The following is a 72089-nucleotide window of genomic DNA, read 5'->3' on the forward strand; positions in this document are numbered from 1 at the left end:
GACAGAATACAGATCTAAAAGGAAAAAGAAAAAAAAAACTAGTGTAAAAGCAACAATAAACACAAGAAATAGCAAAAGGATAAACATGAAGATGTTAAAGAAAGGACATCAGGAGTTCCCATCATGGCACAGCAGAAACGAATCTGACTAGAATCCATGATGTTTTGAGTTCAATCCCTGGCCTCACTAAGTGGGTTGGGGATCCAGCATTACCTTGAGGTTGGTATGGGTTGCAGATGTGGCTTGGATCCTGTATTGCTGCAGCTGTGGTGTAGTCCAGCAGCTGTAGCTCCTATAAGACCCCTGGCCTGGGAACCTCCATATGCTGTGGGTGTGGCCCTAAAAAGCAAAAAACAAACAAACAAACAAAAAAGATAAAAGTCATAAAATGTGGGGGAGGGAATTCCCATTGTGACAAATCTGACTAGTATCCATGAGGATGCAGTTTCAATCCCTGGCCTTGCTCAGTGGATTGGAGATCTGGCATTGCTGTGAGCCATGCTGAATGTCACAGACTTTGATTGGATCCTTCATTGCTCTGGCTGTGGCATAAGCCAGCAGTTGTAGCTCTAATTCAACCCCTGGCCTGGGAACTACCATGTACAGCAAGTGTGGCCCTAAAAGCCAAAAAAAAGGGGGGGGGTTGGGAGGAAAGTCAGAAAATGTAGACTTTTTTCTTTATGTGTTTGAACCTATAAGACTATTAGGATAAAGCAAGCAGATATAGGAAGGGGTAAACTTACTTGAAAAACAGGGCAGCCACATGTCAACGCCAAGCAATGTAGTCACAAAAACTAAAAAGAAGAGGACACAAGCATAATACAAAAAGAAATTATCCAACAACAAAAAAATAAAGGAACAAAGGAAAAACAGAATCAACTGGAAAAAACACTTTAGTAATAAATACATATTTATCAGTAATTATCTTAAATGTCAATGGATTGAATGCTCTAATCAAAAGACATAGAGTGTTAGGTGAATGTGCCTAGTAACTTATGATGGAGCATGATAATGGGAGAAAAAAGAATGTATACATGTATGTGTAACTGGGTCACCACACAGTACAGTAGAAAAAAATGTGTTGGGGAAATAAATTTGTTGTTGTTGTTGTTGTTGCTGCTATTTCTTGGGCTGCACCCACGGCATATGGAGGTCCCCAGGCTAGGGGTCAAATCGGAGCTGTAGCCACTGGCCTATGCCAGAGCCACAGCAACACAGGATCCGAGCTGCGTCTGAAACCTACACCACAGCTCACGGCAACACCGGATCGTTAACCCACTGAGCAAGGGCAGGGACCGAACCCGCAACCTCATGGTTCCTAGTCGGATTTGTTAACCACTGCGCCATGACGGGAACTCCCCGGAAATAAAATTTTTTTAAAAAGAGACGTAAAGTGGCAGACTGGATAAAAACACAAGAGCCTACAATATGCTGTCTACCAGAGACTCACGTGAGAGTGAAGGACACATATAATTTGAAAGTAAGGGGATAGAAAATGCTATTTCATATGAATGGAAAAGACAGGAAAGCAGGAATTGCAATACTCATATCAGACAAAATAGACTTTAAAACAAAGCCTATGAATGAAGACAAAGAAGGACACTATCTAATAATAAAAGGATCAATTCAAGAAGAGGATGTTACACTCCTCAGTATATATGCCCCTAATATAGGAGTTCCCAGTTATGCACAAAAATGCTATAAGACATAAAATGAGAAAATGATGGGAATACAATAACAGCAGATTTTAATACCCAACTCACATCAATGGATAGCTATTCTATTGAGAAAATCAATAAGGCAACAGAAAGCCTAAATGACACAGTAGAAAAGTTAGATTAAATTGATACTTAGAGGACATTACATAAAAAAAATCAGAATATACATTCTATTCAAGTGCACATGGAACATTCTCAAGGATGGACCAAATCCTGGGGCGTAAAAGTAACCTCAACAAATTTAAGAGTATAGAAATTATTTCAAGTATCTTCTCTGCCCACAATGGCACGAAACTAGGAATCAATCACAGGAAAAGAAATGAGAACAAATTGACTACATGGAGACTAAACAACATACTACTATAAGACTAATGGATCAAGGACAAAATCAAAAGGGAAAATTAAAAATACAAAAAGAGACATACAGACAAATGGAAAAGAATAGAAAACCCAGAAATAAACCCAGATACCTATGGTCAATTAATCTTTGACAAAGGAGGCCAGAATATTAAGTGGAAAAAATACAGTCTCTTTAGCAAGTGGTATTTGGAAAACTGTACAAGTGCATGTAAATCAATAAAACCAGAACACACCCTCACACCATGCACAAAAATAAACTCAAAATGGCTTTAAGACTTAAACATAAGAAGCCATAAAACTCCTAGAAGAGAACATAGGCAAAATACTCTCTGGTATCAACTGAACAAATGCTTTCTTAGATCATTTCCCTAAGAAATGGAAATAAAACAAAAATAAACTAGTAGTACCTAATCAGACTTAAAAGCTTCTGCACAGCAAAGGAAACCATAAAAAATGAGACAAAAAGACGACCTATGGAATGGGAGAAAATAATTCCAAATGATGCAACCAACGAGGGCTTTGTCTCCAAAATATACAAAAAACTCATACAACTCAACATTAAAACAAAACAAAACACAAAAAGTCCAATTGAAAAATGGGAAGAACACCTAAATAAACATTTCTCCAAAGAAGATACATGGAAGGCCGACAGTCACGTTAAAAAATGCTCAACATCACTAATAATCAGATAAATGTAAATCAAACTAAAATGAGGTACCACAACGCACCAGTCAGAATGGCCATCATTACTAAGTCTAAATTAATTAATGCTGGAGGGGGTATGGAGAAAAGTGTACCCTCCTACACTTTTGGTGGTAATGTAAATTGGTACAACCACTATGGAGAAAAAGTATGCAGGTACCTCAGAAAACTAAATATAGAACTACTGTATGACCCAGCAATCCCATTCATGGGTCTATAGCGAGATAAACTCTCATTGAAAAAGATACATGCAGCCCTATGGTCATTGCATCACTGTTCATAGTAGCCAAGACATGGAAAAAAACTAAATGTCCAATGATGATGAATGTGTTAAGAAGATGTGGTACATATACACAATGGAATAATACTGAGCCATAAAAAGAACAAAATAGTGCCATTTACAGCAACATGGATGGAACTGGTGATTGCCATAGTGAGTGAAGTAAGTCAGAAAGAGAAGGACAAGTGCCATATGATATCACTTATATGTGGAATCTAAATATGGCACAAATGAACCTAGCTACAGAAAAGAAACAAACTCATGGACGTAGAGAACAGACTTGTGGTTGCCAAGGTGGAGGGAGTGAGATGGAGTGGTGTTTTGGGGTTAATAGATGCAAACTATTACATTTGGAGTGGTCAGCAATGAGATCCTGCTGTACAGCACAGGAAACTATCTATAGTCACATGTGATGGAACATGATGGAAGATAATATGAGAAAAAGAATGTATATATGTATACCTGTGTCACTTTGCTATGCAACAGAAGTTGATGAAACATGTAAATCAACTCTAATAACAAACTTAAAAAAACTAAAAAAAGCCATTAAAGCTAGTAATAAAATCAAAAGAGAAGAGAATAACACAAGAAAGGGAAAAAAGTGAACTTTGAAATCTCAAGCAATTAACAAAATAACAATAAGAACATACATGTAAATAATTACTTAAGTGTAAATGGACTAAATTCTCTAACCAAAAGATATGGACTGACTGATTGAATGGAAAAATAAGAACCACATATTTGCTGCTTACAACAGATTCATTTCAGATCTAGGGACACATACTGACTAGAAGTAAGGGGATAGAAAAAAATATTACATACAAAAGGAAATAAAAAATAAAAATCCTGAGTTGCAATACTTATATCAGAAATATAGATGTTAAATTTAAGACTATAACAAAATACAAAGAATAATACTACATAATATTAAAGGAATCAATCCAAGAAGAACATATAATAATTGTAATATATGTACTTGACATAGGTGTACCTCATGGAAAAAAAGTACATAAGGAAAAAAAATGAGGTAATACAATAACATATGGTGCATTCTGAGGTCCCAGTTACATCAGTGGGCAGATCATCCAGACAGAAAATCAATAAGGAAACACAGTTCTTAAAGGATACATTAGACCAAATATATTGATATTTGTAGAACATTCCATCTTAAGGAAGCTACATACCTATTCTTCTCAAGTACACAGGGAACATTCTCCAGAATATGCTAGGCTACAATGCAAACCTGGGTAAAAATTTTAAAAAATATTGAAATCATATCAAGCATATTTTTTTGACCACAGCTCTATGAGATTAAACATTAACTACAAGCAAGCTGGGATTAAGATGGAAGAATAGAAGGACTGGAGCTCAACTTCTCTCATAAAAACAACAAAATTGCAACCAAATGCTGAACAACCTTCAACCACATGGACTGTAAACTTTCACAAAGATCATACTCCAGAAGACAAGGAGGAGGCTACATCAAGATGGTAGGTGGGGCGATTACACAATATAAGCAATCCCATACCCCCTGGGTGGACAGTCCACAGACCGGAAAGTTACTGTATCACAGAAACTCACTTACAGGAGTGAGAGTTCTGAGCCCCATGTTAGGTCCCCACGCATGGGGATCTAGCATTGGGAGAAAGAGCCCCTGTAGCATCTGGCATTGAAGACCAGTGGGGCTTGTGTGCAGGAGCTCCATGTGACTGGGGCAAACAGAGATCCCATTCTTGAAAGGGGCACACAGACTTTCATGTGCACTGGGTCCCAGGGCAAAGCAGAGACTCCATAGGAATCTGGGTTGAACCTGACTGCAGTTCTTAGAGGATCTTCTGGGGAAAAAAGGGAGTGAGTGTGACTCATTGGGGGGGAAGGATATTGAAAGCAAGTGCCTCAGGAATATTCACCAGACTGTGTTCCTCTAGAGGTGGCTATTTTGGGAAAATATGGCCCCAACCATTAGCACTGAGAAGCCCAAGGCCAAAAAATAATCCAGGTGGGATCATAATCCCACTTATCAGTAAACAGGCTGCCTAAAGACCCCAGGCACATAGCCACCTTAATCTCACCCAGAGACAAAGCCCCACCCACCTGAGGGATAAGAACATGCCTCACATAAGAGTAGTCAGGCACCAGTCCCTCTAATAAGGAAGCCGACAGCAAGCCCCCTTACCAACTTCAACCACAAGGGGGAAAGACATCAGAATAAAGAGAGGCTACAACTCTATTGTCTGAAAAAAGGCGACAACACCAAAAACATATAAAAATGAAAGGGCAGAGAACTATAACTCAGATAAGGGAGTAAGAAAAAACCCCCAGAAAAACAGCTAAGTGATATGGAGTTAATCAGCCTCCAGGAAAAAGACTTTAGACTTACGATGGTGAAGAGGATGCAAAATATTTGAAATAAACTGGAGGCAAAGATTGATAATTTACAGCAAACACTGATCAAAGAAAAACAAGATATAAAACTTAAGCAAGCAGAGATGCAAAATACAATAACTGAAATAAAAAATTCATTGGAAGCAACCAATAGAAGAATACAAGAGGCAGAAGAAGAAATAAGCAAGGTGGAGGACAGATTAGTGGAAATACTGATGTGGAACAGAAAAGAGAAGAAAAGACTGAAAGAAATGAAGACAGTCTAAGAGGACTCTGGGACAACATTAAATGCACCAATTATAGGCAGGCCAGAAGGAGAAAAGAGAGAGAAAGGGACAGAAAAAAATATTTGAAGAGATAATAACTGAAAACTTCCCTAACATGGGAAAGGAACCACTCACTCAAATCCAGGAAGTACAAGTACTATATAAAATAAACCCAAGGAGGAACACCCCGAGACACATATTAATCAAACTGAACAAAATTAATGACAAAGAGAAAATATTGAAAGCAGCTAGGGAGAAGAAACAAATAACATACAAGGGAACCACTACAAAGTTATCAGCAGATTTTTCAGAAACTCTGCAGGCCAGAGTGGAGTGGCATGATATACTTAAAGTGATGAAAGGAAAAAACCTCCAACCAAGATTATTTTACCCAGCAAGGCTCTCATGCAGATTTGAAGGAGAAATCAAAAGATTTACAGATGAGCAAAAGCTAAAAGAATTCAGAACTCTAAAGCAGCTTTACAGTAAATAGTAAAGGAACTACTCTAGGCAGAAAAGAAAAGACAGCAACAGGAAACAAAAATACCACAAATGACAAGGCTCACAAGTAAAGGCATATATACAGTAAAGGTAGGAAATCTTCCACACACAAATATGCTACCAAAATCAGAAATCATGAAAAGTGCAAGGTACAAATGCAGAACAGTGGAGGTGCACTGGCAATTAAGAGACCAACAACTGAAAACAACCTCATATATATATAGAGAGAGACCCAAAACTTCATGGTAACTGCAAAGCAAAAATCTACAATTGATACACACGCATCTAATAATAATCAACTCAAATACCACACTAAAGATAGTTATCACATCACAAAATGAAAGAACAAGAGAAGGGAGGAAAAATGAGCAACAACAAGAAATCCAAAACATTAATAAAATGGCAATAAGAACATACATATCAATAATTACCTTGAATGTAAATAGACTAAATACCCCAACCAAAAGACATAGACTGGCTGAAAGGATACAAAAAAACCCCATATATATGCTGCCTTCAAGAGACTCACTTCACTTCTAGGGACACATACAAACTGAAAGTGAGAGGATGGAAGAAAATATTCCATGCAAACAGGAATCAAAAGAAAGCTGGAGTAGCAATACTCATATCAGAAAAAATAGACCTTAAAATAAAGAATATTACATGAGACAAGAATGACATTACATAGTGATCAAAGGATCACTCCAATAAGAAAATATAACAATTGTAAATATATAAGCACTCAACATAGGATCACCTCAATAAAAAAGGCAACTGCTAACAACCTTATAAGGAAAAAATGACAATAACAATAAGAGTGGTAGACTTTAACACCCCACTTACAGTAATAGACAAATCATCCAGACAGAAAATAAAAAGGAAACACAAGAACTAAATGAAGTACTAGAAAAGATGGACTAAATAGATATTTACAGGACATTCCATCCAAAAGCAGCAAAATACATATTCTCAAGTACCCACGGAATATTCCTCTCTGATTGATCATATTCTGGGCCACAAATAAAGCCTCAGTAACTTAAGAAAATTGAAATTGTAACAAGCATCTTTTTTGACCACAATGCTATGATTGGAAATCAACAATAAGGAAAAAACCACATGATAATGTGAGAAAAAAAAGCGGGTCACTTTGCTGTACAGTAGAAAATTGACAGAACACAGTAAACCAGATATAATGGAAAAAATAAAAAACACTATAAAAATGCAAAAAACACAAACACGTGGAGACAAAACAACAGGCTACTAAACAACCTATGGATCACTGAAGAATCAATAAGGAAATTCAAAAATACCTAGAGGCAAATGAAAACAAAGATACAACATTCGAAAATGGATGGGATGCAGTAAAAGCAGTTTTAAGAGGGAAATTTATAGCAATACAAGCCTACCTCAAGAAACAAGAAAATGCTCGAATAAACAACCTAACTTTATTTCTAAAGCAGCTAGAGAGAAAAGAATAGACAACACATAAAATTAGCAGAAAGAGAGAAATCATAAAGATCAGAGAATAAATCAATAAAATAGAAATGAAGAAAACCATACAAAAGATCAATGAAACTAAAAGCTGTTTCTTTGAAAAGATCAATAAAATTGATAAACCCTTAGACTTATCAAGAAAAAAGAGAGAGGACTCAAATCAATAAAATTATAAATGAAAAAGACGTTACAATAAAACAGAAAATCTAGAAGAAACGGACAAATTCTTAGAAAAGAACAATCTTGCAAGACTAAACCAAGATGAAATAGATGAATGGGCCAATAACAAGTACTGAAATTGAAACTATGACTAAAAACTTCCAACAAACAGAAATCCAGGACCAGATGGCTTCACAGGTGAATTCTATCAAACATGTAGAGAAGAGCTAACACCTATCCTTCTGAAACTATTCCAAAAAATTTCAGAGTAAGAAACAATCCCAAACTCTTCCTATGAGGCCCCCATCACCCTGATATCAAAACTAGACAAAGATGCCAAAGGAAAAGAATATTACAGGCCAATATCACTGATGAGCATGTTGGATTGGTAACTTCAGGTCAATAAATGCAGACTATTTCCTTTGGAATGGATAAGAAATGAGATCCTGTTGTGTAGCACTGGAAACTATATTTAGTCACTTATGATGGAGCATGATAATGTTAGAAAAAAGAATCTATACATGTATGTGTAAGTGGGTCACCATGCTGTAGAGTAGAAAAATGACAGAATACTGTAAACCAGCTATAATGATAAAAATAAAAATCATTGTAAAAATATATAAACAAAAAGTTTTAGCTATAAACTGCAAAGATATATATTCAATATCTTTTTTTTCAAACACATTCAAAGTTTTATCAAAAAACCAAAATGGAACGAAACAATAACACACATATACAAAACCAGAAAGAAACTACTTCATTGCTACAAAAAAAGGAAAAGGTGTGGACACTATAGTGTCCTTTTTCTTATTTCATTTGTCAATAAAATAAATTCTGGCTTATTTCTCAATAAAATACCAGCTAATTTGTTAATACAAGTTATTTCGTAATAAAAACACATGCATAAAAGAGTTCAGACACAGCTCTAAAAATGCTTCAATAAGGCAATGCAGGAGTTTTAATTTTCTTTTTGTTTTTTGAATCATTTTAGGGTCGCACCTGCAGCATATGGAGGTTCCCAGGCTAGGGGTCAAACAGGAGCTGTAGCCACTGGCCTACACCATAGCCCCAGTAACACAGGATCCAAGGAGTTTCAATTTTCTATTCAAAGATTCTTACTATTATCAAAATCAGACACCAAATCCCAATTTGTTTGTTTGTTTAAAATGCTCCACAGCAAAGTAATTACATTCATCTTTGAACACCATCTGGTTTATATGCCTTAAAAAAAAAAACCTTTAAGTGAAATCCTTTCTACTTCTTTTCTTGCTATACTCATATCCACTAGAGTCTTGTAATACTTCTATTATCTTGTTTTATAGTTCCCTTGGAAGGTTTTCTATGACACAGTGTCAGTAATTACTAGCTGGAGGATAAAAGACTAACAGAAGTTCAGTTTCCCAGCAGACTGGGTATGTATTTCTCTATCTAGTTAACCTGAATCCTAATTGCTTCTTGTTTCTGGTTTGGAATTCTTCATAATTTCTGCAATCCATCATGTGCTATAAATATAATTTTTTTGTGATTTTTCTTTTTTTTAATAATATTTTTAATTTTCCCACTGTACAGCAAGGGGGTCAGGTTATCCTTACATGTATACATTACAATTACATTTTCCCCCCACCCTTTCTTCTGTTGCAACATGAGTATCTAGACAAAGTTCTCAATGCTATTCAGCAGGATCTCCTTGTAAATCTATTCTAAGTTGTGTCTGATAAGCCCAAAATCCCAATCCCTCCCACTCCCTCCCCCTCCCATCAGGCAGCCACAAGTCTCTTCTCCAAGTCGGTGATTTTCTTTTCTGAGGAGATGTTCATTTGTGCTGGATATTAGATTCCAGGTATAAGTGATATCATACGGTATTTGTCTTTCTCTTTCTGACTTACTTCATTCAGGATGAGATTCTCTAGTTCCATCCATGTTGCTGCAAATGGCATTATGTCATTCTTTCTTATGGCTGAGTAGTATTCCATTGTGTATATAGACCACCTCTTCCTAATCCAATCATCTGTCAATGGACATTTGGGTTGTTTCCATGTCCTGGCTATTGTGAATAGGGCTGCAATGAACATGCGGGTGCACGTGTCTCTTTTAAGTAGAATTTTGTCCGGATAGATGCCCCAGAGTGGGATTGTGGGGTCATATGGAAGTTCTATGGATAGATTTCTATGGTATCTCCAAACAGTTCTCCATAGTGGCTGTACCAGCTTACATTCCCACCAACAGTGCAGGAGGGTTCCCTTTTCTCCACACCCATTCCAGCACTTGTTATTTGTGGATTTATTAATGATGGCCATTCTGACTGGTGTGAGGTGGTATCTCATGGTAGTTTTGATTTGCATTTCTCTTATAATCAGCGATGTTGAGCATTTTTTCATGTGTTTGCTGGCCATCTGTATATCTTCTTTGGAGAAATGTCTATTCAGGTCTTTTGCCCATTTTTCCATTGATTGATTGGCTTTTTTGCTGTTGGGTTGTATAAGTTGTTTATACATTCTAGAGATTAAGCCCTTGTCGGTTGCATCATTTGAAACTGTTTTCTCCCATTCAGAAAGTTGTCCTTTTGTTTTCTTTTGGGTTTCCTTGGCTGTGGAAAAGCTTTTCAGTTTGATGAGGTCCCATGGGTGTATTTTTGCTCTAATTTCTCTTGCTTTGGGAGACTGACCTGAGAAAATATTCATGATGTGGATGTCAGAGAGTGTTTTGACTATGTTCTCTTCTAGGAGTTTTTTTGATGGTGTCCTGTCTTATATTTAAGTCTTTCAGCCATTTGGAGTGTATTTTTGTGCATGGTGTGAGGGTGTGTTCTAGTTTCATTGCTTTGCATGCAGCTGTCCAGGTTTCCCAGCAATGCTTGCTGAATAGACTTTCTTTTTCCCATTTGATGTTCTTGCCTCCCTTGTCAAAGATTAATGGACCATAGGTGTCAGGGTTTATTTCCGGATTCTCTATTCTGTTCCATTGGTCTGTCTGTCTGTTTTGGTACCAGTACCATGCTGTCTTGATGACTGTGGCTTTGTGGTATTTCTTGAAGTCTGGGGGAGTTATGCCTCCTGCTTGGTTTTTGTTCCTCAGGATTGCTTTGGCGATTCTGGGTCTTTTGTGGTTCCACATAAATGTTTGGATTGTTTGTTCTAGTTCTGTGAAAAATGTCCTGGGTCATTTGATAGGGATTGCATTGAATCTGTAGATTGCTTTGGGTAGTATGGCCATTTTTACAATATTGATTTTCCCAATCCAGGAACATGGAATATCTTTCCATTTCTTTACATCTTCTTTGATTTCTTTGATGAAAGTTTTATAGTTCTCGGCATATAGGTCCTTTACCTCCTTGGTCAGGTGTATTCCGAGGTATTTGATTTTGTGAGGTGCAATTTTAAAAGGTATTGTATTTTTGTATTCCTTTTCTAATACTTCATTGCTGGTATACAGAAATGCAACTGACTTCTGAATGTTAATCTTATATCCTGCTACTTTGCTGAATTTATGAATCAGTTCAAGTAGTTTTGGGGTTGAGTCCTTAGGGTTTTCTAGGTATAGTATCATGTCATCTGCATACAGTGACAGTTTTATCTCTTCTCTTCCTGTTTGGATGCCTTTTATGTCTTTTGTGTGTCTAATTGCTGTGGCTAGGACTTCCAAAACTATGTTGAAGAGCAGTGGTGAGAGTGGGCATCCCTGTCTTATTCCAGATTGGAGTGAGAAGGCTTTCAGTTTTTCCCCATTGAGGATTATCTTTGCTGTGGGTTTATCATAAATGGCTTTGATTATATTCAGGAATGTTCCCTCTATACCCACGTTGGCGAGGGTCTTGGTCATGAATGGATGTTGGACTTTGTCAAATGCTTTTTCTGCGTCTATTGAGATGATCATATGATTTTTGACTTTTCTTTTGTTAATGTGGTGTATGATGCTGATTGATTTGCGTATGTTGAACCATCCTTGTGAACCTGGGATGAACCCCACCTGGTCATGGTGTATGATTTTTTTGGTATGTTGTTGGATTCGGTTGGCTAAGATTTTGTTGAGAATTTTTGCATCTATATTCATCAATGATATTGGGCGATAGTTTTCTTTTTTGGTGGTATCTCTGTCTGGTTTTGGAATGAGGGTGATGGTGGCATCATAGAATGTCTTTGGGAGTATTCCTTCTTCTTCAACCTTTTGAAAGAGTTTCAGGAGGATGGGCACCAATTCCTCTTTATATGTTTGATAAAATTCACCTGTGAAGCCATCTGGTCCTGGACTTTGAGTTGTCAGGAGTGATTTTATCACGTCTTCAATTTCATTTCTGGTGATCGGTCTGTTCAGTTGGTCTGTTTCTACTTGATTCAGTTTTGGCAGGCTGTAAGATTCTAGAAAATTGTCCATTTCTTCCAGATTGTCAAACTTGTTGGCACACAGTTGTTCACAGTATTCTCTTATGGTTTTTTGTATTTCTGCTGTATCCATTGTGCTTTCTCCTTTTTCATTTCTAATTTTGTTTATTTGGGTTCTTTCTCTCCTCTTCTTAGTGAGTCTGGCCAGGGGTGTGTCAATTTTGTTCACCTTTTCAAAGAACCAGCTCTTGGTTTTATTAATTTTCTCTATTGTTTTTTGAGTCTCTATTTTATTGATTTCTTCTTTGACCTTTATAATTTTCTTCCTCTGCCGACTTTAGGTCTTTTTTGTTCTTTTTGTAATTCGTTTAGGTGGAGGGTTAAGTTTTCAATTTGAGATCTTTCTTTTTTGAGAAAGGCCTGTATCACTATATATTTCCCTCTGAGCCCTGCTTTTGCAGCATCCCATAGATTTTGTGAGGTTTTGTCTTCATTATCATTTATCTCATGTATTTTTTAATTTCCTTTTTGGTTTCCCCATTCACCCACTAGTTTTTTAGTAGCATGTTGTGTAGTCTCCATGTAGTAGGTTTTTTCTCATTTTTTTTCCCATGGTTAGTTTCTAATTTGATGGCATTGTGGTCAGAGAAGATACTTGAAATAATTTCTATGCTCCTAAATTTGTTGAGGTTAGCTTTGTGTCCCAATATGTGGTCGATTCTTGAGAATATTCCATGAGCATTTGAGAAGAATATGTATTCTGATTTTTTGGATGTAGTGTCCTGAAGATATCAATTAAGTCTAACTTTTCTATTGTTTCCTTTAGGATCTCTGTTGCTTTATTGGTGTTCTGTCTAGAGGATCTGTCCATTGATGTGAGTGGGGTATTAAAGTTTCCTACTATGATAGTATTCTCATCAATATCTCCCTTTATGTCTGATAATATTTTTTGTATGTATCTGGGTGCTCCTGTATTTGGGGCATATATGTTAATGATAGTAACATCCTCTCCTTGATGGATCCCTTAATCATTAAGTAGTGTCCTTCTTTGTCTTTCTTTATGTCTTTTGTTTTAAAGTCTATTTTGTCTGATATGAGTATTTCAACTCCTACTTTTCTGTCATGTCTATTGGCGTGAAATTTTTTTTCCCACCCCTCACTTTCAATCTATATGTGTCCTTTGTCATAAGGTGGGTTTCTTGTAGGCAGCATATTGAAGGTTTTTGCCTTTTTATCCACTCAGCCACTCTGTGTCTTTTGATTGGAGCATTCAGTCTATTGACATTTAAGGTGATAATTGATAGATGATTATTTATTGCCATTTTAAGCCTCATGTTCCAGTTTATTCCATGGTTCTCCATTCTTTCTTTCTTTTTTTGGTTGGATGGTCTCTGGTTATGATCTGCTTGAGTGTCTTTTTTTTTTCATTTTTTGCGAATGCAATGTTTGGTTTTGGCTTGTGGTTGCCCTGTTTTTTAAGTATGCTAACACCTTCCTATAATTGTGTGTTTTAGCCTGATGGTCCTGTAGGTTCAAACACTTCATTACTATACTAAAATTAAGAAGAGAAACAAATGAAAAAGGGTCTATTTCCTCACATCCCTTGCCCACATTTTATGATTTTGATGACTCTTTTTTTTTCTTTTTAATTTTATTTTGTTTGAAACATGTTCCTGATTAAATCTGTATGCTGGCTTATTTGAGTGACTGCTCTATGATTGTGGTTTCCTCAATCTTGGTTCTTCCTCTTTTCTTTTTTCTTTTTCCTACCTTTCTTTCCTTGCTTTCTTTTTGGTTTAGAGAAGCCCTTTCAGTATTTCTTTTAGCCTGGGTTTTGTATTGCTGTACTCTTTCAGCCTTTGTTTGTTGGAAAAAATTTTTATTTCCCCTTCTATTTTAAATGATATTCTTGCTGGATAGAGTATTCTAGGTTGCATATTTTTTTTCCTTTTAGCACTTTAAATATCTCTTGCCATTCCCTCCTGGCCTGTAGTGTTTCTGTAGAGAAATAAGCCGGTAACCTTATGGGGGTTCCCTTATAGGTAGCATTTTGCTTTTCTCTTGCTGCCTTTAGGATCTTCTCTTTATCACTAACTTTTGATGTTTTTATTATAATGTGTCTTGTTGTGGGTCTATTTGGGTTCAATTTGTTTGGGGCCCTCTGTGCTTCCTGTGTCTTCAACTCAGTATCCTTTCTATTTGGGAAGTTTATATAAATATATATATAAATATATTTTCCATCCCCTTATCTTTTTCTGCTCCTTCAGGCATTTTTATTATGTGTAGATTGGCCCACGTTATATTATCCCATAAGTCTCTTATATTGCTTTCATGTTTTTTCATTTAGTTTTCTGTCTGCTGACCTGATTGGGTGATTTCCATTATTCTATCTTCCATATCACTGATTCGTTCTTCTGCATTATTCTTTCTGGTTTCTACTGCCCTTAGTTCAGTTCTGCAAATGAATTTTCTAGTTTTTCTTGACTCCTCCTTGTATTTTCTAGTTCCTTTCTGAGGGTGTCTGCATTAATTCATATCTTCTCTTCATTCCTTCAGTATTTTCACTATTTCTCTTTTGAACTCCAGGTCTGCCAGACTGCAGAGATGTGTTTCCTTGTTGACTGCTTCAGGTGAGTTCTCCTGTTGTTTTCACTGGGGGTGGTTTCTCAGCTTCTTCATCTTGTTTGTTGTTTTCTTTTTCCTGATGGAGATGTACTCTCCGTTATCAGGCAGTGTTTGCCTTGTCACTGCCATGGAATATTTCCTGAGGTCTGGTATTGTTGGTCAGTCTTCTTTGAGGCAGTGTGGCTTTTCTGGAGGGTGCACAGTGCTGTCAGTCTCTCTCTGAAGCAGTGAGGACTTCCTGAGGGCAGACAGGACTGGGAGATCCACACCACGATGGGAGCAGATTTCACTTAGTCGGGCAGAGCTTGATTTGGTGTTTTTGGGTTGTGGGGCTCTTGCAGGGGGCTGGTGGTGTTGGGCAGCTGTTCTGCAGGAGTGCAGCCCCCCCCCCAGGGTTGGAGCAGCTATCTGGGTCGCTGAGAACCTAAGAGCCTCTTCCCCAGGGCAGCCCGACTCAGAGGGACTGCCTGAGAATGTAGGCAGATCTTTTCATAGCCTGCCCAAGCTTGTTCTAGCTTTTCTGGCCTGTGGGGGCTCTTTCAGGGGGCTGGTGGTGCTGTGCAGCTCTTCCGTGGGAGTGCGGCACCCCCAGAAGGCTGGAGCAGCTAGCTGGGCTGCTGTGAACCAAAGAGGCTCTTCTCTGGGGCAGCCTGACTCGGAAGGACTTCCTTAGAATGTAGGCAGATCTTTTCATCGCCCAACTGAGCTTGTTCTAGCTTTTCTAGGCTGCAGGCCTTTTCCCGGGGGTTGGCAGTATTTGGTGCTACTCCATGGGGGTGTAGCCCCTCCAAAGGGCAAGCAGGCCAGGGCAGGGAAAGCCCCTGCGGTGGTAGGCTTCTGGCAAATTTTTTTTATTATTATTTTTTGTCTTTTTGCCTTTTCTAGTGCCACCCCTGTGGCATATGGATGTTCCCAGACTAGGGGTCGAAACGAGCTGTAGCCACTGGCCTATGCCAGAGCCACCACAATGCAGGATCTGAGCCGTGTCTGCAACCTACACCACAGTTCATGACAACACCAGGTCCTTAAGCCACTGAGCAAGGGCATGGATCAAACCCGCAACCTCATGGTTCCCAGTTGGATTCGTTAACCACTGCGCCACGACGGGAACTCCCCAGCTTCTGACAATTCTTGAGGCCATCCCTCTGGGGTGGCAGGCAGCCCCAGGTCTGGCATGTGTGTAAGTGGTTGTGGGGGGAGATGCACTGGGAAACACAGATTTCTGATAGCTGGCAGGCCAGTGAGCTTGCTGTGTTGTGGGGAGTATTCTACTGCAGCCCACCCCTTCTTCTCTCCTCTCCCCAACACTGGCACAGACCCAGCTCTTCTCCCAAGTTCCCTCTGATGTGGCTTTCCACTTCCCCACCCTTAGCATATTGCTCCCTCCCCCCGCGATGCTCTGCTTTCTAGTCTCCCAGGCAGTCTTTGCCCTGTCAAACTTGACAGACCAGTTCCTAGACCCCCAAGCAGTCTCTGCTCCACCCACCCCAGCCCTTTCCCGTGGACTAACCTCCGGAGCTGAGGTCTAGGTGCCCAGCCCCCACCCAAGCATCTCAATTTTTGGTGACTGTGCCAGTAGTTCAGATGATTTGTTCGGTTCTCACTCTGCTTTTCAGAACTCACACTTACTGCTACACTCTTCTCTGCATCTGGAGATCCCTCCAATTTGGTTGATCTTTCCATTGAGTAGGTGACTTTCCAGGGTTCAGGATCCCTTTCTCCTCCACAGTTCCCTTTTGGGAGCACCTGTCCAGCTCGGATTCACCTTCTCTCACTTTCCACTTTTCTCTTGTTTTACCTAGTAATGTCATGAAATTCTTGCCATTGTTGGAGTTTAGGTTCTTCTGCCAGCGATTGGTTGCTGTTCTGTGCAAGTCATTTAATCTGTAGATGTGTTTTTTTCGTGTGTGTGTTTGTGGGAGAGGGTGAGTGTGTTCCCCTACTCTTCTGCCATCTTCCTCTGTTCTTTTTCTCACAGCATTGTTTATAATTGCCAATATATGGAAGCAACCTAAATTGTTCATTAACAGATAAATGGATAAGGAAGTGGTGTGTGTGTTTGTGTGTATATATATGTATATATACACATACACATATACATACAAACAATGGAGCATTACTTGGCCATAAAAAGAGCAAAAATTTGCCATTTGAAGAAACATGGATAAACTTGGAAGGTATTGCACTAAGTGAAATTTAGTGAATTTAGTCAGAGAAAAATAATGTATGATATCACTTACATGTGGAATCTAAAAAATGCAACAAACTAGTGAATATAACAAAAAGGAAGCAGACTTACTGAGAGTGATAACAAACTAGTGGGTTAGTGGGGAGAGGGAAGGGGGTAACATAGAGGTGGAGGATTGAGGTAAAAATTATTAGGTATAAAATAAAGTACATTGATATATTTTACAACATGAGGAATATAGTCAATATTCTGTAATAAGTATAAAGTGAGTATAACCTTTAAAAATTTTAATCAATCATCTGTAACTTATATAATATTGTAATCAACTATACTTCATTAAAAAATTAAGAATATAACAATCAATAATGAAAACAAACTTAGAGTAGACAAACATGTGGATGCCAGAAGGGAGAGGTGTAAAATAAGTTGAGGAGATTAAAAGATACAGTCCTCCAGTTATAAAATAAGAAAGCCACAGAGATATAATGTAGAGGATAAAGAATATGGTCAATAACATTGTGACAACTTTGTATAGGGATGGGCAATTATTAGACTTATTGTGGTGATCATTTCATAATGTATGCAATTGCAGAATCAATATGTGATACACCTGGAACTAACACAATATTGGTTGTCAACTTTATTTCAGTAAAAAATTAGAAGCCTTAATTTTTCTTTTTGCCAAGTATGTTGCCTAGTTGGTCAATATTCCATGTGTATCTAAAAAGAATGTGTATTCTGCTACTGTTGGGTAGAATGAATGTCCATTATATGTAGTTTCTTGATAGTGTTGTTCATGATTTTTTTCTCATTACTTTTTTCCCTTGCCACTCTATTTGCCATATGGATTATTTGGAAGTAAATATGGTAGATAGATATTTTGTCTCCAACCCTAAATTACTTTTTTTCATCAGGGATCAATTCAACTCATATATATTGCTTATAATCTCTTTTTTAAAGTATTCTGTGTAGTGCTCCAAGAGTTTGAAAGATCATAAAGACACACTGTACTACACACTGTTAAGAAGGATGAGATATGACAATAATGGTAATAGCTAGAATATGAATCAGAATATGAAAAGTGGCATAAGAGTGGTGCCAACAATGAAGTATGGAGTTCAGAGGAGGGAGTTAAATAATGTTAGTAAATCTTTATAAATAAATTTTAAATCACAAAACAGTGCATTACTGTTATCTGCTTGAGGGGAATCAATAAAGTATTCATAATGACAGTAACATTTGTGAGAAGTTCTCAAAGACAGGTTAGGATATTCAAAGAAAGGCATAGATACATCATATGTAATGACATAAAGGCAGAAAATCATGAGGTGTGTGGGGGATACAGTAAGTAATGTGATGCCTAGGCAATTGCAGTCTTTGGTAATTATTTAATTGGTGAATTATGGATAAAAGTTGCCTCTTTATGGAAGGACAAATTTGGCAAGATGATTTAAAAGAGGAAAAATGGAGCAAGACAATGATTATGTTGAATTATGTGAAACTGTAAATATTCAACTCTTTGACTCTCTGAAGTAGAAGTTACCCATAATGAACCTAAACACAGACTGGTATGTTAAATTTCCAAGATTATACGGAGAGTAGTCTAGTGTACACTGTTTTCTCTTTCATTAGAACTAGTTTGTAGATGGTTTCTTAAGAAATAATTTCCTTGGTAGAAGCAGGCTTGTGTTTTCTATAGCTGATTTCCAGGCCTGGGCCTTCTATGTGTGTGATACTACAAATTTCACTTTGCTGAGACTTTGCACAATTTTGAGGTCATTGGGCCATTAATTTCTCTTAGGAAATCACCTGGAATTTTAGAGGTGAGTACCTACATTTGACCATTCCCAGAGAGGAAGACAGAAAACAGCCCACCCTCAACATAAGTCAAGGAGGGCTCCCTCAGTTCTAATGAATTACAAATAACCATTCTAATGACTCAGAAAATTAAACTGGAAGAGGGCTTTTGTTTTTGTTTTCTAGTTTTTCTTCTTTTTATATTCACCAAGAGAAAGCGGGTTCATGGTAAATATATGCCAGTAAATCCCTCAGCAAGAGGGGAATCAATTTTTGAGTTAATATTTTAACCAAGCTGTTGTTTCACTTATGCCAGTGATTTATAAGCTTTTTACTCTCAGGGTATATTTACACTATTACAAATTTTTGAGAACATTGAAGAATGTTTGATTATATTAATGTTTATAATACATATACACAAACACACACACCACTTCCTTATCCATTCATCTGTTGATGAACAATGTCAGATCCTTAACCGGCTGAGCCACAAGTGAACCCAAGCATCCAGTTATTTTATATTAACCTAGATATAGCTGAGTAGTACTCCACTGTGTGTGTGTATGTGTGTATAAAATTTATCATATTAGAAGTGAAAAATAAAATTAAAAAAATATTCAATAGACATTTCTCCAAAGAAGATATACAGATGGCCAGCAAACACATGAAAAAATGCTCAACATCACTGATTATAAGAGAAATGCAAATCAAAACTACCATGAGATATCACCTCACACCAGTCAGAATGGCCATCATTAATAAATCCACAAATAACAAGTGCTGGAATGGGTGTGGAGAAAAGGGAGCCCTCCTGCACTGTTGGTGGGAATGTAAGCTGGTACAGCCACTATGGAGAACTGTTTGGAGATACCTTAGAAATCTACCCATAGAACTTCCATATGACCCCACAATCCCACTCTTGGGCATCTATCCAGACAAAACCCTACTTAAAAGAGGCACATGCACCTGCATGTTCATTGCAGCCCTATTCGCAATAGCCGGGACATGGAAACAACCCAAATGTCCATCAACAGATGCTTGGACTAGGAAGATGTGGTCTATATACACAATGGAATACTACTCAGCCATAAGAAAGAATGACATAATGCCATTTGCAGCAACATGGGTGGAACTAGAGAATCTCATACTGAGTGAATTGAGCCAGAAAGACAAAGACAAATACCATATGATATCACTTATAACCGGAATCTAATATCCAGCACAAATGAACATCTCCTCAGAAAAGAAAATCACGGACTTGGAGAAGAGACTTGTGGCTGCCTGATGGGAGAGGGAGAGAGTGGGAGGGATCTGGAGCTTGGGGTTATCAAGCACAACTTAGAATAGATTTACAAGGAGATCCTGCTGAATAGCATTGAGAACTTTGTCTAGATACTCATGTTGCAACAGAAGAAAGGGTGGGGAAAAAAATGTAATTGTAATGTATACATGTAAGGATAACTTGATCCCCTTGCTGTATAGTGGGAAAATAAAAAAAAATTCATTTATCAATACATTTAAAACTAACAATAATAAACAATTTTATATGGCCACAAATAACACATTTTATTAAAAATAACTACAAAAATATTGAGAAGACTGGAATCGGTTCATATTTTTGCAGATCTCTTTATATCTAGCTTAATATAAAATAGCTGGATCCTAGTGTTCACTTGTGGCTCAGTGGGTTGAAGATCTGACATTGTCATTGAATGACTCGGGTTGCTGCTGTGGTGTGGGTTTGATCTCTGGCCTGGAAACTTAAGCATGCTGTGGGTGTTGCCAAAAAAGTAACAAAAATAGCTGGGTCCTCACATCTATTTTTGCAGGTATGTTGTTTTGTGATGTGTTATTTTTGTTGTAATTTAGGGGAAAAATCTAAACTCATGTGGGTATGTAGCTGCAAAATGGAAGAGTATTTTAATAGTCTTTTCCCATAAATGTGCATATTTTTCTTTGATAAAACACCAAAACAAGACAAGTAGTAATTTATTTTTTTAATTTATTTTTTTGTTTTTTATTTTTTGTCTTTTTAAGGCCACACCTGTGGCATATGGATGTCCCCAGGCTAGGGATCTAGTCAGAGCTGTAGCTGCTGGCCTTCGCCACAGCCACAGCAATGGCAGATCTGAGCCATGTCTGCAAACTACACTGCAGCTCAGGGTAATACTGGATCCTTAAGTCACTGAGCAAGGCCTGGGATCGAACCCACACCTCATGGTTCCTAGTTGGATTTGTTTCTGCTGCACCACGATGGGAACTCCAGTAATTTCTTTTTTTTTTTTTGTCTTTTTTGCTATTTCTTGGGCCACTCCCATGGCATATGGAGGTTCCCAGGCTAGGGGTCCAATCGGAGGTGCAGCCACCGGCCTACTCCAGAGCCACAGCAACGCTGGATCCGAGCCGCATCTGCAACCTACACCACAGGTCACGGCAATGCCAGATCGTTAACCCACTGAGCAAGGGCAGGGATCGAACCTGCAACCTCATGGTTCCTAATCGGATTCGTTAACCATTGCGCCACCACAGGAACTCCAGGAACTCCAGTAATTTCTTAAAGTATGGTTATAATATGGAGTTTGAAAACATATTAAGGAACTTTCCCAGCTCTACTACATAAATCCATTGGTCTGTCTTATACTTTGAATGGATGTTTTACCCATGCCTGATTTTTTAAAATTATTTGTTTAATGTTGGTACATTCCATTACATAATATTACAAAACACTTTTTTTTTTTTTTTACTGTTACCACTGATTTTATCAGAAGTTATTAGGAATCTGTTGAGCTAACACTAGAAGATACAAGTTTTCCAAAATTCAAAATTTCACTTAAAATCTCAAATTTTATAATTGAGAACAAGTATTATCAGTTGTCTTCCTTGATGTAACAAGCTCTTAATTCATTTTTTTTCTTTTTAGGGCCATACCTGCAGCATATGGAGATTCCCAGGGTAGGGGTCCAATCGGAGCTACACTGCTGGCCTACACCACAACCACAGCAACTCAAGATTTGAGCTGTGTCTGCGACCAGCACCACAGGGATCAAACCCGCAACCTCATGGAAACTAGGCAGATTCGTTTCCACTGCACCACAATGGGAACTCCTCTTCATTTTTTATGAAATATATGCCAAATATCCAAGTCCAAATAGCATAGTTTATTTGTTAATCATTCTTTTCAGTAAAAATGATGCTCCATGACAAAGGCAGTTTGTTCAGTTTGCAACTCAATAACACAAACACTTTTCCTTGAGACAACCATATGATACTTTGGTAAGTAGCAGAGAGGCTTTATGCACATTTCTTATTCTGTCACATAAAATGTGTAAAAGAATAAAGTGTTCAAATTTAGTAAAATAAAAACACTTTTAGAAAACAACAAATTGCTTTTATTTTATTATGCAATCACATTTCAGCATTTAGTGATCCAGAATAGAAAACTGGAAAACAAGTCCATCAATTTTTGAGACCAGTTGTGTACACTAAATTCTTTCTACATCCCTACTGAAGATCATGAGGATAAGCAGGATCAAAAAAAAAAAATACACACCATATTCAAGATTTTGTTTTTTGTTTTGTCTTTTTCTAAACTAGACTCTACTGGTTTGTGAGAATGAACAAATGGGTATCCTGTTTGTTTAAAAATATTTCATTTTTTTAAAAATTTAATTTTATTGGAGTTCCCGTTGTGGCGCAGTGGTTAACGAATCCGACTAGGAACCATGAGGTTGTGGGTTTGATCCCTGCCCTTGCTCAGTGGGTTAACGATCTGGCATTGTCGTGAGCTGTGGTGAGGTCACAGATGCGGCTTGGTTCCCGCGTTGCTGTGGCTCTGGCGTAGGCTGGCAGCTACAGCTCTGATTAGACCCCTAGCCTGGGAACCTCCATATACTGCAGGAGTGGCCCAAGAAATGGCAAAAAAAGACAAAAAAAATTAATTTTATTAAGTATTATAGAGTCACAATGTCATATTAGTATTAGGTGTATGACAAAGTGAATCAGTTATATATATAAATATATCCATTCTTTTTTCCCATATAGGTTATTAAAAGTATTGAGTAGATTTTCCTGTGCTATGCAGTAGGTCCTTGTTAATTATCCATTTTACACAATAGTGTATATATGTTATTCCCATCCTCCCAAGTCCTCCCTCCCCCTCAATAGTTTAACCTATGGTAACAATAAGATTGGTTTTGAAATCTGTGTGTCCTTTGTATAATTTTTATTAGATTACACACATAAGTGAAATCATATGATATGTGCCTTTCTCTGACTTCACTCAATATGAGAATTTCTAGGTCCATCCATGGTGAGGCAAATGGCATTATTTCATTCTTTTTTATGGATAGATAATATTACATTGTATATATGTACTGCATCTTCCTTATCTATTCCTCTGTCATTGGGCATTTAGGTTGCTTCCACGTCTTGGCTATTGTAAATAGTACTGCAATGAACATTAGGGTCATTTTTTGAATTGTAATTTTTTCTATGTAGAATCCCAGGAGTGGGATTGCTGGATCATATGGTATTTCTATATTTAGATTTTAAAGAACCTCCATACTATTCCTCATATTTACATCCCCACCAGTAGTGTAGGAGGGTTCCATATTCTCCACACTCCCTCCAGCTTTTATTTTTTCTAGATTTTTTTGTCTTTTTAGGGCCACACCCATGGTATATGGAGGTTCCCAGGCTAGGGGTCAAGTCAGAACTGTAGCTGCTGGCCTACACCACAGCCACAGCAGTGCCGGACCCTAGCTGTGTCTGCAACCTATACCACAGCTCATAGCAACGCTGGATCCTTAACCCACTGAGTGAGGCCAGGGATCAAACCTGCATCCTCATGGATGCTAGTCAGATTCATTTCCACTGAGCCATAATGGGAACTCTTTGGTGGACTGTTTTTTTGATATAAATCTCCATGTGATGTTTGTATATTTTGGACATGAATCGCAGGTAGATCACTTCATTTGCAAACATTTTCTCCCAATCTGCAGGTTGTCTTTCCTTTTTTAGGTTTCCTTTGCTATGCAAAATCTTTTACATTTAATTAGATCCTATTTGTTTATTTTTATTTTTATTTTCATTACTCTAAGATGTGGATCCAGAAAGATATTATTGTGATTTATATCAAAGAGTGTTCTGCCTATGTTTTCCACCAGGAGTTTTATAGTATCTGGTTTCATGTTTAGGTATTTAATCCATTTTGAGTTTATTTTTGTGTATGGTGTTGGAGTATTCTAATTTCATTCTTTTACAGATAGCAGTCCAGTTTTCCCAGCACCATTTATTGAAGACTGTCTTTCTTCTACTGTATGTTTTTGCCTCCTTTGTCATAGATTAGTTTACTATAGGTACTTGGATTTATTTATGGTCTTTCTATACTGTTCCATTGGTTTATATTTCTTTCTTTCTTTTTTTTTGCCAGTACCATACTCTTTTGATTACTGTAGCTTTGTAGTACAGTCTGAAGTCAGGAATCCTGATGCATCCTGTTCTGTTTTTCTTTTTCAATATTGCTTTGAGTATTTGGGGTCCTTTGTGTTTCCATACAATTTTTAAAATATTTTATTCTAGTTCTGTGAAGAATGTCATTGGTAATTTGATAGGGATGGCACTGAAGCTATAGTCATGTAATGACATATAACCATTTTGACAATATTGATTCTTCTGATACAAGGGTATGATGTATCTTTCCATCTGTTGGTGTAATTTTTTTTTATTTCTTTCACCTATGTCTTATAGTTTTCAGAGTACAGGTATTTTATCTCTTTATTTGTCTCTTTATTCCTAGGTATTTTATTCTTTTTGATGTGAAGGCATATGGATTGTTACCTTAATTTCTCTTTCTGATCTTTCATTGTTAGTATATAGAAATGCAATTGATTTCTGTGTATTAATTTTGTGTCCTGCTACTTTATCAAATTCACTGATGAGCTCTAAATAGTTTTCTGGCAGAGTGTTTAGGATTTTCTAGGTATACAATCATGTCATCTGCAAACAGTGATAATTTTGCTTATTTTCCAATTTAAATTCCTTTTATTTCTTTTTTTTTCTTTTTAGGGCTGCACTCCTGGCATGTGGAAATTCCCAGGATAGATGTCAAATCAGAGCTGCACCTGCCATCCTACACCACAGCCATAATAATGGCAGATCCAAGCCATGTCTAGACCTACACTACAGCTTACAGCAATGCCAGATCCTTAACCCACTGAATGGGGCCAGGGATTGAACCCACATTGTCATGGATACTAGTCAAATTTTTTACCACTGAGCCACAATGGGAACTACCAGTTTCCTTTTATTTATTTATTTTTCTCTGACTGCTGAGGCTAAAAGGACATGTAAAATTATGTTGAATAACAGTAGTGAAAGTGGACATTCTTATCTGATTCCTGATCTTAGTGGAAATAATTTTGGTTTTTCACAGTTGAGAATGATACTGGCTGTAATTTTGTCATATATAGCTTTTATTATTTCGAGGTAGGTTACCTTTATGCCCACTTTTTGAAGGGTTTTTTTGTTAATCGGAAATGGGTGTTGAATTAAGTCAAAATTTTTCTGCATCTATTGAGATGAGCATATGGTCTTTATTTTTCAGTTTGTTGATGTGGTGTATCACACTGATTGATTTGTGGATATTGAAGAATCCTTGCACCCCAAGGATAAATCCACTTGACTATGGTGTATGATCCTTTTCATGTATTTTTGGATTCATTTTGATAATATTTTGTTGAGAATTTTTGCATCTATGTTAATCAGTGATGTTGGCCTGTTATTTTCTTTTTTTGTGATATCTTTTCAAGTTTTGATATAAGGGAAGCCTTCAATTTAAAAAAAATTAGAGAATAGTTGATTTGCAATGCTGCATTTATTTCAGGTGTACAGCAAAATAAATCAGTTATAAATATATATGTATATATATGTGTGTATATATATGTACACACACATATATATATATCCATTCTTTTAAAAATTCTTTTCCCATGTAGGTCACTATAGTGCATTGAGTAGATTTCCCTGTGCTATATAGTAGATCCTTGTTACTCATCAATTCCATATATAGTAGTGTGTATATATCAATCACAACCTCCCATTTTATCCTCCAAATATTTTCCCTTTTTAAAAAATTTTTTAAAGTTAAATGCAATTACAGGAAAAGAAGACTCATTCAGTGAAATAAAATTTCTTAATGTGGTACATCTCTAAGTTTAACCCACTAAGGATTTTGAGAGCTGGCAGATCTGACTAGCCCTGGTGTCTATCTGTTATTTTCATAATATCAAAACAAGAGCTAAAAAATGCATCAGCTTGTGATGACAGCAGGAAATGGAAGGGTTGATGACCTGATTTTCATTTTCCTGCCTGTTGGAGAATGAATAAATTTGGTTCCAAAGCTGAATAAGGGATATCAGAAACTCTTTGCAACCTTATTTGACTGCTTCTAGCTGAAACAAGGAAGTTTCATGGAAAGTGTTTGGTGGTGAATCTATAGGAGGGGAGTTCTGGAGGAAGAAGAAAAGAGCAGCACTCCTAAAAAGGTTGTATGAGAGAAGATACCAGGAAAGTTCTGAATTCCTCGCCAAAGTTCAAGAGGAATGGAAGGAGTTAAAATCTATATGTCAGTCAAGGGACTAAGTAGAGGAGATTGGGGAAAGCATGATGGCTTGAAATGGGGTTATTATTTAAGACTTATAAAAGAAACCAGGGTTGCAGATGAAGCACCCAAACAAGCCTATCAGTAGTCTCACAGGCTGTGATGAAACCTTCTATTCTAATAACCTATCTCAAGCTGAAGGGAAGAAATCAAGGGGAGTGAAAGTGGGGTGAAGGCAGAGACTCTAGGCCATGTAATCAGCAGCAAGGTTATTGTGTGACATGCCTTTTCACAGTTAATTTAGATGTGCCACATTGTGATGGGAATCAATTTAAATATAATGTCTTTATTCCAGAAGTTCAACTATGTGGACAATAGGTATACTTTACAGCATGTTATGCCTATAGCACACATTATGTATTTCAAATGTACAAAAATTAATATTATCTACATAATTTTAAGATACCTTCCTTTTTTTTGCTCTTTTTTGCCATGGATGTGGATAAATTGCCTTTGAATGAGAGCTTTTTTCCAGTACTTTGAGCTCTATTATACATATCTTTAAAACATCACCATTAAGGAAAATAAAGACTATTTAAATAGAACTTTGAGAGAGACAGTAGTTTTTCTTTTTGATTAGTTTCTGTAACTCTGTCCTTCAGGTGGCTGAGGGATTATCATAATTTCTGTAGACATTATTAAACTCTTAGACATCAATAAAGCTCTTGCAGGACAACTTTGCTGCCATAGGAATTCTGCTGTTTTGCTAGCACCAACATGGCTCTTAGGCTTACAATGCCATTAGTACTATTAACTACATTCATATTATTTTTTTGGTTACAAATCTTACAAAGTCATGTGATTCTGGGTATTTAGGTCCATAGTCTGTTTTAAGGCCGTATATCCAGTTTTTGTAAACAGTTACCCTCTTCATCTTGTTTTGTGTCTTCATCATTTTCTTGACCCCAGCTAACTATGCAATCTCTTCTTCATTTCTCAACTTTTATAAGTTCTTCTAATGTCAGAAATTGCAAGGAATTTTTACTTCTCTGGAGTGAAATATCCCTGGTTAAAGTCCTCCTTTACCACTTTCATTGTTGTGTGACTTCAGGTAAGAGACTTGATTCTTTCATGGCCTCAGTTTTTCCACCTGAAAATAGTGATGGAAATGTTAGCTTCATAGGGTTTCTCTGAAGATTAATTTCTTTGATAAACTCTTGGCACAGGGAGGAATGGAGGATACTAGAAGAGTCAACACTTATTGGAGGATATATCAAGTTTTTAATCCTCACAGCTTCTCAGTGCAGAAACTCATAGGAATATCCCCTTTATAGAGAGAAAAACTCCTGGAGCCTGACGTTAATGGGTGGAGAAGTGAGGATTAATGCACAAGCCTCTTTTCTGTGATGCTAAAAAATGTTTTCCACTCACGGAAATTCCTCAGTACTTGGAGGGATATCTTACAAGCAAAATTGACAAAGTGAATTTCTGTACATTGAATCCTTTAGCTTTGTCTACAAAATTACTTTAAAAGGTACTAAAAGCTATTTCATAAGAAGGTTTTGGTTTCCTTCATATGCATAGCGGTGTAAAGCACAATGACTAATAATATAATTTGAGCTCATTGTCATGGTTCATGGTAAGATGTCAATAGTTTTACTCATCATTTGTGTCAGTACAAATGCAACACAGTAAAAAAGGAAAATTACATGTTAGTATTATTATGAAAATAGTTTTGACTGTATGATCCCCTGAATATATCTTAGGTACCCCCAGGTGTTCATAGGACACACTTTGAGAACAATTGACTGAACAGCCACCTAAATACATGAATGAATTTCCACTATATTCCACAAGGTGGTGGTATTATAATGCATATAGGTAATTAAATGTTGGGTCAAAATTGATTTTAAAAATTTGGTCAATTTCAGAAACCATTGTGACTGAAATGTTTATTTTGAGAAAGTTTTCCTAGTGGGTTTTTAGAGCACCAGGTCTATCTTCTTATCTGTCCTCACTTCTAGCACATAACTTTGTTCTCTGAATACTGCTTTGCCCACAGTTTCCCTCCACACAAAAATTTTCCACAGGGATACACAAACACCTCATGTTAATTTGGATAGCAACATATTGCAATCATAGATTCTTGAAACATTATCAAATTTAATGATTTTTCATTACGAAAATTTTACCTCCTTCCAAATTACCTTCCACATTTGTTTTTGCAAACTACACACCCTGGAACGCCATGCAGCTTTCTTGTATACTTCAATTCTGTGGTTCTTAACCTTTATTTTCATGGGGGAGTAGCATAAATCTTTTGGTGAATTTAATTGTGCCCCTTCTTCCCAGAAAAATGTACATATATGTAGAATATGTATATAATTTCAGAGAGCTTAGATATGCCTTGAAGCTCTGACTCATGTTAAGATCTTCTGCTTTAGTTGTAGAAACAGGTGTCAATCCTTATCTATTCTTTCAGTTTATGTAAAACAGAAGTTCATGTTATACAAAAGAGATCTAGGGTCTTTATGTCCTCTGTTTTGCTATTATTAAGAACATTGGTAAATGCAAACTATTACACTGAAAATGGATAAGCAAGTGGTCCTACTGTACAGCACAGGGAACTATATCCAGTCTCTTGGGATAGAACATGATGGAACATGGTATGAGAAAAATAATATATATATCTATTACTATATATAATGAGTCACTATGCTCTATAGCAGAAATTGATAGAATTCTGTAAATCAACTATACTCTAATAAAAATAAAATAAAATTTAAAAAAGAACATAGTATGCTGTAAAATATTGTTTTCATCCCTTAAAAATCCCATGCCTCTAGTCTATAAGCAAAAAAATTTCATGTCTCCACCAGAAGTTTGATATGGCTTCTTGACAAGGGGGACATTACTCTCCATTTTGAGAATTATGTCCTATATTTTTCACATCTCTCACTAGCCAAGAAACCTTTTGCCAGGCTTTATTTTTGTATTTTATATTACAAGGCAATAGGATCAATTTCATTTTTATATACAAAATTATAAAAGCTAATGTGATATTTATCTTCAAATTGTCCACCACCTACACTAGCCTCGGGGATTTTGACATTTTTTTGAGAAGTTCTACTGTCTGAAATTTCTCAGTTAAATATTTATTCATTCAATTGAAGAAAATTCTTTGGAACTCCCACTAAATGATGAATTGCCCTAGGAAAAATACATGTTAAACTGATGGTTTAAGGTGTGGTCTGTGGATTCTTGCATCTCATAAAAATGATTTACAAAGTCTGAAAATGTTTTATTTGTAGTTTTAAAAATGTGTAAATTTTGATTAAATAAAAACCTCAAGTGCAGGTATAATATCAAATTTAACAAAAAAAGAGTATAACAGCATCTTAACTTGTGATCTTTTTAATTTTGTAATAAGAATTAATTACAATATGCATTTATAGATTAGATTTATATTAATAAAATGCCACTCTTTTTGTATTCTGCTTGGGAAGAGGCTCAGCATATAGTTTTTGATAATAAAATTCTTCTGAGAATCATTCCCATAAGCTATTAATTACACTAATCCCGCATATTTTTCTCCACACATAATTGTCCCCTTCATATTTTTCTATTCAGATCACTATTCTTTTATTTCCCTCATTAAACTCCTTCATATTTTCTTAAATATAGGCTTTATCAGTCACCTATTTACTCCCTTATATCCTATTTGATGGGGGAGACCCTCTTTGCTCAGTCCTCTCAGTAATCTGATTTTCCCCAGACCCCAGTCACTTTGGCTTTATTCTTTCAGCAGTGCTGCTTTCTCAGCTTCTTTCCATATGCCACTTGTTCTGTCAGCTGGGGACTAAGTTTAATTAAAGAGAGAATAGTCTTGCTGGAAGAGGCCAAAGGCACACACTGTTCTGGCTACAACTTGGTAAACTGGACTGGATCTAACCAGATACTCCCAACCAAACACTCTGCTGCCTAAAATTTTCTCAGTGGTGAATAACAGCCTGAGGAACTGGCAATGTAATTCAGAGGAAGGAACATTGCAATGACCTTAATTCCTTATGCCTTTTTTCCCCCTGCAGCCTTAGTATAGACCCTAACTCTACAGGTAACTTTGGGTAAGTCACTTTCCTCTCTGAATTTCCACATCATGGTATACATATTTTAAAAAAATGGAGTCAAATAGTCTAGAGTCAAAGTAACCTCAATGTGTGATCTTGAGCTCTAACATCCTATGATTAAGTGCTGCAAAAAAGCAAGGCCCAGGGGTGCTGAGACCTTAAGAAAGGCCTTGGGGTTGAGAGTAGATCAGTTCCAGGAGAGGTAGAGAAACCTTGGATAGATTTCACCAGATATCATGTGGTCAAATGACACTAGATATAGAGGAGTCAAGGCCTGGGGGTAGTAATGAACTAAGGTACACTGGCACAAAAATCAAACCTTTATTGTTTTACAGTGTTGTTATGCCCCAAATTACTCTCATCCAGACCCTTGGAATGTCTCACCAGATGTCTCATTGCTGACTGCTCTGCCTTCTGCTGCTCAGCTCTGTAATTCCTCCTGCAAGTGACATAATAACTGAATTTCCTAAAGTGCAACCTCATTCATGTCAATCCCCTTCTTAAAAAATATCAGTCAGCAGTCCCACTGCCTACAGAATAAAACATAAACTCTGTATTCTTGCATTCAAGGTACTTCTTGATATGACCTCAATTGGTTTCCAAGTCTTACTCACTTCTCCCCTATAGGTATTCAATTCACAGGTCATAATGGATTCCTTTTTCTTCCAAAATTCAATGACTATACTCATCTTAGGGACAATACTATCCACACTTCATGGTCCTTCACAAATAATCGTGTATCTCTCATCTCTCCTCTACATTTTTGGAGTACTCTGATCATACTGTTCACAGATACTTCCACATTTTCCCTTGTTTATGTGATAGCTTTTTGGTCTTAAATTTCCCTTTCTTAGGTGTACATTCCCAGAAGGTAGGAATTCCATGTGATTTCATCTATCTGTTTCTTCTGCCTAGTCCCTAAAACTGTGCCTTGTATGTTTATATGAATAAAATTGAAACAAAGTCAATACTTTACAAATTTGCTTTCTCAAAGCCCAATTCTTCCGTGTTCTGTTTTCTAAGCAATTCAAAAGGATTTTGAGCTAGAGAACTTTTAGGGAACCATTCTGGAAAGGTGGGTAATTGTTCTAGTACCATTTTTTTTGGCATTAGCCTGATTTGATAACTGTTGAAACCAACAAATCTAATATACTGAGGGCAGCTAAGAGAATGTTTGCGACTGGCTACTGAGGTTAGAATGAGGACAATACCTGTTATAATATACATTTAGCTGTTTCATATATTGCCATTCATATCATAGTTTTATAGAGGCTCTAAAAAGCACAACTCAGAGATGGGGTTAAGATGGTGGAATAGAAGAACTGGAGCTCAACTTCTCTCCTAAAAAAAAAACAAAATTCACAACTAATGGCTGAGCAATCTATAACCAAATGGATCAGAAACCTTAAAAAGAATATCCTACTCCAGAAGAAAAAGAGGAGGACACATAAAGAAGTAGGAGGGGGTGATTATGTGATATAAATAACCACATACCTCCTGTGTGGGAAGCCCCACAGACTGGAAACTAACTGGATCACAGATACTCACCCACAGGAGTAAGATTTCTGAGCCCCACATAAAATACCACGTGTGGGGATCTGACACTGGGAGAAAGAGCCCCTGGAGCATCTTGAATTGAAGGCCAGTGGGGCTTGTGCACAGGAGCTCCACGAGAATTGGGGGAACAGAGACCCCATTCTTAAAGGTGCACACAGATGTTCATGGGCACTGGGTCCCAGGGCAAAGAAAAGTCTCCATAGGAATCTGGGTTAAATATGACTGCAGTTCTTGGGGGGCTTCCTTGGAAAATGGGGTGAACATGGCTTGTTGTGAGGGAAGGTAATTGGAAGCAAAGCTCTCGGGATATTCAGCAGCAGTGCCTTTCTCTGAAGGTGGCCAATTTGGGAAAATCTGGCCCCACCCATCAGTCAGTGCTGAGAAGCCCCAGGGTAAGCAACAATCCAGGTGGAATCTCAGACATGCCCCTCAGTAAACAGGCTACCTAAAGACCCCTCAGGCACACAGCTGCCTCTAATCCCATCCAGAGACTAAGCCATACCCACCAGAGGGATAGGAATCAGATCCACCTACCAGTGGGCAGGCATCAATACCTCCCATCAGGAAGACTACAGCAAGCACCTGTACCAACTTCAGCCACAAGGGGGCAGCCACCAGAAGTAAGAGAGGCTTCAACTCCATTATCTGTAAAAAGGTCACCACACCAAAACCCTATAAAAATTAAAAGACAGAGAACTATAACTCAGGTGAGGGAGAAAGAAAAAAAACCCAGAAAATCAGCTAAGTGATGAGGAGATACTCAGCCTCCAGGAAAAAGACTTTAGAATGATGATGCTGAAGATGATGCAAGACATTGGAAATAAACTGGAGGCAAACATGGATAATTTACAGGAAACACTGAGAAAAGAGATACAAGATATAAAACTTAAACAAGAAGAGATGCAAAATACAATAATTGAAAAAAAATTCACTAGAAGCAGCTAACTGCAGAATACAGGAGGTAGAAGAACGAATAAGCGAGGTGGAGGACAGATTAGTAGAAATTACAAATGTGGAACAGAAAAGAGGAAAAAGATTGAAAACAAATGAAGAGAGTCTTAGAGAACTCTGGGACAAAGTTAAACACACCAACATCCGTATTATAGGGACGCCAGAAGGAGATGAGAGAGAGAAGGGACAGAAAAAAATATTCCAAGAGATAATAGATGAAAAATTCCCTAACATGAGAAAGGAACCACTCACTCAAATCCAGGAAGCACAGATAAGCAAAGGCTAGGAGAAATCAGCAACACTAAACCAGCCTTACAGCAAATACTAAAGGAACTTCTCTAGGCAGAAAAGAAAAGGCCACAACCAGAAACAAAAATACCACAAATGACAAGGCTCACCAGTAAAGGCATATATACAGAAAAGATATAAAATAATCCACACACAATTATGCCATCAAAATCAGAAATCCTGAGAAGAGGAGTGTACAAATGCAGGGTACTGGGAATGCACTTGCAAGTAAGAGACCAACAATTTAAAACAATCTTATATAAATATAGACTCCTATATCAAAACTTCAGGGCAATTGCAAACCAAAAATCTACAATTGATACACACACAACTAAGAAAAAAACACTCAAATACAACACTAAAGATTATCATCAAGCCACAAGAGGAGAGAACAAGAGAAGAAGGGAAGAAAAAAGAGCAACAAAAACAAATCCAAAACAGTTACAGTTAATATAACGGCAATAAGAACATACATATCAATAATTACCTTAAATGTTAATGGACTAAATGCCTCAACCAAAAGACATAGACTGGCTGAATGGATGCAAAAACAAGACCCATATGTATGCTGTCTTCAAGAGACCCACTTCACTTCTAGGGACACATACAAATTGAAAGTGAGAGGATGTAAGAAAATATTCCATGAAAATGGGAACCAAAAGAAAGCTGGAGTAACAATACTCATATCAGACAAAATAGACTTTAAAATGAAGAATATTTTAAAGGACAAAGAAGGTCATTACATAATGATCAAAGGATCAATCTAAGAAGAAGGTATAACAATTTAAACTACCTACACACCCAACATAGGTTCACAATAATATACAAGGCAACTGCTAACAACCTTAAAAGGAGAAATCGACAATAACACAATCATAGTGGGTGACATTAACACCCCACTTACAGCAATAGACAGATCATCCAGACAGAAAATCAATAAGGAAGCACAGACTCTGAATGATGCATTAAACCAAATGGACTTAATAGATATTTATAGGACGTTTCATCCAAAAGCAACAGAATACACATTCTTCTCAAGTGCACATGGAACATTCTCTAAGATTGATCACATCCTGGGCTACAAATCCAATCTCTGTAACTTTTAGAAAATTGAAATCATATCAGGCATGTTTTCTGACCACAACGCCACATGACTGGAAATCAACAACAAGAAAAAAACTGCAAAAACCACAAACACGTGGAGACTGAACAACATGCTACTAAACAACCAGTGGATCACTGAGTAAACCAAAGGGGAAATTAAAAAATACCTAGAAGCAAATGACAACAAAGATACAACACTCCAAAACCTATGGGATGCAGCAAAAGCTGTTCTAAGAGGAAAGTTTATAGCAATACAAGCCCACCTCAGGATATAAGAAAAAGCTCAAATAAACAAGCTAACTTTACATCTAAAGCAGCTCGAGAGAGAAGAACAGACAAGACCTAAAGTTAGTAGAAGGAAAGAAATCATAAAGATCAGAGCAGAAAGCAATGAAATAGAAACAAAGAAAACCATAGAAAAGATCAATGAAATGAAAAGCTGGATCTTTGAAAAGATCAACAAAATTGATAAACCCTCAGCCCGACTTCTCAAGAAAAAAAGAGAGAGGACTCAAATCAATAAAATTAGAAATGAAAAAGGAGAAGTAACAACGGACATCACAGAAATACAAAGGATCCTAAGAGACTACTATATGCAACTATATGCCAATACAAAGGATCATAAGAGACTACTATATGCAACTATATGCCTATAAGAAATGGAAAAATTCTAAGAAAAGGGCAATCTTGCAAGACTAAACCAAGATGAAATAGAAAATATGAATGGACCAATCACAAGAAATGAAATTGAAACTGTGATTAAAAAACTTCCAACAAACAAAAGTCCAGGACCAGATGGCTTCACAGGCGAATTCTATCCAACATTTAGAGAAGAACTAACACCTCTCCTTCTGAAACTATTTCGAAGCATTGCAGATGAAGGGATAATCCCAAACTCATTCTATGAGGCCACCATCACCCTGGTATCAAAACCAGACAAAGATTCCACACAATTATAAAACTACAGGCCAATTTCACTGATGAACATTGATGCAAAAATCCTCAACAAATTACTAGCAAACCGCATCCAACAATACATGAAAAGGATTATACATCATGATCAAGTGGGATTTATCCCAGGGATGTGAGGGTTCTTCAATATCTGCAAATCAATCAGCATGATACACCACATTAATAAACTGAAGAATAAAAACCATATGATTCTCTCAGTAGACACAGAAGAAGCCTTTGACAAAATCCAACACCCATTTCTGATAAAAACCCTTCAGAAAGTGGGCATAGTGTGAACCTACCTCAACATCATAAAGGCCAAATAAGACAAACCCACAGCTAACATCATTCTCAATGGGAAAAAGTTGAAAGAATTCCCACTGATATAACGAATAAGACAAAGATATCTGCTCTCACCACTACTCTTCAACATAGATTTGGAAGTCCTAGACAGAGTAAAATAAATAAATAAAGTAAATAAAGTAAAATAAATAAAAGGGATCCAAATGGGAATGGAAGAAGTAAAACTATCACTATTTGCAGATGACATGATACTATACCTAGAGAATCCTAAAGACTATCAGAAAACTGTTTGAGCTCATCCATGAATTTGGAAAAGTTGCAGGATACAGAATTAATGCACAGAAATTAATGGCATTTCTACCCACTAATAATGAAAAACCAGAAAGAGAATTTAGGGGAGCAATCCTGTTTAACATTACATCCAAAAGAATAAAACACCTAGGAGAAAAACTACCTAAAGAGACAAAAGACCTGTACTCTGAAAACTATAAGACACTGATGAAAGAAACCAAAGAAGACACAAATAGATGGAAAGACATACGATGCTCTTGGATTGGAACAGTTAATATTGTCAAAATGACTATACTACCAAAGGCAATCTACAGCTTCAATGCATCCCTATCAAATTACCAAGGACATTTTTCACAGAACTCAAACAAAATATTTTACAGTTTGGAAGCACCAAAGCCCCAGAATAGACAAAGACATCCTGAAACACAAAAATGGAGCTGGAGGAATCAGGCTCCTGTATTCCAGACTATACTACAAAGCAATGATCATCAAAACTGTATGGTACTGGCACAAATTCAGAAATATTTATCAGTGGAACAGGATAGAAAGCCCAGAATTCAACCCACACACCTACAGCCAACTCATCTAGGACAAAGGAGGCATGAATATACAATGGAGAAAATACAGCCTCTTCAATAAGTGGTGCTGGGAAAACTGGGCAGCCTCATGTAGAAGAATGAAATTAACACCATACACAAAAATAAACTCAAAATGGATTAAAGGCCTAGATATAAGACCAGACACTATAAAACTCTTAGAGGAAAACACAGGCCAAACACTCGCTGACATAAACAACAGCAACATCTTCTCCAATCCACCTCTTAGAGTAATGACAGTAAAAACGAAAATAAACAAATGGGACCTACTCAAACTTCAATGTTTCTGCAAAGCAAAGGAAACCCTAAACAAAACAAAAAGACAATCCACAGAATGGGAGAAAATCTTTGCAAAAGAAGCGACTGACAAGGGATTAATCTCCAAAATTTATAAACACCTCCTACCACTCAATACCAGAAAAACAGCCCCATCAAAAAATGGGCAGAAGATCTAAACAGACAGTTCTCCAAAGAAGACATGCAGATGGCCAAAATACACATGAAAAGATGTTCAACATCACTCATTATTAGAGAAATGCAAATCAAAACCACTATGAGGTACCACCTTACACTAGCCAGAATGGCCATCATCCAAAAGTCTACAAACAATAAGTTCTGGAGCTGATATATAAGCTAACTGAGCAGAGACATCAGTGATCATATGAGCTAACTGAGCAGAAAATTCTGTGACCATACAAGATATACAATACAGAATTCCAAAATTATTTTCAAAAAGCCAGTGAACCAAACAACAATAAATAAAATACCAGTAAAGTCTGAAGGGGGGACTGGCACAAATGGAAGAAACAATACGTATAAGAGCAAAGTATTTGTATACTATTAAATTAATTTGGTATTAATCTGAACTAGATTTAATAATATGTAAAGTATAATCCCTAGGGTTATCACTTAGAAAACAATAGAAAAAATATAGTAAAGGAAACAATAAAGGAATTAAAATGTTACAGTAGAAAATATATATGTGCAACACAAAGCAAAAATATGCTGTACAGCATAATTTGACACAACACTGTAAATCAACTATATTCTAATGAGAAAAAGAATAGAGGAACATAAAAACCAATAAAGTATCAGGTGTATAAAAGTCAAATAGCAAAATGGCAGATGTAAATCCTAACTTATTAATAGCTACAAATAACTGTAAATGGATTAAACACTGCAATTAAAAGGCTAACATAGGCAGAATGGATTAAAAATATGACCCAAGTGTATGCTCTCTATGAAAAAATCTTTAGATTCAAAAACACAAATATAAAGAAATAGACTAGGAAAATAGTAGCCAATGAGAGCTGGAGTGGCTTTACAGGTATCAGGCAAACTAGACTTCAAGACAAAAATTGTTATCAGAGACCAAGAAGGTACATTTTACAATGATAAAAAGGGTTAATCCATCAACAATATATAACAATTTTATATTTATTTTATGAGGTACCTCCATACCGTTTTCCATAGTGGTTTTAACAATTTACATTACCACAAAAAATAGGGTACCCTTTTCTCCACACCCTCTCCAGCTTTTGTTATTTTTTAATGACAGCCATTCTGATCAGCATGAGGTGGTACCTCATTGTAGTTTTGATTTGCATTTCCCTAAGTAATTAGTGATGTTGAGCATTTTTTTTTTCATGTGCCTGCTTCCCATCCATGTGTTTTCTTCAGAGAAAAGTCTATTTAGGTCTTCTGCCCATTTTTCAATTGGGTTGTTTCTTTTTTGTTGTTATTGAGTTGTATGAGTTGTTTATATATTTTGGAGATTAGACCTTTGTTGCATCATTTGAAAAAATTTTCTCCCATTCTGTGGGTTGTCTTTTTTTTTAATGGTTTCCATTGCTGTGCAAAACCTTTTGAGTTGAATTAGGTCCCATGGGTTTATTTTTGTTTTTATTGTCATTATTCTTAGACGTGGATCTAACAAGATGTTGTGATTTAGATCAAAGAGCATTCTGCCTGTCTTCCTTTATGAGATTTCTAGTATTGGGCTTTATTTTTAGGTCTTTAATCCATTTACAGTATTTTTGTATATTGTATTAGAGAGTGTTCTAATTTCATTCTTTTACATGTAGCTTTCCAGTTTTCCCAGCACCACTTATTTAAGAGACTATCTTTCTTTCACTGTATAGTCTTATATCCTTTGTCATAGATTAGTTGATCATAGGTGCTTGGGTTTATTTCTGGGGTTGCTATTCTTTTCCATTGATCTTTATTTCTGTTTTGTGCCAGTATCATATCATTTTGATAACTGTAGCTTTGTAATATTGTCTAACGTGAGGGAGCCTGATTCCTCCTTTTTTTTTTTCTTTCAATATTACTCTGACTATTCGAGGTCTTTTGTGTTTCCATACAAATTTTAAAATATTTTGTTCTAGTGCTGTAAAGAATGTCATGGTAATTTGATAGGGATTGCATTGAATCTGTAGATTGCCTTGGGCAGTATAGTCATTTTGACAATATTGATCATTCCAATCCAAGAACATGTTATGTCTTTTTTTTCTTTTTGAAATTTGCATTTATTTATTTTTCTTTATTATTATTTTTTATTGTTTTTTTTCCCACTGTACAGCATAGAGACCCAGTTAAACACAGATGTATACATAATTTTTTCTCCAATTGTTGTGCTGCAAAGTAAGTACATAGACATAGTTATCAGTGCTACACAGCAGGATCTCATTATAATTCCATTCCGAGAGCAATAATTTGCATCTGTTTACCCCAAGATCCCAAATCCCTACCACTCCCTAGCCCTTCCCCCAGGCAAAAACAAGTCTATTCTCCATCATTTTCTTTTCTGTGGAAAGGTTCATTTGTGCTACATATTAGATACCAGATATGAGTGATATCATATGCTATTTATCTTTCTCATTCTGTCTTACTTCACTCAGGCTGAGAGTCTCTAGTTACATCCATGTTGCTGCAAATGGCATTATTTTGTTCTTTTTGTGGCTGAGTAGGATTCCATTATGTCTATATACCACATCTTCCTAATCCAATCATCTGTTGATGGACATTTGGGTTGTTTCCATGTCTTGGCTATTGTGAAGAGTGCTGCAATGAACATGTGGGTGCATGTGTCTTTTTTAGGGAAACTCCTGTCTGGATATATGCCCAGGAGTGGGATTGCTGGGTCATATGGTAGTTCTATGTATAGTTTTATAAGGTGCCTCCATACTGTTCTCCACAGTGGTTGTACCAGCTGACATTCCCACCAACAGTGCAGGAGGGTTCCCTTTTCTCCACGCTTCCTCCAGCATTTGTTATTTGTGAACTGATTAAGGATGGCCATTCTGACTGGTGTGACACATGGTAGGTTTGATTTGCATTTCTCTAATAATCAGGGATGTTGAGCAGTTTTTCAAGTGCTTGTTGGCCATCTGTACATCTTCCTTGGAGAAATGTCTATTCATGTCTTTTGCCCATTTTTCCATTGGGTTATTGGCTTTTTTGCCATTGAGTTGTATAAGTTGTTTGTATATTTTAAAGGTTAAGCCCTTGTCAGTTGCATCATTTGAAACTATTTTCTCCCATTTTGTAAGTTGTCTTTTTGTTTTCCTTTGCTGTGCAAAAGCTTTTCAGTTTGATTAGGTCCCAGTGGTTTATTTTTGCTTTTATTTCTGTTGCTTTGGGAGACTGACCTGAGAAAACATTTGTAAGGTTGATGTCAGAGACTGTTTTGCCTATGTTCTCTTCTAGGAGTTTGATGGTGTCTTGTCTTACATTTAAGCCTTTCAGCCATTTTGAGTTTATTTTTGTGCATGGTGTGAGGCTGTGTTGTAGTTTCATTGATGTGCATGCAGCTGTCTGGGTTTCCCAGCAATGCTTGCTGAAAAGACTGTCTTTTTCACATTTTATATTCTTGCCTCCTTTGTTGAAGATTAGTTGACTGTAGGTGTCTGGGCTTATTTCTGGGTTCTCTATTCTGTTGCATTGGTCTGTCTGTCTGTTTTGATACCAGTACCACACTGTTTTGATGACGGTGGATTTGTAATATTGCTTGAAGTCTGGGAGAGTTATGCCTCCTGCTTGGTTTTTATTTCTCAGGATTGCTTTTGTGATTCTGGGTCTTTTGTGGTTCCATAGAAATTTTTGGCTTGTTTGTTTTAGTCCTGTGAAAAATATCATGGGTAATTTGATAGGGATTGCATTGAATCTGTAGATTGCTTTGGGTAGTATTGCCATTTTTACAATATTAACTTTTCCAATCCATGAACATGGAGTATCTTTCCATTTCTTTACATCTTCTTTAATTTCCTTGATTAATGTTTTAGCGTTCTCTGTACATAAGTCCTTTACCTCCTTGGTCAGGTGTATTCCTGGGTATTTGATTTCTTTGGGTGAAATTTTAAAAGTATTGTATTTCTGTATTCCTTTCTAATATTTCATTTTTAGTATACAGAAGTGCTACCATTTTCTGAATGTTAATCTTGTATCCTGCTATTTTGCTGAATTTTTTTATCAGTTCAAGTAGTTTTTGTGTTGAGTTCTTAGGGTTTTCTATGTATTGTATCATGTCATCTGCATACAGTGACAGTTTTACCTCTTCTCTTCCTATTTGGATGGCTTTATGTCTTTAAATATATTTGTGTCATCTTTGATTTCTTTCATCAGTTTCTTATAGTTTTCAGAGTATAGGTGTTTTGTCTCCTAGGTATTTTATTCTTTTTGATGCAATGGTAAATGGCATGGTTTCTCCGATTTCTGATTTTTCATTGTTAGTGTATAGAAAATCAATCGAATTATGTGTATTAATTTTGTATCCTGCAACTTTGCTAATTTAATTGATGAGTTCTAACAGTTTTATGGTAGTGTCATTAGAGTTTTCCAAGTATAGTATTACATCATCTGCAAACAGTGATAGTTTTACTTCTTCTATTCCAATTTGTATAAAATTTGTTTTTGTTTCGTCTCTGATTTCCGTTGCTAGGACTTCCAAAACTATGCTCAATAGTAGTGGTGAAAGTGGACATCCTTGTCTTGATCCTAATCTTATTTGAAATGTTTTCACTTTTTTACCATTGAGAATGATGTTATCTGTGGGTTTGTCACATATCACTTTTATTGTATTGATGTAGGTTCCACTGCGTATGATTGAGTCACTTTGATGTACAATAGAAATTGAAGAAATGTTGTAAATCAACTATATTTTAATTGAAAATAAAACAAGATTTAACCATTATAAATACATGTGTACCTAACAAAAAATACCCAAAAACATATGCAACAATAACAAAAAATTTAAAGAAATAGATAATTCAACAACAATACCTGGAGACTTCAATATCTCACTTTCAATAGTAGGTAGAATAAATAGGCATAAAATCCTCAGGGAAATAGAAGACTTGAACAACATTATAAATTAACTAGTCCTAAAAGACATTATATAACACTCCCTCCAATTACAGCAGAATATAAATTCTTCTCAGGTGCATATGGCATAATCTCTAGAACAGAGCATATGCTAAGCCATAAAAGAAACTTCAGTTTATTTAAGAAGATTTAAATCACGTAAGTGTATTTTCCAGCCACATAGAATGAATTTAGAAACCAAGTGGAGGAAATTTGAGAAACTTACAGATAAGTGTAAATTAAACAACAGACACTTAAATACCAAATGAGTCAAACAATAAATCCCATGAAATTATAAACTATTTTGAGAAGAATAAAAATGAATTAACATCCTAGAAATTATGAAATGAAACAAAAGCAACTCTCAGAGGGACATTTATAAGTGTGAATGTATACATTTAAAGAGAAGAAAGATTGCAAGTTAATAACCTAAAATTTCTACTTTAATAAAATAGAAAAATAAAAGCAGACTAAGTAAAAAACAAACAGAAGCAGAAAATTAATGAAGACTATAGTGGAAATAATGAAATGAAGAAAAGCAATAGAGAAATCAACAAAAGCAAATATTGATTCTCTGAAAAGATAAACAAAATTGACAAACTATTGACTAGACTGGCATAGCAAAAAAAAAAAAGTAGACTCAAATTACTAAAATTAGGTGAAAGAGGACCCATTGTTATTGAACTTATAGAGACAGAAGAACTATGAAGGAATATTCTAAACTATTATATATCAATAAATTATATGACAGACAAAATGGAAAAATTCCTAGAAAGACACAAACTACTGAATCTTAGTAAAGAAGAAATAGAAAATCTGTATAAACCTATATCATAAGTAAAGTGATTCAGTTAGTAATGAAACTCTTCCTACAAAGAAAAGCCCAGGGCCAGCTGGCTTCATGTTGAATTATAACAAATATTAATGAATAATTAATACCAATTCTTCACAAACACTTCCAAAAAAAGAAGAGGAGGGAATGCTTCCAAACTCAGTCCATAAAGTCAGTGTTATCCTGTTATCCAATTCTTAGAGTGATATCAAGAGAAAACTATCCTCTGACATCCCTTTTGAATATTGACATAAAAATCATCAATGAAATACTAGAAAACTGAATTAAACATTTTTCTAGCCAACTATGTCTCTAGCTGCATATTACATTATCTTTTACATAGAAAATCCTAAAGAAATGATCCAAAAAAGACTGTTAAAGCTAATTAATGAAATGATCATTGATACAAAGTTGATACACAATAATCAATTGTATTTATACAATTGCTCATTTATAGTAATGAACATTTCAAAATCAAAATTAAGAGAAGAATTATACCTATGATAGTATTTATTTAATATCTGGTTAAGTACTTTGTTTACTTATTTATTTATATTAAAGTATAGGTGATTCACAATATTGTACCAATTTCTGCTATACAGCTAAGTCACCCACTCATACATATTTATACATTCTTCCATCACGTTCTATCCTAAGAGACTGGATATAGTCCTCTGTGCTATACAGTGGGATCTTGTTGCTTATCAAATCTAAAGGTAATAGTTTGCATCTACTAACCCCAAACTCTGAGTCCATCCCACTCCCTCTCTTTTCTCTCTTGGCAATCACAAGTCTGTTCTTTATGTCTGTGAGTCTGTTTCTGTTTTGTAGATAGGTTCATTTCTGCCATATTTTAGATTTAACATAAAGTTATATCATATGGTATTTGTCTTTCTCTCTCTGACTTAGTTTCACTTAGTATGAGAATCTCTACTTGCATCCATTTTGCTGCAAATGGCATTATTTTGCTATTTCTTATGGCTGAATAATATTCCTTTGTATATATGTATTGCATCTTCTTAATCCACTCATCTGTTGATGGACATTTAGGTTGTTTCCAGGTAGAGACTATTGTGAATAGTGCTGCTATGAATGTATCTTTTTGAATGGAATATTTGTCCATATATATGCCCAAGAGTGGGATTGTTGGATCCTATGGTAGTTCTATATTTAGTTTTCTGAGGAACCTCAATAATGTTTTCCATAGTGGTTGTGAAAACTCACATTCATATCAATGGTTTAGGAGGGTTCCCTTTTCTCCATACTCTTTCCAGAATTTGTTATTTGGACTATTAATGATGGCCATTATGACCTGTGTGGGGTGTCACTTCATTGTAGTTTTGATTTGCATTTCTCTAATAATCATCAGTAAAATTGCATTTCTTTAATAAATAATAGTCCTTTGTGTTAAAAGGATTTAAATTCTTAGGAATAAATTTAACAAAATAGGGCTAAAACTACAAAATTATTGAAAGAATCAAAACCTTGAATAAATGCAAAATTTCCCATGTTCATGGATTTGGAAGACAACATTATTAAGATGAGGACATTCCAAAATTTACATACAGATTCACTGCAATCCTTATTAGATTCCTGGCTGACATCTTTGCAGAAATTCACAAGTTCATTCTAAAACTTAATAGGAATGCAAGGATCCAAGAATATCCCAAACCCTTTCAAACCTGGAGAACAAAGATAAAAGATTCAGGCTTCCCTATTTCAAAACTTATAAAGAAGGCTACAGGTTGGGGGGTGGGATGATGCACCTGGGGTTTGGGATGGAAATGCTATAAAATTGGGTTGTGTGGTTCCATATAAATTTTTGGATCGTTTGCTCTAGTTCTGTGAAAAATGTTATGGGTAATTTGATAGGGATTGCATTGAATCTGTAGATTGCTTTGAGGAGTATGTCCATTTTTACAATATTAATTTTTCCAACCCAGGAGCAGGGAATATCTTTCTATTTATTTACATCTTCTTTAATATCCTTGATTAATGTTTTATAGTTCTCGGCATATAAGTCTTTCACTTCCTTGGCCAGGTGTATTCCCAGTTATTTGATTTTTTTGGGTGCAATTTTGAAAGGCATTGTATTTTTGTATTCTTTTCCTAATATTTCATTGTTAGTAAACAGAAATGTGACAGATTTCTGAATGTTAATCTTATATCCTGCTACTTTGCTAAATTTGTTGATCACTTCAAGTAGTTTTGTGGTGGAGTGCTTCAGGTTTTCTAAATATAATATCATGTCATCTGCATAGAGTGACAATTTTAACCCTTCTCTTGTAATTTGAATGCCTTTATTTCTTTTGTTTGCATGCCATGGCTAGGACTTCCAGTACTATGTTGAATAACAGTGGTGAGAGTGGACATCCTTGTCTTGTTCCAGAATTTAGAGAGAAGGCTTTTGGCTTTTCTCCATTGAGCATTATATTTGATGCGTGTCTGATGTAAATGGCTTTTATTATGTTAAGGTATGTTCCCTCTATACGCACTTTGGTAAGAATTTTTAACTTGAATGGATGTTGGACATTGAACAAAAACAAAGCAGGAGGCATAACTCTCCCAGACTTCAGGGGATATTATAAAGCCACAGTCATCAAGACAGTGTGGTACTAGTACCAAAACAGACAGACAGACCAACGCAACAGAATAGAGAACCCAGAAATAAGCCCAGACACCTACAGTCAACTAATCTTCAACAAAGGAGGCAAGAATATAAAATGTGAAAAAGACAGTCTTTTCAGCAAGCATTGCTGGGAGACCCAGACAGCTGCATGCACATCAATGAAACTACAACACAGCCTCACACCATGCACAAAAATAAACTCAAAATGGCTGAAAGGCTTAAATGTAAGACAAGACACCATCAAACTCCTAGAAGAGAACATAGGCAAAACAGTCTCTGACATCAACCTTACAAATGTTTTCTCAGGTCAGTCTCCCAAAGCAACAGAAATAAAAGCAAAAATAAACCACTGGGACCTAATCAAACTGAAAAGCTTTTGCACAGCAAAGGAAAACAAAAAGACAACTTACAAAATGGGAGAAAATAGTTTCAAATGATGCAACTGACAAGGGCTTAACCTTTAAAATATACAAACAACTTATACAACTCAATGGCAAAAAAGCCAATAACCCAATGGAAAAATGGGCAAAAGACATGAATAGACATTTCTCCAAGGAAGATATACAGGATGCTCAACATCCCTGATTATTAGAGAAATGCAAATCAAACCTACCATGTGTCACACCAGTCAGAATGGCCATCCTTAATCAGTTCACAAATAACAAATGCTGGAGGAAGCGTGGAGAAAAGGGAACCCTCCTGCACTGTTGGTGGGAATGTCAGCTGGTACAACCACTGTGGAGAACAGTATGGAGGCACCTTATAAAACTATACATAGAACTACCATATGACCCAGCAATCCCACTCCTGGGCATATATCCAGACAGGAGTTTCCCTAAAAAAGACACATGCACCCACATGTTCATTGCAGCACTCTTCACAATAGCCAAGACATGGAAACAACCCAAATGTCCATCAACAGATGATTGGATTAGGAAGATGTGGTATATAGACATAATGGAATCCTACTCAGCCATAAAAAGAACAAAATAATGCCATTTGCAGCCACATGGATCAAACTAGAGACTCTCATCTTGATTGAAGTAAGACAGAATGAGAAAGACAAATACCATATGATATCACTTATATCTGGAATCTAGTATACAGCACAAATGGACCTTTCCACAGAAAAGAAATAGACTTTTGGTTGCCAAGGGGGAGGGGGGAGGAGTGGAGTGATTTGGGAGCTTGGGGTTAATAGATGCAAACTATTGCTTTTGGAATGGATTAGCAATGAGATCCTGTGTAACACTGAGAACTATATGTAGTCACTTATGATGGAGCATGATAATGGAAGACTAAAGAATGTATACATGTATGTATATCTGGGTCCCCATGCTGTACAGTAGAAAAAAATTGTATTGGGGAAATAACAATAAAAATGGGTTGTAGTTATTGTTGTACAACTATAAATATAATAAACTTCATTAAGTAGTTAAAAGAAAACCATAAAGAAAAACATGAAAAAAATAGAACTCCTAGAAAAAAAAAGATCCTGCTGTGTAGCACTGGGAACTCTGTCTTTTCACTTATGGTGGAGCATGATAATGTGAGAAAAAAGAATATATACATGTATGTGTAACTGGGTCCCCATGCTGTACAGTGGAAAATTGACAGAACACTGTAAACCAGCTATAATGGAAAAAATTAAAAATCATTTTATATATATATATATATAAACTTTTGTAAGGATGTGAACAAAGAATTGTGGGAGGAGAAATGAAGTAGTAATGAGTTTTGTCTGGATAGATAAGGAAGATTTATAGAGAAGGTACCAGTTGAGTTGGGCCTGAAACAAAAGAAATCTAGAGCAGAAGAGAAAGAATGCCAGGTGCAGGAAGAAGCATGCACAAAGAGAAACATTAAAACAGGTGGATTCTTCAGGGGTGATTTTGATTTGTTTTGTAAATGTCTTTAAAATAGTGATGTCAGAAGTTCCCATTGTGGCTCAGTGGTAACAAAACTGAGGTAATGAAAATGAGGATGCAGGTTTTATCCCTGGCCTCACTCAGTGGGTTAAGGATCTGGCGTTGCCAGGGGCTGTGGTTCAGGTTGCAGACGAAGCTTGGATCCCAAGTTGCTGTGGCTGTGGTTGTGGCTGGCAGCTGCAGCTCTGATTCGAGCCCTAGCCTGGGAACTTCCATATGCCACAGGCGAGGCCTTAAAAAAAGCAAAAAAAAAATAGAGTTGCCAAAGGATGAGATAATGTCATTTCGAACAACATGAATGGACCTAGAGATTATCATATTAAGTGAAGTCAGACAGAGAAAGGCAAATATCATATATCACTTACATGTAGAATCTAAAAAAATGATACGAATGAACTTATTTATAAAACAGAAACAGACTCACAGACAGAAAACAAACCTATAGTTACCAAGGGGAAAGGTAGGGGGAGGGAAGGCTTGGGAGCTTGGAAATGGCAAAGGCACACTGTGGTATATGGAATGGATGGTCAACAGGGACCTGCTGTACAGCACAGGAAAATCTACTCAGTGTTCTGTGATAATCTATATGAGAATGTATTTGTGTATATGTATAGCTGAATCACTTTGCTGTACAGCAGAAATTGACACAACATTGTAAGTCATCTATACTTCAATAAAAAAAAAGAAAGCTACTGTAATGAACACTGTATGGTACTGAAAAAGAGTAAACACATAGATGAATGGAAAAGATGAGATTCCAGATAAATTCATGCATTTATGGTCAATTAATTTTCAATAAGTAAGCTATGAAAATTCAACGAGGGAAAGAACAGTCTTTTTGATTAGTGGTATAGGGTCAAATGAGTATCCAAATGCAAAAGACTCTGTGTTCACACTGTATATAAAATTTAACTCAAAATACATCAAAGTTTTATATATGAGCTAAATTTATAAAATTCTTAAAAAAAACCCTAGTGGCTCATATTTGTGCCCTTGTTCTTAGCACTGAATTCTTTGTGATGACACCAAAAGCACAAACAACAGAAGGAGCAATAGATAAATTTCACATCAAAATCAAAAGCTTTCGTTATTCAAAAAGGTCACTATCAGATGAAATCAGATGTGTTCAAGGTGGTATGGCCATAAACAGTTGGAGGATAATGTGAAAAAAAAGAATGTACATAAATATATACTGGATAACTTTGCTGTACAGCAGAAATTGACAGAATATTGTAAATCAACTATAGGGGAAATAACAGTAAAAATAAGTTTAAAAAATAATAAAAATAAAATGTAGGTATCAGGAACACGAAAAAAAAAACCCCAAAACAAAAATTTCACTATCAAGAATGTGAGAAGGTAGCCCAAAGTGTGGGAGAAAATAGCAGATAATATGTCTGATAAGATTCTAGCATTTTTTTATTATTGTTATTTCCCCAATACATTTTTCCCTACTGTACAGCACAGTGACCCAGTTACACATACATGTATACATTCTTTTTTCTCCCATTATCACGTGCCATCATAAGTGACTAGACATAGTTCTCAGTGCTTAATAGCAGGATCTCATTGAGTCTAGTATTGTGAATGAATAATAACGCCTACATCTTAACAATAAAAAAACAAATAACCAAATTCAAAAATGAGTGAAATGTTGGGCTATGTTTTCTCTAAAGAAGACATGAAAATTTCCAGTAAGGACTAATTAGATGTTTGATGTCATTAGTCAATAGAGAAATGCACATTAAAACCGCAATGACATTTGCAACAACATGGATGAACCCAGAGGACATTGTTAAGTGAAATAAGCTAATAGTAGAAGGACTACCTGATTCTACTTACGTGGGGTATCTAAAATAGTCAAATCTATAGAAGCAGAAAATAGAATGATGGCTACTATAGGCTGTAAAGAAGGGAAATGAGGAGTTGATCAGTGGATGTAAAGTTTCAGTAATGTAAAATAAATAAGTTCTAGAGATCCACTGTGCACCATACTGTCTACAGTCAACCTTACTGTATTGTGCACTTAAAATGTGTTAAGAGGGTAAATTTCATATTGAGTGCTTTTTCCATGTACACACAATCCACCTTCCCCTCCAAAGCAAAGAGGCACAAGAAAACTTTTGGAGGTAATGAATACGTCTATTACTTTTTGTTGATAATTTCACATGTCCAAAGTCATCAAATTATAAAGATTAGATATGTGCAGGTTTCTGCAGATAAGTTATACCTCAATAAATGTGTTTTTACAAAGGAAAAAACACCACAATGTGATGCTGCTTCACATCTACTAGGATGAATACAATAAAAAAAAATAGCCAGTTACAAGCTTTGGTGAGGATGTGGAGCTATTGGAAACCTCATACACTGCTGATTGAAATGTTCCAATGGTATGGCCACTTTGAAAAAAAAATTGGACAGTTTCTCAAAATGTTACCACATGACCTAGCAATATCACTCCTAGATATATAACCAATAGAATTGAAAACGTGTTCACACAAAGAAGCATATGTGAATATTCATGGCAGTATTATACATAATAACAAATAAACAGAAACAACCCAAATGTCCATCAACCAATTAATGAATAAACTCATGGACTTGGAGAACAGACTTGTGGTTGCCAATGGGGAGGAGGAGGGAGTGGGATAGACTTGGAATCTGGGGTTAATAAATGCAAACTATTGCATTTGGAATGGATAAGCAATGCGATCCTGTTGTATAGCGCTAGAAACTATAGTTAGTCACTTGTGATGGAGAATGATGGAGGATAATGTGAGAAAAAGAATGTATATATGTGTGTGCATGTGTGTGTGTGTGGGTGTGTGTGTGGGTGTGTTTGTGTGAGACTGGGTCACTTTGCTGTACAGTAGGAAATTGACAGAACACTGTAAACCAACTATAATGAAAAAAATAAAAATCATTAAAAATTGTGGTCCATCCATACAATGGAATATAAAGAATGAAAATAAAAAGAATGGAATATTGATTCATGCTGCAGTATGGATGAACCATGAAAATATTATGTTAAGTGAAAGAAGCCAGACACAAATAGCCACCTACTGTATAATTCTATTTATAAGAAATGCTCAGAATAGGTAGAGCATTTAGAGACAGCTGTCAGTAGCTAGGAGTGGAGAATTGGGAGTGACTGCTAATGAGTACTGGGTTTCCTTTTGGATTGATGTAAATATTCTGGATTTAGATAGTGGTAATATTTGCCTAGCATTGTGAATATACTAAAAATTTCTGAAGCGTATAATTTAATATGTTAAATATTATGGTATTCAAATTATGTCTCAATTATAAATAGAAAAAAATATCACCATGTAATACATTAATTCAAGAAAAATTAAAGCAATTACACATTACATTGAAATTTAACTTTCTAGAAGTTTTAAATGTTGTTTTGTATTATACTAGGGTTTCATTATGGTGCATTTTTCAAGAAAAAATTTCATTATTTTACTGATTTTATATTTAAAAATTTAATAATATTTTTCTCAAATAATATATAAAGAGTTTTGTAGATAGATTTAGAGAGATGGAAACTTGATCCTCTAAAGCTTCTAACATCAAAGATAAAATTTTTTTTATCTCTGTTACTAACTTTATATACTTTTATATTGTAGTTTAAGAGGTAACTTTCAAAAATATTTAAACATTTATTGATTTTTGAATTCATAGGTATTTTGTGAATATTAAGTTTAACAATCATGTTATATTTGAATTTTAATTTTTCTTCTTTATTTTATAATTTATTAAGTGTATTTTTTAAAAATATTTCCTCCTACAAGAATTGCTGATATTACAGGCTAATGGTACTTGCTTATTTTTCCATAACTTTCAATATATAATTTAAATAGGTATATAAAGTTAATTTTAAAATATCTGTTATTAATTTTATAATTTATATAATGCAATTTCATTAACATGTGTACTTCAAGGAAAACCATTTAAATGTTTACTGGTTGTGGAATTCCTAATTATTACAGCATAATTATCTAAGTTTAAGATGTAAACAATAGGGAGTTCACTTGTGGCAGAGTGGTTCAAAGATGTAATATTTCTGCAGCAGTTCAGGTGGCTGTTGTGGTGCAGGTTCTATCTCTGGCCCGAGAACTTCCACATGCTATGGGCATGGCCAAAAAAAAGAGGTAAGCAACAGTATATTAGGTTGCTAAATTAGTCCTCCAGAGTTTGCACCATCAAAGTACATTTTTTTTTTCTTTTTAGGGCTGCACCTGAGGCATAAGGAGGTTCCCAGGCTAGGGGTTGAATTGGAACTACAGCTGAGGCCTAAGTCACAGCAATAGCAATGCCAGATCCAAGCCACATCTGTGACTTATACTGCAGCTTACAGCAATGCCAGATCCTTAACCCACTAAGCGAGGTCAGGGAATGAATTCACATCCTCAGGAACACTATGTCAGGTTCTAAACTTGCCGAGCCACAATGGGAACTCTCACCAAATTAAAAAATTAATACTTGTTATTTCTTTTATACCATTTTATTATGTGGTATCACTAAGATTTCATTTTCACTACAAGCTAGGCAAGTGTTTTCTTGGCTTTAGCATTCTTCATTTTAGTACATTTCTAAAAAATTGACACTTTATTTATCCCAGCAATTCTATCATAAAGATAGTTTCACTCATGTCCACAAACATAATAAGAATAAGTATAGAGTATTCATTGTAATTCTGTTTTTAAGTGCCAATAAAAATCAAACAGATAACAGCAGAAAAATAAAAATAAACTTAATATATAATTCTGAAAAGGTAAATTACATAAAAACTATGGAAATCTGATAATTTTATGTAGCTATATTAAAAATAAATTATTTCTTCGTATAACATGGGAAAAAATGTGAGACAAAGTGACAAAAGCAACTTATAAACTGATGTACCTTATTTGCTTTAAACAAAATTATGCATACATTTTTATATTAAAACTATACAAAAAAACTCAATGAGTCTACAGTGATATAAGTAAAAAACCATATGTATATGCGCACATTATCAGAGAGAGAGGGGGCAGCTTTTCATTATGGAAGGATTCAAATTAGCAAAAGTAGAAGGAAAGAGAAAAATAATTGCCATTAGGTAATCACCACAATTTCACAATTATTGCAGACAAGGTCCACCTCCACCAATGGAACCTAAATTACTTGGCAAAATTTAAAGATCCCTGCCCCAACATCTGTGAATTGCAAAGGAGAAAATAGTAACTTTATAGTTCAGAAAGCCATGAAATAGTAACTTAAACATATGATTAAGGTTAACACTTTCAGTAATAAGGCGTATTGACATGTTGTACCTCTTGATATGATGCACTGAGAAGGGCAAAATATCACTTTTGTGATATACTTGCCATAAAATACATAAACTCAATCTTCTCAAGAGAAACATCAGAAAAAAAGAAAATTTAAGGTTATTCTGTGAATAACTGAGTAATATTCTTCAAAAGTATCAAATTCATGAAAGATACGGAAAGATTAAGTACTCTTCCAAAAAAAAAAAAAAAAAAAGGAGTTCTTGTTGTGGCATAGTGGTTAACGAATCTGACTAGGAACCTTGAGGTTGTAGGTTTGATCCCTGGCCTTGCTCAGTGGGTTAAGGATCTGGCATTGCCATGAGCTGTGGTGTAGGTCGCAGATGTGGCTCGGATCCCACGTTGCTGTGGCTGTGGCATAGGCCGGTGGCTACAGCTCTGATTAGACCCCTAGCCTGGGAACCTCCATATGCCGTGGGAGTGGCCCTATAAAAGGCAAAAAGACCAAAAAAAAAAAAAAAAGAACTCTTAAAGACTGAAGCAGATTATGGAGACATGGGAAGGGGGATAAAAGCAATTTGAGATCTCCAACTGAATCCTGTAATGGAAAAAGGACTCTAATGGAAAAAATTACAAAAGTTGAATTAAGTCTTTGTTAATAGTAGCATACCAAAGTTCCTGCTTTTGATAATTATAAATGGCTATGTAAGATGTCAACATTCAGGAAGCAGAGAGACGGTTATATGAAAATTATCTGTGTATTTCTTCAAGTTTTGAGTAAATCTAAAATTGCTTAAAAATGAAATATTTGAAAACAAAACTATGTTGCATAGTATAATATAAACTATATGTACTGGTATTTTTGAGGTACAATTCACATAACATAAAATACAACATTTAAACACTTTTACAGTATATATTTCAATGGTTTTAGTACATATACAATGTTCTTCAACCATCATAACTCATTCTAGGACATTTTCATCACCCCCCCCAAAAAAACTCCATACACATTAAGCAGTAATTTCCCATTCCTCCCCCACCCCTAGCCCTTGTAAACCACTAATCTGCTATATGGACTTATGATATAGCATTTGCTGTATGGACTTACCATATAGCACTTGTTATTTCATGTAAATGTAATGATACAATACTTGGCATTTTATGTCTGATGTCTCTCACTAAGCTCTTAGGTTTATACCCAGGATAATTGAAAATAGATTTTTAAACAGAAACTATTACATTTAGAATGCGTGAACAGCACAGGAAATTATATCCAATTTCTTGGGATAGTACATGATGGAAGATAGTATGAGAAAAGAATGTATATATGTATGACTGGGTCATTATGCTGTACAGCATAAATTGGCATAATACTGTAAATCAACTATACTTTAATAAAAAATAAGCAAAATCACATGAATGTTTATTAGCAGCATTAATTATAATAACCAAAAAGTGGAAACCAAATATAAAGATAAATGGATACATAAAATATAGCTTATCCATGCAAGGAAATATTATGAAACCACTAAAAACAAATGAAGTACATGCTGCAGTGTGGATGAACCTTGGAAATATTATGCTAAGTTAATTTGTATTTTTTAAAATATTACATACACATGCATACTCAAAGACCTGGTGTGGTAAGAAAAATTAAGTTAAACTACTGAAATTGTAGTTATGGATGAGAACTTAAAAATAATTTAATCTAATAGTTGGCTGAATTTTCATAGGTGGGACAATTGAAGTAAAAATAAAACTACATATAATATGTGTGTATGTGTGTGTATCCTGGAAGGTACTTTAGAATTGAATATTAGCATTAAATTTGTGTAAAATAGTTTTTAGTGTGTATAGAAACTATTTCTATCAGCAAACTTAGTAAAATTTAAAATATAAGATATTAAATTATATTCCACTTCTAAGGATTTATCCTTTATAATAAACACAACTACAGAAATATAACTGTTTACTTAATTTTAAGATCTGCTTTTGTGTATGCATTTTATATTTATCCTTTTAAAGTATAAAAGAGATTACATATATGTTTATATATTCATTGAACGTGTCCAAAACGCTATACCAAGAGCTAATAACATTGATTACTTCTGGGTAGTTGGAAAAGAGGTAAGAGTAGAGAGAGGAATTTTTATTTTATATCTCTTTGTGCTGTTTTTCTCTTTTGTCGTAGAATTATTTATATTTATTTCCTTTCATTTTGGGGGGTGCCATACAACTCATTTTAATTTATTGTGCAAGGTCAAGAATTTTGGGTTTGTATAAATCCCTTATTTCACAGATTAATAAATGTCATCAAAGTGAAATAACTTATTTAGGCATAGCCTGTAGTGGAAGCCATTTTGAAAGTAAATTTTATAGATTTGTACAGTAGATTTTCCACTCCCTTACACCTGTTCAGTTATATTTCCCATTCCTATGAAATATAATAACAAAACCTCAGTCATTCCAAATGTTTCAAGGATGTTTCCGGAGTACATGACTCAGAACAGTAATGGAAAGACTCTCATAGTACAATACTTGTCTGCTGCCATAATCCTAAAAAAGGCAGTCCCATTTCCAAGAATGAAAACAGATGCAAATGTGTAAGTATTTGGAACTGAAACATAAGCATGTGTTCAGAGACTATGAATAGCTTCTTTTTTCCTCCCTAGACATAGTTTAACAATGCAATCTTTTCAACTTTCAGAAGAGCAATGGCTGGGATTCCAGCTTAATCCTTAATAGCAGCTCCCACTAAGGCCAGTCAGGACACTGCCTAGTGTTTTATGTAGAGAATTCTGTGTTATACGGTAGCTGTAGAGGAACAATAGGGATGCAACAATAGCTTACAGACCTAGTAACTGTCTGAATGGGATGGCTGCTTGTGGTTTTGTTGTGAAACTATTCAATCCTTATAATACCAATGGTCTTTATTGGATATTAATATTTCAGAGTAGTAAGGAACATTAGGGCTTATCTAATCCACATATTTTAATTTTATATACAGGGAAATTGAGGTTCAGAAAGGGAAAGTATTTTCATAAAGCCATGGATTTTGTTTGTGTTTGTTTCATGTTTTAGAAGGCATATATTATATTTTCCAGATTTGGGATAGCAACTAAAACTCACCTGAGTTTTCGTGGATCTAAAAATATGGTTCCTGGGCCATCAGTATCAGCATAATCTAGGAGTTTATTAGAAATGCAAGCCCTGAATCAGAAATGCTGAGGTGGGGGACTCAGAAACATGTATCTTAAAAAATCTTTCAGGTGACTCTGATACATACTCAAATTTGACTTTTCATTGCTTATAAATTATCATTTGCTATAAATCTACCACGGGCCAAACTGTCTTTTAGTTACTTCAATTTATATTATCCTATGTAATCCTACCAATGTTATTATTGGTGTGTTATTATTATGTCACTTAAGCTTGGCACTTACTTAAGGCAAAACAGATGATTTCTAAACTATGATGTAAGTTACCTCAGATTTTTTTCTTCAGTCTTCCTCCAACTGGCCCATCCACTATCTGCCCTTATTGCACTAACACTACTTCCAGGCTCCTAATATTTGCATGATGAGTCCCAAATACTTAGGTTCTAGTTTCAGCTCTCATTTGTGACTTTGGATAATTTCCTTTCCCTCTCTGGGCTTCAAGTTATTTATATACAAAATGAAAGTACTGAACTCATCTTTGACACCTCCATTAGCAGGTCTTCACTTCTACACTTGGAAAGGCTCTAAAAGCTTTCATTTTACCCTTAGTTAAATTGAAGTTACTCTTTTCCTTTACTTAGGAGTCTGTGTTCTAAGTTTGATCTCTCATGAGTGATTAAAGACTTCGTAGGCTGACAAAGTCATGGAAAGCCTTCACCTGCAGCTAGGAATAATATTTGTATTGGGTAAAGTCTTGTCATGGAGCCCCAGATCCCACTTCAGACTATGGTAGGAAGCATTAGGATGAGTTTGACAGAAGAAATAATGTGGCTCCTAAACAATTTTATTTCTTAGTCATGTTTTTAGCGGCAAAGGGGAGAATTGGAAGATTATGACACACTTTTTTTGTTCCCTAACCCAGTGCCAATATGTCAGAGTCTCTCTGAGGAGCAGAATCCACCTAATTTTCTCAAGAAAATGAATCAAGACTTGATTTTTATTTTTAAGTCATTGTCATGTCAGAACTGTCATGTCAGTATGCACCATATGTAGTAGAAGGTATATTGGTATTGATGTAGGGTAGTTTTGATTAAACTCTAAACTCTGTCACTTGCTAGCTGTGCACTTCTGAAAATGGGACTTAACCTCTCTATCTCTCAGCATCCTTATTTGTAAAATAGGGTTAATAACACATAACTTGGCTATTTTCAGATAAGTCATGAGGCAATGTATGTGGAAGTATCTGGAACATGATAAGGGTTCAGTAAATATTTGTTGTCGAAGTCCAACTGGAGTGTGGCCAGCAGTTACTCAACTTAACAAGCATTGATTTTAGTATTGGAAAGAGCACTTCAGAGAAAGAGCTGGAAGCTTACTATTCTATCATTGGGGTCATTTTTTTGGATCTCCCAGAATTCCCTGGAAAAATGTACTGGAAGACCTCTGATCAAGCAAATTCTGAGACAGGAAGTTGGAATACCATAGAGAACACAACTTTCTGGGAATGAGACACAAGGAAGCTGCCTGCTTAAAAGGTATAGATAGGGGAGGTTTTGGTAAACCAAAAAATCATTGTTGCCTTGGTCATGGTGGCAGTCTACTATATAAAGCTTCATTCTAGTTTCTTCAATTTAAAGATAAGTTCAGGTTAAGGTTTAATGCAAACAGAAACATCACTAATGAGGTCAGCAAATGAGTCCAAAAACCCTGTTGGGATAGCCTCAATCTAAGCAAAGTTAAAGCACCATTCCTAGGCCTCATTTTCCTACTTCTGAAGGGCTCTTGTCTCCTCTTTATCCTAGCTCCCATTTCCAGAACATTGCTAGATCAAGTGCTAGAAAAATAGTTTCAGACTATATACTAACAGGCCTCTGAATACATGTTTCCCTCTATGCTCACAAATTTATTCCTTACCTCAAGCTCAGTCTTTAGACTACAGGCTGGCCTTTGGAAGTAGCAGGAAGAAGTAGAAACAGAACACTGATTTGCTTTCTTTTTCCATTGCCCTTTTAATCTAAAGCCAGAGGAATAAACAGTGTTGATTTTCTGGCTCAACTTCAGGTATAAATTTCCACGACCAAAGGGTGAGATTGGCATGTCTTATACACAAATGCCTCTCTGGATTCCATTGTCTGCCCTCTTCTGGGGGCCAACACTTGGGAACTCACCTGTGGGTTAGTGGAGACTGGGATTTCAAGAAAACCTTAATTTTAGGCATTGTAATTTATTATATATCTTCTATGAGTCAAATTCTGAGCTAGGTGCTTTACTACCTATCTTATTTAATCCTTCTAGTGAGATATGGAATTATTTATTTTTTTTAGATTAAGATAAACTGCCTTTGCTAAGTTTACCCACCTATTAAGTGGTAGACCTAGAAATGGAACTTAAGTATGTCATATTCCATTTTCCTATTTTAGTCACTTAGAACCCCTTAGGTTATAAATCTAGCTGGCCTAAGAGCAGCTTCTCTCTTCTTTTAAGTGATTATTTGCCTGGGTAACTATAGAATTCATTTTCTATGCCATTTTCTGTCTCCCTATACTTTTATTCTCTTGGGGGTTGAGTTGTGACTCATTGAGCTGGATCTGGTCCCCAGTTCTCTGCTTCTTTGGGAAATCCACAGGAGAAGGTTTGAATCCACAAAAGTTGCTTCTGTAAGCGAGTGACCCTTAGTAAGCTACCCTGCTCAGCCATGGTCTGCATTGCAGTGGGCCCTTCTGCCAAGCAACTGACCGACTGTTAGTGAGTGACCATCCCCTCTCCCCTTCCTCTGTACAAAAGATCCTGTATTTGGACTGAAGGAAGATGGTTTTTTGGGACACTAGTTTGCCATCATATTTGTATGCCAGCTTTCTGATTAAAGTCATTATTCCTTGTCCCACCAACTTGTCTCCTGATTTATTAGCCTCTTGTGTGGCCAGCAGAGTGAGCCTGGGCTCATTTCCACTTTAACCTTCATCATCACAGTAGTACTGGTGTCAGCAGAGCAGCCTTGGTAGAAATATAAAGTTTGTCTTTCAGTTTTTCCAACTCTTTTGCTGTTAATATCTAATTGTCTTGCAGAAGAATAATGCTTGGGCAAACTCTTAACCATTTTATCAGATTGACTTTCTACAGAATGTTCTTTAATTACAACTCTGAACTGTGTCTGAAAGTTCACTAACAGCTTTTTTTCTCGTTTGGCATAGATATATGTTCACAGCCTGGAAAAAATTTAGAGGAATCATTGACTAAAAAATATTCATAGAATATTTGAGGTAGTAAGGATCTTATACATCATGCCATGCGGTTCCTTCTTGCTGATGACAGGAAAATGAAGGGGAAGGTAGGACTTGCCCAAAGTCATACACCAAGTATCCCAGGCCCCCAACTTTAAATTCAACAGGTTTTCCTTTGCAACAATGCTTAATATGCATTTACTGATTGTTTTAGAATTGATTTTGTAAGGTAGGTAGGTCTTGATGGTATTCCAAAAGTATATCATCTAGGAAATAATATAGTATTGTTTAAAAGTTAAAAGCATGCACGTCTCTAAGTAGGTCTGATATTTAGCAGGTTACACTAATATGGTCATACCACCTATGTTAAGTAATTGTCCACTCTCATCAGTCAACTTATGACACACTGGTTGTAAAGTAGTTTGAATGCCAGTCCTGCCTGTAGGTGCTATCTGTGCTGCCTATAGGTGCTAATTAGATAGTGTAAATGAGGTGGGTCATGTGGATAAATTTATATTGAAATGTATTGAGGCAAATGACCTTTAAGTATAACATGATCACAGTGAGTTTTAATTGATGGAAAAGATTTGAGATTTGTATTTATTTGCATTTTATCAGCTACTCACTATTTAGAAAATTCAAAGAGAATGTTCTAGAGCAATGCTGCCAAGCAGAAATGTAATGTAAGCATCTAAGTAATTTTTAATTGAAAATTTTATTGGCTAATTATGCCACTGTAATAGCAAATAGAGATGTCATGTACTCTTTACCTAGTTATCCTATAGTTTACAAAACTATGGTACAAAACCAGCATATTGACATAGATCCAATTCACCAATCATTTTTAGAGATTTCTGATTTAACTTGTGCTCATGTGTGTGGAGTGGAGGGGAGTATTTAGTATTTAGTTCTATGAAGATTTATTATATACGTAGTTTTGAGTTATCTACCACTAGTCAAGATACTGGATGATTCCATCAACACAAGGACTGTAAGGATTCCTTGTGTTGTTCTTTTATAGCCACACCCGCTTACCTCCCAAGCCCCACTTTCAATCTCTGGAAACCACTAATTACTTCTTAATGTCTATAATTTTGTATTTCAAGAATGTTATTTGAATGGAATCATACAATTTGTGAACTTTTGGAATAACCATTTAAAAAAATACTTAGCTTAAATCTCCATGGATTCATCCAAGTTGTTGCTGAGTGGTACTCCATACTCCACAATATGGGAGTACCACATGTGTTTAACCATTAACCTATTGAAGAGCATATAGTCAGTTTCCATATTTTAGTTATTATAAATGAAGCCATTGAGAACATGTTTCCATTTCTATGGAATAATTGCCCAATAATGTAATTGCTATGGTTTATAAGTACTTGTTTACTTTTGTAATTAAATAAAAAACTTTTTTTCCCAAGATGGCCACATAATTTTACATTTCCACCATCAGTTTATCTGTATCTTTGCTGGCATTTGATGTTGTTATTGTCTCATTTTTGCCATTCTGATGCATGTGGTTTTAAAATAATTTTTTTTCTCATGGCTAATAATACAGAACAAATTTCCATGTTTTTACTCATCATCTGTATATCTTTAGTGAAATGTCTATGTCTTTTTCTATTTTCTAATTGTGTTTTTTTTAGCTATTGAGTTTTAAGAGTTCTTTATGTATTCTATATACTAGTTCTTTGTCAGATATTCCTTATACAAATATTTTCTCCAAGACTATAGCTTATCGTTCCATTCTCTTAACATGGGCTTTCACAGAGCAAAACTTTTTAATTTTGATGAGATCATATTTATCAATTTTTCCTTTTATAAGTTGTACTTTGCTGTAAACTCTAAGAATTATTCACCTGGCCCCAGACCCTGGAAATTTTCTTTTTTTTTATATTTTCTAAAAGTTTTATATTTTTATGTGCTACGTTTAAAACTATGCTCCATTTTGAATAATATTTTCTAAAAGGTGTGGTTTTTTACTTTCATGTATGTTCAACAGCTCTTGTGCCAACTCAATGTGTTTTCCATCTTTGTAAAAAATTAAATGGCATATTTGTGCAGGTCTCATCTGGGTCCTCTACTCTGTTCCCCTGAATCTTTATATCTATCCCTCCATCAATATGACACTATCTTGATTACTGTGGCCATATAGTAAGACAATAACAGAGTGATTTCTCCTATGTTGTTCTTTTTTTTGTTTAGTTTTTTAAGCTATTCTAGGTCTTGTGAATTTTCATATAAATTTTATTTTTTAATAAGAATTTTATTTTTATTTATTTTTTATATAATGATTTTAAATTTTTTCCATTATAGCTGGTTTACAGTGTTCTGTCCATTTTCTACTGTACAACATGGTGGCCCAGTTACACATACATGTATACATTCTTTTTTCTCACATTATCATGCTCCATTATAAGTGACTAGACATTATAAGTGCTACACAGCAGGATCTCATTGTTAATCCATTCCAAATGCAATAGTCTGCATCTTTAGAATAGATTTGTCTATTTCTCTAAAAATCCAAGCTGAGACTTTTACAGGAATTACATTAAACCTGTAGATCAATTTGGAGATAATTGATGTCTTTACTATATTGAGTTTTCCAATTCATGAACATGGTATATAACTCTGTTTACTTAGATCTTTGATTTATTTAATCAGCATTTTGTAATTTTTAGCATACAGATTCCTGTACATGTTAGGTGTATACTGAAGTATTTAATTTTCTGTGGAGTGATTATAAATGGTACTATGGTTTAAATTTCAGTTTCTATCTATTCATTGTTAGTATATAAGAATATTGCTGATTTTTGTGTGTTGGTCCTATGTCATGTGACCTTGGTGTAATCACTTATTAGTGCTACAAGTGTTCCATAGATTCCCTGGGACTTTCTATGTAGGCAGTCGTTTCTGCAAATAGAGAGAGTTTTACTTCTACTCTTCAAATTTGTGTGCCTTTTATTTATTTCCCTTATTGCAATGACTAGAACTTACAGTAGTTTTTCAAATAAGAGTGATAATAGTGGATATCTTCTCCTTCCTCCTTATCTTAGAAGAAAAACATTTGGACTTTTACCATTAAGTATGATGTTACCTGTAGGGTTTTTTTTCCTTTCATAGAGTGGGTGGAATAAAAATATTCTTTATCAAGTTGATGAAGTTCCTGCCTATTCCTAATTTTCTGAAAGTTTTTATCATGAATGGATGTCACATATGTGACTTAAAATTGTGTAACAGTAACATAAAAAGTACTTTTAAAAAATAATATTAATTTTAATATACTTTAGTATATCCAAAGTGTTATTGTCTCTTTAATCACCCATGGTGAACAGGGTGCAATAGTCCAGCAACACAGTATAACAATCTTTATGCTCTTTTAAAAAATGTAGTTGCATATATAGATTGTTTTAGTTTGATGTTAAGGATATCAATGGATACAGGAATTATTCTTGATGGCCATCTTTTATTCAATTTAGACATTAATATATATCTGGAGCCCCTGAATTAAGTATATGAGCTAGACCTAAAATCACAGGTTATTAGTGGAGTGGGCAAGATGACAAAATCTAAAATTACAGATCTCTCACCATACTGCTGTTTAATCTTGAATGAATACATAGATCTCTTCAGGACTCAGTTTACACATATGAAAAATAAGGGCTCTAAGGTTCCTTCCAATTTTTGGAATATAACAAAGCTCTTTTATTCATGCATTCTATCAACTAATATATGTTAAGGCTCTATTATGTGCCAGGCATTGTGGTAGCACCTTGATATAGACAAACTCTACTTTTTACTCTTTGCTCTGTTGGAGCTTATGCTTTATTGAGAGATATGGAATTAAACAAATAATTACAAAAATAAGTTGCTGTGATGAAAATGTTTAGGGGAAAATTCAAGGAGATCAGGAAAGGATTTCCTGAATATTAAGCAGAGCAATGTCATTAGATTTTGTCCTAATGTTAAACTCACTTATGCTAAAAGCTAAAATGTTACCATAAATTTAAGCATATTTAATGGTTATATTCTCAATGTTAAGAAGGTAAACATGATATTCAAAGACAGAGGACTTTTCTCTTTGTGGACAGAAAATACATAGTGTTAATAATGATGACAAAATTATTCTGAGGAAAACAATAAGAATGTTTGTTGTAGGGATTTGAAATATGGCATATAACATAATTGTCAAAGTTATTATTATTTTTAACCTGGAGAAGTCTTGGGGTTTCAGTAGAATGATGGATAAGGTAAGTTTATTCAGATCGCTGAATGTTGTCACTGGGCAATGGCAATGATTTTTTCTTTGTGGTTCCAAGGAGGAAGCTACAGAAAGAAAGATATCAGCTAAATCTAAGAAAGGATTTCAATAGTCAAAATGATCCATAGTTAGGGCTCAGATACTGAGGGAATTGAAGGAGATTAAAATTCCAATAAAGGAGCTGGATATGATGAACTTCATAGTTCCTTTGAACTTTGAAATTCCTGAAAATTCAGCATCATTTAGTGAGATGTAAAACCAAAGAATTCCATTAGGTTATTTTTCTAATTTTGAAAATGCAACATTGATGAAATGCACCCACTGGGTAGGAAAAAAACCTTGGAGGTAGAATGAATGAATTATTGTTATTTCCCCCAATATATTTTTTCCTCCACTGTACAGCATGGGGAGGTAGAATTTAAAAAGTTAATAACCCAGAAAGACTGGAAACTATCTAAAAATTCAGGATACATATGGCTAGAGATCAAAAATATCAGGGACTTGGAAAAACCCAACTAGTCACAGCATAACTACCTGGCCAAATCAAAGAGGCTGTTTCAGGGAAAGAAGGCATCTTTTAAAGACTAGAAAGACAGTCCAAATCTGGAGAACAGGAGAGCACAGAACTTGTTGGACTTGAAGGTGTAGGAATTTCTAGGAACCCAGGATGGGGTCAGAGTAGGATTGGGGAGACTTTCAGATGCACAGAATTTAGAAGTTAAGGGATCTGTTCCAGTGTGGGAGAGATGGATGCATGTCTCTGTCCTTTGTTTTTATCATTTCAATTAAATTAATTATTTTTTTAATAATGATTTTTATTTTTTCATTATCACTGGTTTATAGTGTTCTGTCAACTTTCTACTGTATAGCAAGACATTTATTGTTTTACCACTCCCCAATCCTGGCATTTCACCCAAGTGCCTCTCTTTCATTTTCAAAGTGTATTATTATTTGTACACGTACTTTAAGAAAACTTTTTTTCATTTTTCTTAACTTAAAGAGCAGAAGAATTGAACCCTTGCTCACTACTCTTAAACAACTTGAATTAGTAAAGATAGCTTTTTTCCCCCTAGGGCCACACCTGTGGCACATGGATGTTCCCAGGCTAGGGGTCGAATCAGAGATACAGCTGCCAGCCTATGCCACAGCCACAGCAATGCCAGATCCGAGCTGTGTCTGTGACCTACACCACAGCTCGCAGCAACACAGGATCCTTAACCCACTGAGCAAGCAAGGCCAGGGATCAAACCCACATCCTCATGGATCCATCCTAGTCAGGTTCTTTACCACTAAGCCATGATGGGAACTTCCGGTAAAGTTAGTTTTGATGTGTGTTGCATTTCCTCCCCTTTGAGTCAATAGCATTTGATAGAAAAAGTTTTCCTAATTCTGTATTTTAGGCAGGCTGTGATTATAGTTGGTGGGGGTAAGAATGGGAAAGGCAGATGATCCAAGGTCTCTGGTTCCCTGGCCTATTTAAACTTCTGGTATTCATTTCCTTCATTATTTATCAAATGAGAAGACTGTCTAGGAAATCAGAATATCTACTTTGGAATGACAGTAGAAGTGAAAAGATATTTGAGGAACACCAAGAAACCTTTTACTTGGCTGAAATGAAATGAGTGCATTGTCAAAGGAATACTTTAAGGACCTGCAATAGTTCTATTGATGCTTTATTGCAAACACAAGTATAACCGTTCTTCAGTTCTCCCCACAAAATTCCCTCCTTATTGGCTCCCTGGATCTGAATTCCTTCTTTGTTTAAGACTTCATAATTAAGAATTAATGAAAAAAATTAAAGAATTTATTATTAATGAATGTTCTCTATTAGTGGGATATCTTACATACTCTTCTCATAAAATGTCAAGATTGCTGATGTAGATAATTAAATTATGATTACACATAACTGTATAACATTATCTAACTCACTGATCAAATCTCTTGTTGACATGCCTGCTATTTCACTGATAAATGGCTCACCCAGATGTCGGCAATTTGTAGTATATTAGAGAATAAGTCCTGTCATTTGAGATTTCCCAACTTGATCTGCCTTTTAGCAATTCACTCTTAGAGGAACATAATGATCAACTAGTATTGGGCTTGTTACTGCCACGCTTGAATACTTGCAGGCACTCAAGGTCAAATGGAGGCCATTCCACATTATCCACCTAGGGATTAGAAAGAATGGGAGGATTTTGTGCTCTCCAGCTGTTTCAGGAGGTATAAATTCATGTTTATTTAATTTTTTTTATTTTTTAGAATGCTTAGAGTATTAGCCCTGGTGGAGTTTGGGAACATATTTCTCACTAAGTATAAAAGGGTCAAATACAACATATTTGGCAACATTTGTACTTGAATTGTTGCCAAATTGCATTAAAGCAATTTCTTTACTGTCATTTGTCAATTAAGAATGTTTTTTTTAAAGTTTTATTGAAATATAGTTGAGTTACAATGTTGTGATAACTTCTGCTGTAAAACAAAGTGATTCATTTATACACGTACATGTCCACTCTTTTTTTCAGATTCTTTTCCCATATACATTAGCACAGAATATTGTGTAGAGTTCCTTGTGCCATATAGCAGGACTCCATTGGCCAAACATTCCATATACCATAGTGTGCATATGTCAATCCCAAACTTCCAGTGCATACTTACCCCCCACCTCTCACTTTTGGTAACATTAAATTTGTTTTCAAAGTCTGTGAGACTATTTCTGTTCTGCAAATAAGTCTATTTGTATTCTTTTTTTAAGATTCCACATAGAAGTGATATCCTATGTTTGTCTTTCTCTAACTTCACTTAATATGTTAATTCTAGGTCTATCCATGTTGCTGCTAATGACATTATTTCATTCTTTTTATGGCTGAGTAATTTTCCATTGTATATATGTACCACATCTTTGTCCATTCTTCTGTTGATGGACATTTAGCTCCATGTCTTGGCTATTGTAAATAGTGGGTAAATGAACACTGGGGTACACATATCTTTTCCAATTATGTTTTTTTCTCAATAGATGTCCAGGAACAGGATTGCTTGATGACATGGTATTTCTATTTTTAACTTTTTAAGGAACCTCCATATTGTCCTCCATGGTGGTTACACCAGCTTACATTCCCACCAATAGTATAGAAGTGTTCCCTTTTCTCCACACCCTCTTCTGCACTTATTCTTTGTAGATTTGTTCATGATGGCTGTTCATGATGTTCTGTTCTGACCCACTGTAGTTTTGATTTGCATTTCTCTAGTAATTAGTGATGTTGAACTTTTAATGTGCTTTTTGGCCATCTGTCTGTATTCTTTGCAGAAATGTCTGTTTAGATTTTCTGACCATTTTTTAATTGGGTTGTTTGTTTTTCTGTTATAAAGATATATGGTGTGTTAGTATATCTTGGAGATTAATCCCTTGTCAGTCACTTCATTTGCAAATATTTTTCCCTTGAGATAATAGAAGATGAAAGAGCAGGGCTAGCAGGAGAAGATGGTGGTATAGTAGGACATGAATCTTACCTAGTCCAACAAATACATCAAAAATATGTGTACATGTGGAGTGGGAGTGATTCACACAGAAAATTTGCTGAATGCTGGCAAAAGACCTCAGGATTCTGATAGCACAAGAAAATCTTCACATACCCATGTATGAGGAAAGAAAAAAGAAAAAAGTAAAATATATAGAAAATGAGTAAGGAAGAGGGATGGGACCTGTGCCCCAGTAAGGAGCTAGGAAAGAAGAAAAGTTCCTGCAACCTGGGAAAGTCCCGCCATGAACAGGGAGATCAGAGAGAACAGAGGAGGAACTTTCACCTTGGAGGAGAACACAGAAATAAATTTTAAGCAATTAAAATGAAAATAGTCCTGCACAAATGGTCATTACTACCACCCTGTCCTTCCTAGCCTGAGACAACCATCGCTGGAGAAGGCAGGGTTTGGGAACCAAATCTCATGCTTTTGAGATCAGACCTGAGAGAACTACGGCTAGCCGCTTGAGAAAAAAATGGGTTTGTTGTGTCGAAACATCCTGGAAGGACTAGAGTCTAGGGTGATCACATTTGAGGGTATAAGGTAAGGAAACCCTGATGGGCTTGGAGGCCAGGCACCATTGTTTGGGGGTGCTGGAGTGAATGGGTGGGGTCCAACACTACAGCTTTTTTCCCTGTGCAGTCTCTGACAGAGGGGCACTTCCTATTCCAGCTAGAGGAACCATAGCTGGAGCAGTTGCTACCTGGCAATGGGAGGATCAGCTGCCATCCTCATCACAACTGCAAATAGCAGTCCCATGAACTCCATGGGAATGGGAGGGACTGTAGGAGTAGCTGCTGACTTCATCAACTACAGAGAGAAGGCTTAAGAGCCATTTGGTCAAGTGAGGGGTCAAGGGAGCCACTTCCCCATCCATGTTCCAGGAGCAGTCCTGTGAATCGTGCACCACAGTCACCTCCTTTACAGACCTCATCCTTAGCAGCCACCTGACTCCAGGAGTGATATTGTGATACTGTTGCTCTCATTATGTGCTCTGGGTACATGTGAGCCACCACCATCCTTGAGAACTCTAGGACTGGGCACAAGTTACTGCAACTACACACCTGCTGTAAAGAACCAAGAAATATCTTTCAGACAAAGAAACAAGATAAAAAAAACACTAAATGAAAAAAAAAAAAACTACTAACTAAAAAAAAAGCACTAAATGAAAAGAAGATAAGCAATCTACCTGAAAAGCAATATTTTTTCTTTGTCTTTAATTTTGGTCAACTTTGTTAATATATGTCTTTGGGTGTTCTTCTTGGGTTTATTCTATTTGGTATTCATTGTGCCCTGAGCGGACTTGAGTGGGTGATTCCATTCCCATGTTAGAGAATTTTTCAGCTACTATCTCTTCAAATAAAGGCCATTTTTCTCTCTCTTTGCCCTCTGGTACCCCTATAATGTGAATGTTGGTGCCTTTGATTTTGTCCCAGAGTTCTCTTACACTGTCCTCATTCTTTTTTCATTCTTTTTTCTTTTCCATATCAGTGATTTCCACCAGTCTCCCTTCTATCTCACGTATTTGTTCTTCTGCCTCTCATATTCTGCTATTGATTCATTCTAGTGCATTTGTCATTTCAGCTATTGGATTGTTCATCTATGTTTGACTTTAAATCTTATATTTCTTTGTTAAACATTCTCATAATTTCTTGATCTTTGCCTCTAGATTTTTTCCAAGATCTTGGATCATGCTTGCTTATCATTACTTTAAAGTCTTTTTCATATAGGTTGCTTATCTCATACTTTACTTGGTTGTTGTTCTTGAGTTTTGCCTCTTTCCTTTGGAGTATATTTCTCTAACATTTCATTTTGTCTAACTCTGTGTTTGTGATCTCCTTTCTGCAGGCTGCAGGGTTGTAGCATCTCTTGCTTCTGGCGTCTGCCCCTGGTGAGTGAAGTTGACATAGGGGGTTGTGGCAGGCTTCCTGATGGGAGAGACTGGTGCCTGCCCACTCCTGGGTAGAGCTGGGTCTTGTACCTCTATTTGGCTAGGCTGTATCAGTGGATGTGATTAGAGGTGGCTCTGTGCCTGGGAAGACTTTAGGCAGCCTGTCTACTGATGAGTGGGGAAGTAGTCACACTTCATTTGCTGTTTGTCCTGGGGCTTCCCAGCCCTGATTGGTAGGGCCAGATATTTCCAAATAAGGAGCCTCCAAGGGAGCTTACACCAATGTTTATTTCCTGGGACCTCTACCTCCAGTGTCCTGCCCCTATGTTAAGACACAGCTAACCCGTGCCTCCCCAGGAGACCCTCCAAGACCCACAGGTAGGTCTGACCCAGGTTCTTATGGAGTCTTTGCTTTTCCCTGGGACCCAGTGCACATAAAGCCCTTCATGCACCCTCCAAGATTGGAGTCGCAGTTTCCCCCTGTCCTGTAGAGCTCTTGTGCACAAGCCCTGCTGGCCTTTAACACCAAGTACTCTGAAATTTCCCCTTCTCAATGCCAGACCCCAGACTTGGGAACCTGACATGGGGTTCAGAATTCTCACTCATGTGGAAAAGCCTCTGAAATATAGTTATTTTCCAGTTTGTGGGTCACCCACTTAGTGGGTAAGGGATTGCTTATATCATGAAAATGCCCCTCCTACCATCTAATTGTGGCTTCTTTGAGTGTAGGATATACCTTTTTGTGTAGCTTCCATTCTATTTTGTCAGTGCTTCTTCAGAAGTTAGTTGTAATTTTGGTGTTTTCATGAGAGGAGGTGAGCTCAAGTCTTTCTACTCTGTCATCTTGTCTGGAATCTAAGAATGGTATTTTTTCTTGATTTTTAATTATGAAAAAATCTCATATTTGGATGGTGTTTTATAGATTCCAAAGCACTCTCATTTTTTTCTCTTATTTGATATTCTCAACAGCCTCATGAGGGAGGCATAACTTCTCATTTTGCAAATGAGGAAATAGGTTTGGAGAGATTAATGATAAGACTTCACAGCTGTGAAAAGACAAAGGTGAACTTCATTAAAACCCATTTATTGACCATGAACCCAGTGTGCTTTTGAGGTATCACACTTATCAATCAATAAAAAGAAACTCTGAAAGTGGAGTTTCCATTTTGGTTCAGCAGGTTAGGATCTCAAATAGTATCCATGAGGATGTGGGTTCAATTCCTGGCCTCGCTCAGTTGATTAGGGATCTGGTGTTGCCACAATCTGTGGCACAGGCCACAGATGTGTCTCAGATCTGGCATTGCCATGGCTGTGGTGTAGGCTGGCATCTGCAGCCCTGATTTGACCCCTAGCCCAGGAACTTCCATATGCCACAGGTGTGACCCTAAAAAGGAGGGGGAAAAAAGAGAGAGGGAAAGAGGGGGAAAAAAGAGAGACTCTGAAACTAAAATAGTCAAGTCACGCAATAAATAAATGGAAAAATTGGGATACTCAAAATTTCAAGCTTAGAACCTGATATAAGGACTTGAGCATTGGCAGTTTATCTGGAAGATGAGAAGCAGGTGTAAGGGAGCAGGAAGTAATATACAGGGAAGAAAGGAATGCCAGTATTAGGGGGCTTTATTGAAGTCATTTATAGAGACAATGGGGACTTGACTATTCTAAGATATTACAAAAGCGTAAAGATTTTCTCTCAGAATTGACACCTGAAGGAAAGGAGGCTAGATCATTTACCCACTAACAATCCCATTAGTTGACAATTGCCTCCAGTGGTATGAACTACTTTTAGTTCCTTGAACATTGGCTTAGTGGCTCTGAGACTTTAGCAAAAGCCCTGAAACAGGAGATAAGAAGATATTCCTCATGCTTGAGTTGGGACACTGACTGCATGTACTGAGTTTGAGCTCACACAAAACTGTTCACTGCAGCTTTAGCTGAAATCTCAAGTGGGGCCATGTAATGTTGGGAATATAATGTAGGGGACTAGTTCCATCACTATTTCCATGGACACTTCCTTCTCATTCTTAGGTACAAGTTTATATGTCACCTCCTCTCAGAAGACTTCTATGATCACCCAATCTAATTAGATGCTCTCAACCTCTTCTGTCTATGAACTCTTTTCTTACTATTTTTTCAGTTATTATTTGTAATTATTTACTTATTTTTATTGCTATTTAATGTTCGTTTCTCCTACTATAAAGAGCCTCAAACAACCTAGCACTTAGAAAGAACTTAGAAAAAATATTGAATTAATGAATAAATGGATCACCAGAAAGGCTGAAGGCATGGTATCCAAGGGCTTTGCAAACCTTCTTTCTAATATGCCAACTCACTCCCATCACCCAAAAAGCAAGAAAGCAAACAAGCCAGCAAAAAAACCCAAAATGGCTGGAATATTTATTATATGCCTATTTAACAACCAACCTTGATCTGGGGTTAGAAAAGTGAAATTGCTTCCATGAGGTTACTGTGGAAAAGTGGAAATAAATTGGAGTGTTCCAGAACAAGGGCTGATATTTAGTTATCAAAAAATTATAATAACTACCATTTTCTGTGCACTTATTTACATCTTTCATCTCTTGTCTTGTCTTATTTCCATGTTATAGATAATGAATTTTATAAACTTAGGACAAATAACTTGCTCAAAACACACAGCTAGGGCAACTGGGATGAATGCCTTCAAACATATTTTTACTATGTATGTTTTTCTCCAGCTTCTCCCTCCAACATTATTGAGATTTATTCCACATAATGTAAAAGCCATTCATTTAAAGCATACAGTTTGTAGTTTTTAGTATATTCAGAAAATGCCACAACTATAACCACTATCTTTTTTTTAGATTATTTTTAACACCCCCAGAAGAAATCCCATACTTATCAGCAGTCATTTATTTCTACTACCTCCCTGCTTAACTTGCTCTCCTCAACCACTAGTATACTTTATGTCTCTATGGATTTGCCTATTTTAGACATTTATCATCAATGGAAAAATAGTTTGTGGTCTTTCATGACTGTCTTCTTTCACATACTATAGTGGTTTCAAAATTTATACATATTGTAACATGTATCATTACTTCATTCCTTTTAAGAGCTGAATAATTTTCCATAATGTGGATTTTGTTTATCCATTTATTAGTTGATGAACATTTGGGTTTTTTCTACTTTTTGACTATTATGAATAATTCTGCCATAAGCATTTGTGTACAAGTTGCTGTGTGAAAACATATTTTCAATTTTATGGTAATATACCTAGGTGTGGAATTATTGGGTCACATGATAACTCTATGTTTAACTTTTTGGGGATCTGCCACTTTCCAAACTGCTGCACTATTTTATGTTCCCATTTTGTGCTTCTTTTCATTTTATTGGGGTGAAATCAAGCTTTGAAACACAAAAGCCTTTAATATTGCTATACTCCAATTTCTCTATTTTTCTTGTTATTTTTGGTGTC

At 35.9% G+C, this 72089-nt stretch overlaps 1 pseudogene; it reads right to left on the reverse strand.

Annotated features, from left to right (window-relative positions):
- Positions 1-27030: 27030 nt before the first annotated feature.
- LOC125118054 (ubiquitin-conjugating enzyme E2 variant 1-like) lies at positions 27031-27349 on the reverse strand (annotated as a pseudogene).
- Positions 27350-72089: the final 44740 nt, after the last annotated feature.

This window comes from Phacochoerus africanus, chromosome X (genome assembly GCF_016906955.1).
Source record: "Phacochoerus africanus isolate WHEZ1 chromosome X, ROS_Pafr_v1, whole genome shotgun sequence".
NCBI classification, from domain to species: domain Eukaryota; kingdom Metazoa; phylum Chordata; class Mammalia; order Artiodactyla; family Suidae; genus Phacochoerus; species Phacochoerus africanus.